The sequence below is a fragment of the Prionailurus viverrinus genome, chromosome C1 (assembly GCF_022837055.1).
Source record: "Prionailurus viverrinus isolate Anna chromosome C1, UM_Priviv_1.0, whole genome shotgun sequence".
Taxonomy (NCBI): domain Eukaryota; kingdom Metazoa; phylum Chordata; class Mammalia; order Carnivora; family Felidae; genus Prionailurus; species Prionailurus viverrinus.
The window spans coordinates 194,732,348-194,785,465 of NC_062568.1; the positions used below are offsets into that span (position 1 = coordinate 194,732,348).

General features: G+C 53.4%; 2 protein-coding genes across 4 annotated transcripts; both read left to right on the forward strand.

The window, feature by feature from the left end:
• The first annotated feature begins 8,415 nt into the window (after positions 1–8,415).
• ZNF683 (zinc finger protein 683) lies at positions 8,416–17,273 on the forward strand. Of its 3 annotated transcripts, XM_047873747.1 has the most exons (8): positions 8,416–9,228; positions 9,687–9,781; positions 9,968–10,092; positions 10,755–10,959; positions 12,858–13,558; positions 14,853–14,981; positions 16,023–16,326; positions 16,678–17,273. In XM_047873747.1, exons 3-8 carry the CDS (start codon positions 9,979–9,981, stop codon positions 16,821–16,823), a joined length of 1,599 nt encoding a protein of 532 aa, XP_047729703.1. In that variant the 5' UTR covers positions 8,416–9,228; positions 9,687–9,781; positions 9,968–9,978; the 3' UTR covers positions 16,824–17,273. The 3 variants fall into 3 exon arrangements, with proteins under 3 accessions (XP_047729703.1, XP_047729705.1, XP_047729704.1); XM_047873749.1 differs by having other exon boundaries at positions 16,023–16,773; XM_047873748.1 differs by lacking the exon at positions 8,416–9,228 and having other exon boundaries at positions 9,387–9,781.
• A 1,399-nt stretch (positions 17,274–18,672) lies between these two features.
• CRYBG2 (crystallin beta-gamma domain containing 2) lies at positions 18,673–48,599 on the forward strand. The gene is made up of 22 exons (XM_047873738.1): positions 18,673–18,939; positions 21,010–21,079; positions 22,639–23,363; positions 29,212–31,834; positions 32,269–32,316; positions 32,402–32,514; positions 32,680–32,809; positions 34,939–35,078; positions 36,143–36,269; positions 36,512–36,547; positions 36,898–37,034; positions 37,191–37,317; positions 37,602–37,741; positions 37,839–37,965; positions 38,201–38,233; positions 38,324–38,436; positions 41,992–42,121; positions 43,463–43,602; positions 43,952–44,075; positions 46,420–46,578; positions 48,151–48,310; positions 48,414–48,599. Exons 1-22 carry the CDS (start codon positions 18,824–18,826, stop codon positions 48,500–48,502), a joined length of 5,607 nt encoding a protein of 1,868 aa, XP_047729694.1. The 5' UTR covers positions 18,673–18,823; the 3' UTR covers positions 48,503–48,599.
• The last annotated feature ends 4,519 nt before the right edge of the window (positions 48,600–53,118 follow it).

Consider the following 53,118-nt stretch of genomic DNA (forward strand, 5'->3'; position numbering starts at 1 on the left):
GACCCAGGTATGTGGGGGATATCCTTCCCATTACTGAAGGCAGAACATGGCTTTGGTATGGTAGGTATGACTTGGTGGTTCAGTGCTTGGGGAGCCTCAGGAAACAGTGTCCTCGGCTTCCCATGGACATAGATGGTGGCATTCCTCAGGTGGCATGCCTGGGAGCCCACAAGACCATCCCCCAAACTTCCCAGAAATAATCCTCCTAACAGCTCCCATTCATCCAGCTTCTTCTCTGGGCAAGGTGCTGGGTTAGGACTTTCCATGCACGGCCTGCTACAACCCTCATAACAACACCAAGACTTGGATCTGTTACCAGTCCTATTTTGTACTTAAGGAAACTGAAGCTAAGGCATGTTACAGAACTTGCTCAAGGTGCAAGCTAGAGTGGCAAAGGTGGGATTTGAATGTAGTCTGGTTGACTCTGGGGCCTTGGGCTATTCACCAAAATATTGAACACCCTCAAGGAGAAATGACCGAGGGAGGCTTCAAGGTTGGGTTGGAATGAAATTTAAGTCATTTCTTTTAACATGGCCTCATTTACTCTCAAGCCTGGTAAAGCCTGGGTGTTTGGGTTACATTTGCATCCTGGCTGCTCTAGGCACCTACCTGGCATCTGTAACTGTTTGTTGTGACACAGCTATGGCAGCAGGAGTCGGGACCATGGGCTTTCCCCCAAGACTCTTGCCTCTGGTGCCCAGAGGAATCTGTCTGGCCTTGGAAGTGCCTCCTGCCCAGAGCTCAGAGGTTCTCCTAGTCCTAAGCATGAACACTGCATCTCAGTGGTCCTACCTCCCTTGATCTTTGTACATGAGCAAAGATGGTAAAAATCTTAACAGATTTGGTTTGTGATTCATTTCTGCTACTTATTGGCTGTGTGATCCTAGACAAGTTAATGAGCCTTTCTGAGCTCAGTTTCTTAACTGTAAAATTGGAGGAAGAATAGCCACCCCATAGGGTTGTGGTGAGGAATGAATGAGGGAATAGATGTCTAGCCCTTCACTCACTAAAAGAAATCTATCATAACAACAGAAAAGTTCCAATTCTTCTCCTCTTCATTATTATTATCACCATTATTTTGTATGGCTTCTCAACCTCATGGTTTCTACAGCCCAATGAGGAAGATTCTGGGTTCTCTCCCTGCAGCAGGGAGGCAAGTTAGAGCCAAACCTGAGAGCTGGGACACCTAAGTTCTCTCAGCAAGGCCACCAAGTTTGCCATGGAACCATGGGAAAATCACTTTCCCTCTCCAAAGACCAGTTTCCCCATTGGCAGGTATAATAGTGCCTTGTTCACCTCACTGGGCTGTTGGAAGATTAACAGGCTACAAGGGGCATAAAAGCATTTGTAAGGGGTCAAGCCCTAGAAGGGGTTATTGTGTCCCTTGAAAGAAGAGTAAGGGATACAGAACCCAGAGGAGCCAAACCGTCTCCTGCCTCCAAGCCTTTGCCTAGAACCCCTCCTCCTCCTTGTCTGCCTCATTTATTCATTCAACATAAACTGATTGGGATCCATACCAGGAAAAAAAAAAAAAAGATGCTTCAAACCTTGATCCTGGGCCGGAAAGGATCCTGTGAGGACACTCTTGCAAAAATGGCTGACTTAGTGCCTTTGACCTCTTCATTTTCACCCTCCGAGTTTTATTCAAATGTATCTAAATTAGCAGAACCGTATTTACACCCAGAGTCCAAGCTGCAAGGGAGTCTGGAAAATGTAGTTCTTTTTTTTTTTTTTTTTCCCACGTTCCACCTGTGTCCACCTGCACAGTACAGGAAGGCACGCCAGGAGGAAGCAAGGGCTACAGATGCCGCGCCACCATTTCCACCACCATTTCTGCCGGGGCAGAGTCTGTGCATTGAATTATTCTGCCCAGGGTCTGCTCTTGCCCACATACCCTTACGATGATGGTGTGGGGATGCTGACATATAGGTTTTAATAGAGATTTCACTGAGGACTCATTTCTTGGAGCTGCCATCCCTGCAGGAGGCGTTTATGGGAAACTCCAGGAAGGCATCCCGGTGTCAGGAAAACAAGAATACCCTCATTTTGCTCTCTTTTTCTTAACAGTTTTAAGATATAAAACATATATTATGCGATTCATCCATTTAAAGTGTACAATTCAGGGGTACCTGGGTGGCTCAGTCGGTTGAGCATCTGACTTAGTTTCAGCTCAGGTCATGGCCTCACAGTTTGTGGCATCGAGCCCTGCTTCAGGTTCTGTGATGACAGTGTGGGGCTTGCTTGAGATTCTCCCTCCCTCTCTCTCTGCCCCTCCCCCACTCATGTGAGTGTGCTCTCTCTCTAAATAGACTTTAAAAAGTGTATAATTCAGTGGTTTTTAGAGAGAGTTGTGCAACAACCATGATTTATTTTAGAACATCATCAGTAAAAGTAGACCTTCCTCATTTGCTCCCCAAACTGCCTGCTCTAAGCAATCACTAATCTACTTTCGGTCTTTCCATAGATTTGCCTGTTCTGGACATTTTACATAAGTGGAATCATATGTCACCTTTGTGACTGACCTCTTTCTTTCACTTAACATAATGTTTCAGTGTTCATATTATAGCATGTGTAAGTACTTTATTTCTTTTCATGGATGAAGAATATTCCATTGTATGAGTATACAACATTTTGTTTATCCGTTCATCAATTTTTTTTTTTGAAAGAGAGAGTGCATGAGCTCTCGAGAGCAGGGAGGGGCAGAGGGGGAGAGAGATAGAATCTTAAGTAGGCTCCATGCCCAGTGCAGAGCCCCACATGAGGCTCAGTCTCACCGATCGTGAGATCATGATCTGAGCTGAAATCAAGAGTGGGAGGTTTAACCAACTGAACCACCGAGGCACCATATCCGTTCATCAATTGATGGACATTTGGGTTGTTTTCACTTCTTAGCTTTACAACAAATGCTGTGGGGAGGGGTGGAGATTGAGCGTCACGTTGGGCACTCTCTCAAAAGAAAAAAGCCAAACAAAAAACAAAAAACTAAAAAACTAATGCTGCTATGAACTTTGTGTGCAAGTTTTTGTATGCACATATGTTTTCAATTCTCTTAGGTATACATGTCTAAGTAGAACTGCTGGGTCATATGGGAACTCTCTGTTTAACTTTTTGAATGACACCAAACTATTTTCCACAGTGGCTGCACCATTTTGCATTCCCACCACCAGCAATGTGTAAGGATTCTGATTTCTCCACTTTGAGCCAACATTTGTCTTTTATTATACATGCATATAATCTCTATACCCAGTGTGAGGCTCAAACTCATGATCCTGAGATCAAGAGTTGAATGCTCTACCGATGTAGCCAGCTGGGTGTCCCTTATTTTATGTATAATATATAAAAAATATTATATATATATATATATACATTTAAAATTACAATCATTCTAATGGGAGTGAAACAGTGATTCATTGTGGCTTTGATTTGCTTTGCCCTAACGACATACGATGTTGAACATTTCTCTACGTGCTTACTGGCCATTTATACATCTTCCTTGGAGAAATGTCTGAATGAACACTTTTGCCCATTTTTAGTTGGGCTATTTTTCCTTTCTTATTGAATTGTAAAGGTTGTTTCTATATTCTGGATACAAATTCCTTATTAGGTATATGGTTTGAAAATATGTTTTCCCGTTCTGTGGGTTGTCTTTTCACACTTTAAACACAATACTTTGTTTTTTTTTTAAGTTTATTTACTTATTTTGAGACAGCGTGCGAGTGGGGGACAGGCAGAGAGAGAGGGGGAGAGAGAATCTGAAGCAGGCTCTGCGCTAACAGTGCAGAGCCCAACACAGGGTTTGATCTCACAAGCTGTGAGATCATGACCTGAGCCGAAAGCAAGAGTTGGACGCTTAACTGACTGAGCTACCCAGGCGCCCCTAAAATTAAAAACTTTTGTGCTTCAGAGGATTCCATCAAGAAAGGGAAGTGTGGTTTTACTTTTTTTTTTTTTAAGTAAAATAAATGTTGGCAAAGTTGTAATGAAATTGGAACACTCATACATTGTTGGTGGGACCGCAGAATGGTGCGGCTGCTGTGGAAAACAGTTTGGTGGTTCCTCAAAGAGTTGAATAAAGAATTACCATATGACGCAGAAATTCTACTCCTAGGTATATACCCAGAAGAACTGAAAACAGGTATTCAAACAAGCACCTGGATACACATGTTCATAGCAGCACTAGGATGGTTGTAATTTTTTAAAAATGTTTATTTATTGATTTTAAGAGAGAGAGAGGGAGAACATGAGTGGGAAAGGGGCAGAGAGAGGGGGGGAGAGAGAGAGAGAGAGAGAGAGAGAGACCCAAGTAGGGTCTGCACCACCAGTGCAGAGCCTGACACGGGTTCGATCCTACAACCATGAGATCATGACCAGAGCCAAAATCAACAGCCTGATGCCCAACCGACTGAGCCATCCAGGCACCCTGGATGGTTGTAAGTTTTAAAAATAGATAATAAAGGGCACCTGGCTGGCTCAGTTGGCAGAGCATCTGATTTCTCTACATCGTTGCCAACACTTGTCTTTTATTATACATAGTTTTTTTGTAATCTCTATGCCCAATGTTGGGCTCAAACTCACAAAAACGAGATCGAGAGTTGGATAAAGACATTAGTCATTCTCGGGGTGCCAAGGACATCCACGTGCATGCTCTGTAGCATTGCATGGCAGTTAAGAGTGTATCGGTCCTACTGGATTTGAATCCAGTGTGTCACCTATCCACTTGGAAAGGGTGAGATGAGAGGATGGGTGGAATGACTCAGGTGTCGCTTGAAGACATCTCTTAATTTTGTCCTCAGGACCGGGAGGTCATGGGTCGATGCAGGAGAAGATGCAAGAATTTGAGGCCCCTTCTGCAGATGTGAAAGCTGGTGCACCCTATCTCAGGATCTCCCCGCCCTGGGGTGTGAAGCCAAAACGAACTCATTGCATCTGACAGACTGTCCAGGGAGATGAGATAAGTGGGTGTCAGGCAGAAGGAGGAAGGTGTCAACCACAGAGCAGAGGGAGGTGAGAGCATGGAGGTCCCCACCCTTTACTCTGTCCTCGGAGTGACATCGCACATAGCTGCTTAACTTCTGAACCAGTGATGGTCCCAGGTCTCCTCCTGACCTGGATTGCATACCTGGTGTCCTTCAAACTATCCATGCAACAGAGCTCCAGGACCCATGCACTGGGCCAGCCAGGAGTTCAGCCCGCTGCCAAACGTTTGGAGGTGGCCATGGTGATGGACTGGAGAAGTTTTTGAGGTTTTCAAAGAGGAAGTAGGGCTTTTGCCTGTGGGCCCATTGTTTCTCCCTCTTACTGAACAAGTCAGCTCGACACCCCTGGCTGTGCTTTGCTTCCCAAAGTAGAGGGTGCCTATTCTAATAATAGTAAGTCCTGAGAATTGTATCCCGCTTTCTATTTCAGCAGCAACCAGCAAGCCTTCTGATAACTGAACTGTGAATTTCCAAGGTCTAGGTCGTATTCCCACAGGCTGTATTCCCAGCAAGTAGTCCAGTGCCCGAGACAGAGTTCTCATAGTCTTGAAGGGAATCCAGACTCTACTGTTCCACGTTTGTGGCTCTTTTTACCTCTTCAAAGTGCCCCTCCAATAATCCTTTCTTGGGCTCCCCCTTCCTCCCTGGGACATTGCAGTCCCAACTTGGGTCTTGTGATCTGAAGCCAGTCACTCTCTTTCTCTGAGTTTCAGTTTTCCTGCCTGTAAAACAGGAATAATAGTACCCATCTCGGAGGGTCACTGTGCTGACTGAGTTAAGCAAAACATGTCAAAGTGCTCTGCAGGGTTCCTGGCACATGGTGAGCGCCCAAATGCCGAAAACTATAATTATTGTGGAGTGTGGACTGGCGTGGGGACAGGACAGTATTGGGTGAGCACGATGGTCTCCAACTAGGGGCGGATGAATAAAGCAATAAAACAGAATGTAGTTAATCTTTCCAAGTGTGCTGCTCAAATTCTGGTCTTTCCAAAGTGAGCCAGGAACATTCATCACAATTTTAACACTATTAGGAAGCTGCCTAACTTGCTTGCCTAACTAGGCAAAGATTGATGTACAATGTTAACATTAATCCACATTTGTCAAGTGCTTGCTTTGGGCCAGGCACTGGCCTAAGAGCTTTAGGTGAATCAACTGGAGGAATTTTCAAAAGAACATTGTGAAGCAAGTACTATTATTATCCTCATTTGACAGATAAGGAAAGAGGCACAGAGAGGTTAAGTGACTTACCGTACGGTCACAGAGCTGGGATTAAGTCCCAGCTAGTGTTCTTAATCACTCTGCATACTACTTCCATACGAGGTCTTTTCCAGCCTTGTGTGGAAGAGGGAAGAATTGAGGAGTCCACACTACAGGAATGCCAGTTTGTCCAACCCTGCTGTGGAACACTATGCAATCAGGAAAAAGCAGGAGGCAGATGTGTTTGTTCTGCATGAAATGATGGTCACAGCAGATTGTTGGGTGGAAAGAGCTACAGAAAAGTATATGTATCTTATAAACTAGGTTGTATAAAAACAAAGTTAAAAAGTTCACTTACTCGTTTGTAGGTTCATATGTAAATGTCAGGGGCGAAACACCAAAAAATTCACATTGGTCCCTAGGAAATTGTGAAGGAAGGGAGCTTCCATTTTTTTTTTTTTTTTTTGTCTTTTTGTTCTCTGCTGTTTGAAATGTTTACCGCTAGTATGTTTTATTTTGTAATTAACAGAACGAAGAAGAAAGTAAGCGTCCATGAGCCAGGAGCCTGAAGACCCTTGTCCAGCCCTCCAGCTCTTGTCAAAGGCCTCTCTGGTGCCCCCCGCTTATCCCTGAAGGCTCCGAATCCTCTCTCCCATCCACAAGCACTTCCCAAGCCCCCCTGTGGTCACTGAGGACTTGCCTTGGCCTGGGTCTCTCATCTGGGTCCAGGTATCTGCACAGGTTCCCTGGCTAAGAGGCTGTAGTTCTATGCCTGAGCTACCCCACAGGGATGTGAAACATGGTGACATCACAGTTAGGCTAATGACATCACGGTGGACTTGGAGGCTGACAGGACAGAAGACCTGGCAGGGCCCAGGAGATGAGAACAAGGAAGGGGTTGGCAGGTGGAGGCTGTTTTGGGTGGGAACTCGAGGCCCTATGTCCTCAGCCCACCTCCCAGGACATTCCTAGCCAGGCCTTTCAGGGACCGGAAAGTCAGAAATCTCCAAGTCTACTTCCCTTTTTATTTCGAATCAAGAGGTTGACAGACTTTTCTGAGAGTTGGGAGCAAGAGTGTGATGCCGGGGTGGGTGGAGTTAGCAGGTGGAAGATAGAAGCCTTCCTGCAGGGTGACTCCTCCTCGGAGATGAGACTGGGGTTTTCTGTGGGTGCCTAGCCAGGCCCAGGCTCCCCTGTGATTCCAACAAGGCTGCGTGGGAAGGCAGGCTTGTGGCCTTGGAGGCTGGGAGGGCTCCAGCTTTTGGGGCATGCAGTTTGGGTGGATCAAGGCTACAAGCAGCACCAGGGAGGAGCTCCTTCACCAATCTGAAGGATAGTGAGAGGGCAGCTGAGAAAGGCAGGAAGCTCTTTGTACAGGTAGCTGACTACTCAGATCCTGAAGGCTCAGTATTCCAGCCTGAACGCTGTTGCTTATCTTTTGTTCTGGGCATATGTTATGGAGATTCTCGGGTTAAGCTACAGAAACCATTCCAGGAGGGTTGAAGAATAGCAATTTCTTTAAAAGATATGGGGAAGCTCACAGAATGTCTGGAAATGCCGTAGAGCCAGACTTGGAGAATGGGCTGGATCAGGAGAAGCTGAGACACCCCCCCCCCCCCGCAGGACCCAGCTCAGAGAGGATTCTGCAACACCCTCTGAACCCCTTTCTTTCCTCTGTTGCCCTGGAAGCCGACGTGGCATGATGTGCAGGGTGGAGTCTATACTTACCTGCCTCTTTAGGGCCCCTGGTTTCTGATCCAGTCTGGATGGGGGCATCCAGTTGGCCCAGTCCATGTCATGTGCCTGTATCCCGTGCTGGGTTCGGGGAGGTCGGAATCAAGTGTGTGGCCATCTTGGCTTTTATAGTGGGAGGTGCATTCTGCCTCCCTCCAGATGCATGTGGGGGGAAAATTCCACATTCTGAGCATCCAAGAAACCCAACAAATGTCTGCACTGGAAATAAAAATGAGTAGACAGTGGTTCCTGTCCCTGAGACACTCACAGGCACATAGGGGTCATTATGTGGGCAAATAATTCTGATGGGAAGTGATGGAGGCCATGGTGGAAGTGGTCACCAGCCAGGGGCTGGGCTGGCAGAGAAACACCGGTCATATGCCCCTGCTCGTGGTGGAGTGTCCAAGATGTCCCTGTGTGCTCCAGGCCACCTCGACGGAATGGCTGGGTGGAGTCTGATGAGTGGTTGGGCCTGTGTCACACGGGGCCAGACATTGTGTGATACGGATCCACCAACCGGGCAGAATTTGAGTCTCTAGAAATGTGTGCCTTTTCTTGCTCTCAGAAATAATGAAACTGCTTGGCCTAAAAAACTGCTTCCTAACCAATGGAGCTTCTCTTTTGATATCTAGCCATTCCTTATATGCATTTTGCTATGCCACTGAATCACCTCTTACCCCTGTTGGGGCCTCGGCTCAGTATCGGGATGAGAGAAAGGATTTCTCAGGATAGGCAGATCAGAGATGGGACGAGAAAGAAGAAGGTGTATTTGCTGCCTCCGAGGCCTCTGCTCCGTGAGATCAGATTCCTTCTCTTCTCTGCTCCACTCCATATCCTTCCGTGTTGCCTGCTCTGGTCTGTCTATAACTGTTCCTGTCCCTGCACCACCATCACTGTCCTCCCTGTCATCATCACTGCCCGGTTCCATCTTGGCCAGGCCCCTGTCTCCAGAAGGACCCCAGCTTCAGCCGTTGAGCCTTGCCGTGTCCCTCTTGGCCTCACATAGCCCCACCCCACTCGCCCCAGCTCCACACACTGATATTCCAGAACCCCAGTTTGTAGTGGTCCCAAATCAGCACATTGTCCCGTAGAGTTGTCACAGGTAGGTAAAGGCTGGTGGGTGGGTCCCTCTCATCAGGTCTCACAGCCCCCCCGCCCCCGCCTGCCCCCTTCTTCCTACTTGTGGCAACTTCAAATGAAGCACCTTCCTGTCACACTCACTGGGGCCTCAACCACAGGCAGCAGCTGCCCGCCTGCCCACCTCCCTGCATCCCTCAGAGGGAACTTCTGCAGAACCAGGTGAAGAGGCTCACACAGGCAGGTGAAAAGCCTCTGCTGGGCAGGGTCGGGAGGAGTAAAAGGGAAGGGAAAAAGGAGACCGTGCTTTGGCAGGCTGAGACACTCGAGTGAACGTGCTAGGGTCCGCGTCCGAGGAGCACTAGAGGAGGAGGGAAGTGTGGCCACTGAGGAGAAGGGGAATGAGCCTTGGGACACTTGCTGAGCCGAGGTGGTCCCTGTGCTGTGTGGCCTTCAGTGAAAAGAAGCCAGAGAAGCGAACAGCTGAGCGAGCAGAGAATCTTCCTGTCAGGCCAGTCAGGGGACCCAGGGGACTCTTGGCCTGCTTTCTCAGACTGTCCCTGGTGAGGGAGCTGAGCCTGGGTAGTCTGGGCAGCAGGACCCTAGGGCTTCCTCTACTGCCCAGAAAAGCTGTGTCGATGATCTCTGAGTTCACTCAGAAGTACCTTCCATGAGGATCTTCCTCTCCGTCCTCTTCCCCAGGGATGAGCATAAGGCCAGCTCAGCTCCTCACCTCTGATTGTCTCCATTCGATCTTCTTCCTGCACCTACGAAGAAAGCATCATTGGCTTCTAAATGTCAGTACTGAGTCCTTGGACATCAGCCTGTCCAACCCTTGCGTTTTGCAGATAGGGAAACTGAGGCCAGGAGGGGCAGTGACTCCAAGTCACACGGTGGCGTAGTGGAACGGCCAGCTCTAGAAGCCAGGCTCCTGTGTGGAGGTCCTTCACTGCTCACCTGTGACTGACCTGTCTTCCCATCAGGTAGTAGGGGTATGAAGGGGGAGTCTGCTCCAGAAACGGGTTGTTGCCACAAGACTCAGCCTCTGGGGAGTACAGGGAGCTCCCCGTCCTCCAGCCCGGACTTCCAGCTCTGCCAAGGCAACCAGGTAAGGAGGGATCCCAGCCCAATCTTTGAGGGCAGCCTGCTTACAAAGGGAGAGGACATTAGGATGAAGTGGGGGGGAGGGGGAAATCTGAAGGGACCAGATTCCCACTGGCCCCTGGTCCTGAGCACTCCTACCCCGCCTGGTACATCATGGAGATGTGCCCTGGGGGTGCCAGAGACCCTCTCCCATGCCCCAGGGGCCAGACCTTTCCTGTGGGGTGTGAGAAGGGATAGCATAGCGCCTGCAGGAGGCTTGGCTGTATGACCACGACCTGGGCCTTAGCGGGAGGGAAGCTCAGGGCCATCTTGTGGGGTTTACAGTCTTTGATGAGGATTTTCTCCAAGTTCATCTAGGCTCCATTCAAAACACAGTAGATGGTCTGAGACACAGTGGGGCCAAAAGGGTCAGGAAGGAAGGAAGGGAGAGAGACCAGGGCCAGGGGAGGGGTTGTAGAGGATAGGAGGAGGGCAGTACTGGGGTGGGTACAAAAGTCTTTGGGGAAATCTTCAAATGAGGGATGGGGAAGCCGTTTGAGTGACAGACATGATACAGGGTGGGTCTTAGCTTCTCCTCTTTTGGAAACCAAACTGGAGCCGGGACCATCCTGGGAACACAGGTGTCCCTGTCTCCCACCCCCAAGTCCCTTGCCCCCTGTCTGCCAGGTCTCCTCAGCTCGCAGGCCACTTCCTGACACTGTGGATGCCCATGGCTCATCTTGTGCCAGCTGGCTGTGCCCCTTGCCGCTGGCGCCAGCCAAGTCTGCCTTGCTGACCTGTCCCCAGGGCCTGGACCTATACCTGTGTGCCCTGCAGCCGGCATCGCTGGGCATGGCCCCACGAGGTCTCAGAAGCGACACCTTGAGCACAAGTAAGCCAGGGCAGAGGGCTGCACCGTGAAGGAGGCAGCGGGTGGGAGAGGACGGACTCTTAGATTTCAGGACAGGAGAGGGAGGGGACCCAGTGTCACTGGTGAGGACGGAGCCTCAGGCACGCTTTACTTCCATATTCTGGCCTGGAGTCCTGGCCTGGGGCGGGGCGGGGCTTTCAGGGTGACACCTGAGCCAGAGGAGGTGGATGGGCAGTGGCTTTCTCAGGCATGAGCATGGGACCTGGAGTAGGGGTAGTCCGAGTCCTGGGACTGAGGATGGCGCCCTGTGCCTAGAATGTTTGAGCTAAAGGGGTCTTCATTATGAGATAGGAGCACTGACCGGGAGCCAGAGAGCTGAGGATAGAGTCCTGGTTCTGCCCTTCCCGGCTCTGTGACCTTGGGCACATCACCGAGGCCAGTTTCTTCTTCCATGGGAGTAGGATGTCACTATACCTATGTTCTAGATCTGCTGCACTGTAACGCACCATTTCATCACACAACTGTAACCTCCTGGAGGGCAGACTGTGCTGCCCGGTCCCTTATTTCCCCAGCACAGAGCACAGAGTGAAACGACAGGTCAGCGAAGTTGGCTGAGCGAATAAATGAGGATCCAAGCAGACATCTACTTTGTGACCTTTTTTCTTTTCAGTATTTCACCTTCTATGTCTCCCACCTTGTCTCCCACCTCCCTGGCTGTTGTGCCTCAGTCTCCCTTCCTCGCTCTTCTCTGCCTACCTCCTAAATATCCCCATGCTCCATAAGTCAGTCCAAAGCCTTCTTCTGTCCCCTCCCCCACCCTTTAGTCTCACCTCTTCTCTTCTTTCCCGCCTCTCCTGTTCACTTTACGGAGGGGAGTAGTGCTGTTTGACAGCTACTTCTTTCCTGCCAGAAAGGAAATGATCCGTACTTGTGCTGTTTACGACCGTACCTACTGAGCCTTTTAAACGTGGCTCGTGTGAATGAAGAACCGAATTCTTATTGTACTTATTTTAAGTAGTTGAAACGTCATCACATGAGTCAAGTGGCTACCGTTTTGGACACAGCAGGTCAAGGGTCGTCCTTATGCGGTCTCCTCGGGGTCCCTGGCACCCAGATTTATGTCTTCAGCTTGGACCTCTCTTTTATAAACTCCAAACCAAACAGATAAACAAACAACCAACCAAATTCCAAACCAATTCATCCAACTACCTACTTGGCTTCTCCACTTGGATGTCTAATAAGGTTCTTTTTTGTTTTTTCATTTTTTATTTATTTTTGGGACAGAGAGAGACAGAGCATGAACGGGGGAGGGGCAGAGAGAGAGGGAGACACAGAATCGGAAACAGGCTCCAGGCTCTGAGCCATCAGCCCAGAGCCCGACGCGGGGCTCGAACTCACGGACCGCGAGATCGTGACCTGGCTGAAGTCGGACGCTTAACCGACTGCGCCACCCAGGCGCCCCGGTTCTTTTTTGTTTTTAATGTTTATTCATTTTTGAGAGACAGAGACAGAAGGTGGGGGGGACAGAGAGAGAGGGAGACACAGAATCCCAAGCAGGCTCCAGGCTCTGAGCTGTCAGCGCAGAGCCCGACACGGAGCTCAAACGCATGAACTGAGATCATGACCCCAGCCAAAGTCAGACGCTTAACCGACTGAGCCACCCAAGCGCCCCTCTAGTAGGCTTCCTGATCATCTTCTCTCCCTCAAATGGTTGAGCACCACAGACATACTAGGTCCTTTTGTTGGCAAGTCCAAGTGCAGACCAGGAAGGCCCAGGGAGGGGAAATGCCTGCCCAAGTCACCCAACAGGCTTGCAAGGCTACGGCGATTTCCCAGCCTGAGCAGGGCAGGTTAGATGGGGAGCAGAGCTTTCCCCCAGGCAGTGGGGCCCTGACCACTGTCTTCCTTTTCCCGCTCAGCGCTCCAGCCACCAGGGCTGCATGCAGGCTCCACTGATGGCGAGAAACTCACGGCCAAGCACTCTGCGAGCAGGGACCAGAGGGGAAGCCAATGGGAAAGAGCTGGAGAGGGGGCCCGCTGCCCATCCTTCTGTCCCCACAGCAGCTCTTGCCCACCCCCCTGGCAGAACAGAAGGAGCCCCATCCCCTTAGCTTTCTGCTCCTGTCTGTCCTGCCTGCTGCCCACTCCCATCTCCAAAGAGCTCCCATTCTGCCTTCATCCCTTCTGTCCTGCATATCCACTTCTGCCTCCTCCTTACCTGCTTACCTATGGGGCCCTACCTTCTGTCCGATGCCCCCGCCTCTTCATGCGGCCCCCAGATCCCTCCCACCCCATCATGGCTATGCCCAGCTTGCTGATGAGTGTCAATGAGCCTGGGCCCCCCACGGCCCAGAGGGAGACCCTGTATCCTTACCCAGGGGCCTCCCAAGCCTCTGGCCAGATCCAGCCTTTCCAGGCCTGGAATCCGGGCCCTGGAACTGCCAGGACCTACTCCTCAGGGCAAAAGAGTGCTGGCAGGGCGGCTCCAGCGAGGCGGACCCCACTGGGCTCCCGGACAGGCACCGCAGCGCTGCCTTACCCACTGAAGAAAGAGAATGGCAAAATCCTATACGAGTGCAATGTGTGCGGCAAGAACTTCGGGCAGCTCTCCAACCTCAAGGTATCTGCGTCTTGGGCTCCGCTGCTCCCCTCCCCTCGGCATCCTTCAACACCCCGTGCTATCCTGCTTCCAGAATCAAGGGCCTTGAAGCCAGAGCAACTCCTGGGCAGCCTCTAGGCTGTGACCTGGGATGCTTCCTTTGGCCTCTCGGTGTCATGTTTGTGGAGAGGAGACGACAAAATGGCCGCCAAAAGTCCTCTCCACTCTAAGAGATAGTCTGTGAGAGCGTCCACTGCACTCAAACATGGGGAAACTGAGGGAAAGTCTTGCCCAAAGTTACTTCGATTTAATGGTGAAGTTAGGCCTTGATATTAGCCTCTCAACATCTAGTGCAAAGCCCTTTCTGGATCCCCAGTTAAGCCTCTTCTTGTTTATTTGTTTGAAGGTCTGGTGGGGGCATAACTTTTAGTGAGCCCAGGCCACCCACCTGACAACCAGCTTTTTTCACGTGGGACCCCATGAAGCAGCACAGTGCCGTTGGGGCCATCATCCACATCGCCCAGAGGGGACCCCATGGGCACACCTCTGTGTGTCAGCAGAGATGGGGATCTACGCACATGTCGGCGGCACTGAAGTTGAGGAAATATTATGGTTGTTGAGGAGGGACGCTTCCGGGTCCCCAGGGCATGGGTGCTTAAACTTTAATGAGCCTCAAACCACCCGGGGAGCTAGGAAACATGCAGATTCCTAGGTCCCAGCCCCAGGGATCTTCAGTCAGCTGGCCTGGGGCAGGGCCTGAAAATCTGCATTTTTTTAAAATTTTATTTTGTGAGAGAGAGAACACAAGGGAGAGAGAGCACGAGTGGGGAAGGGGCAGAGAGAGAGCCAGAGAGAGAATCCCAAGCAGGATCCACACGGTCAGCACAGAGCCTGACACGGGGCTCGATCTCACGAACCGGGAGATCATGACCTGAGCCAAGATCAAGAGTCAGAGGCTTAACCAAATGAGCCACCCGGGCACCTCATTATTTATTTGTTTGTTTGTTTGTTTGTTTGTTAGTTAGTTAATGAGAACGTGCATCTTTAACATGCTCCCAGATGGTGCTGATGCTGCTGGTCTGTGGACCACACTTTGAGTCGCACTGCCTTACCTAGCCTTCTGACCACTGTCATGTCCCCTCCTGCAGGGCAGCAGAAAGAGTGAGGATATCCTGGGGAAAGGCAAGAGGGGCCTTGAGAAGCCTCAGGGCTAAATAGGGGTCCCGTGGGGATGTGGGGAGAGATTGGGACAGGGTCCCAGACCCTGCCGGAGGGGTCTGGGCAGTTGGCAACATTTGTCCCACACCTGGCTCAGGTCCATCTGCGTGTGCACAGCGGGGAGCGCCCATTCCAGTGTGCCCTGTGCCAGAAGCGCTTCACTCAGCTCGCCCACCTGCAGAAGCACCAGTTGGTGCATACCGGGGAGCGGCCCCACGAGTGCCTGGTGAGACCCTACTTCCCCTCCCCTGTACTCCTGGGGGCTGGTGAGTAGTCCCAGGGCCCCGGAGGGATGGCACCTGTAGCCTCTATTCCCCAATCCTCCTGAGCAGGTGGAGACAGGACTGGAGGCAAGGGTGCAGGTGGGGGGGGAGGTGGAGGGAGGTGAAAATGACCCGAGTCAGCCTGGAAGGGCCAGAATGTGATACGGGAGCTCACTCCCTGGGCCTGGCGTGAGGAATAGAGATGAAGGCCTATGGGAGGAGAATAACAAAGTTGGGGGTGCTGGGGAGTGAATACCTATTACCTGCTTCCCAGGGCTGCTGCAGAAGTAAAAGGCCCAGTGTGTGAAAGTACGCACTACGGGCAACACAAGCTTGGTGTTAGCTCCCTCTCTCTGAAACTCACCACAGCCCTTGGGAAGTCAGAACAGCAGGAATGCTTCCCCTGTTTTACAGAGGCAGTCGTGAAAGAAATATAGAGGTTCTAAGTCTGGGCGACTTGGGGTTCCAATTCCAGCTCTGCCTCCAGCTTGTTGTGTGATCTTTGGCTAGTGGCTCGCCTCCTCTGAGCCTCGCTCTCTCGCTGAAATATGGGAGCTATATTGGTACTTAGTCATGCTTCTCCAGGGTCCTGGGGAAGACCGTGTGAGACCAACTCCTGGCATGCCGCAGCTCCCAGTAAATGTTAATTATGCCCGCTAAAGCTGTAGACCCACGCACGAGGGTCCTATGTGATTATCTCGTTCAGTCCATCATCCCTGTGAGGTTAGGTGTTTATAGTAACGTGTTACCAATAAGGAAACCAAGGCTCAGACAGAAATCACCTATGCGAGGTCACACAGGGAGTAAGAACCAGGATACCAACCCAGGTCTGCCTGGCTCCAATGGGCCAGACGCTGTGGGTCCCAGGGAGAAATCATCAGGGGAAAGCTTCCGGGCCTGCATTATAGAGGGGGGATGGTGGGGGGTGTCCAAGGTGGGGAGGGGAGCAGAGCTCCTGAGCCAGCCAGGTGGGCAGAGCTGACACCAGCGCCCCTTCCCACCAGATGTGCCACAAGCGCTTCAGCAGCTCCAGCAACCTCAAGACCCACCTGCGGATGCACTCAGGGGCCCGGCCCTTCGGGTGCAGTGCCTGCCCAAGTCGCTTCACCCGGCATGTTCACCTGAAGCTGCACCAGCGGCTGCACGCCCGCCGGCCCTGCGGCCTAGCTCACACCCACCTGCCCCTGGCGTCTCTTGCCTGCTTTGCCCGATGGCACCAGGAAGCCCTAGGTCTTGTGGGGGTGTCATCAGAGAGGCAGCTGGGCTGGGATTCAGAAAAGGTCAAGAGGTCCTCGGCATCTGGGGCAAGTAAGGGCAGCCAGCCTGAGCCCTGGTGCCAGGACTGTCCTGGGGAGGGGGCAGGGCAGAGCGACTAAAGGGTTTTTCTCTACGGCAAGTCGAGGCCTCCTGAGCTTCAACAGTGGCGGGGGAAGCCACTGTGTATTGGTCAGACTTCGCAATCCACCAGGTCAGGGGACACAGCCACGGAGATTCTGTGATGCTCTCCCCTGGGGTGGGGCAGGCAGCCATCTCCTGCTCCCGGTCTGGGACGAGGCCCTCCAATCTCAGCTCGCCAGTGGGTAGTTCGGCCTTCCAGGACTCTGCACGGTGCAGACTATGCTGCCACGCACCGGGCACATTGCTCTTTTTCCTGAACAGATGTTCCAGCACCTGCGCAGATGCATGTCTGCTGCTTCCCACCACCTTCTTGTCTCACAGTTCGTAAGAAGCCACTGTGCCTCCTTAGCTGGTATTCCCTGCCACGGTCAGGGGGCGGGGTGAGCTCCTCCCTCTGCACCTGCTAGGAGCTGAGCCCCCTGTGGGGTGGAGGGACAAGAACACAAGGATGTCGATGTCTACTCATGACCCGGAAGCAAGATATCCCCCTGTGTGCCAGGACCAGCCACCAAAGAGGGCAAAGGGCTAAGGAGGTGCGAGCTCAGGGAAGAGGTAGAGGCTCTACAAGGAGTATAAGGAGGGAAGAACTGGCAAAGAGAGCCTGAGGAGCTAGGACCCTCCTGATGACCTTTCTCTCTGCGGTCCCAGAGGATGCCCTCAGATGTGCAAGCTCTTCTGCTCCCCGACTTGGGAGTTCGCAACAGGTGGGGAAAGGGCACTGCCTGAGAAGCAAGATTATTAATCACAATAAACAGTAGCTATTATTGGGGTGCCTGGGTGACTCAGTGGCTAAGAATCCACCGACTCTTGATTTGGACTCAGGTCATGATCTCATGATTTGTGAGATCCAGTACAGAGCCTGCTTGGGATTCTCTCCCCCTCTCCCCCTGTGCCCTCCCCCCCCCCACTCATGTGAGGGTGCTCTCTCTCTCTCTCTCAAAATAAATAAACTATAAGAAAATACCAATAGCTGTTATTAAACAGTAATATGGGAATGCAAACGGGTGCAGCCACTCTGGAAAACAATATGGAGGTTCCTCAAAAAATTAAAAATAGAACTTCCTTAGGACCCAGCAATCGCACTACGAGGTATTTACCAAGGGATACAGGTGTGCTGTTTTGAAGGGGCACGTGCACCCCAATGTTTATAGCAGCACTATCGACAATAGCCAAAGTGTGGAAAGAGCCCAAATGTCCATTGGCTGATGAATGGATGAAGAAGATGTGGTTTCTATATACAATGTAGTATTACTCAGCGATGAGAAAGAATGAAATCTTGCCATTTGCAACTACGTGGATGGAACTGGAGGGTATCAGGCTAAGCGAAATTAGTCAGAGAAAGACAAATATCATATGACTTCACTCATATGAGGACTTTAAGATACAAAACAGATGAGCATAAGGGAAGGGAAGCAAAAATAATATAGAAACAGGGAGGGGGACAAAACTTAAGAGACTCTTAAATATGGAGAACAAACAGAGGGCTACTGGAGGGGTTGTGGGAGGGGGGATGGGCTAAATGGGTGAGGGGCATTAAGGAATCTACTCCTGAAATCATTGTTGATCTATATGCTAACTAACTTGGATATAAATCAAGAAAATAAATTAAATAAACTAAAAAAAAAACCCAGTAATAACCGGCCAACTTCCAGCAGGGGGCCTCCATTCGCACCCCTGTGGGTTTGAGAGCGGCTTCCCCACCAGGGACTGGGCAAGATTCACCCTGTGTTGTAGGCTCCCCAGGAGCGCAAGAGAAAACTCTTATGGGGAGCCCCTCTTGTCAGGGCAATGGCGGGGTGGGCTTTGGCCTTCCCCGCAGTAATCGAGGTCCGAGTTTAAGCCCACCTCGTCACCTCTTTGGCTCTGCGCCAGATGCCAACCCCTCGGGCTAGGCCCCACCCACTCCGCAAGACCAAGCCCACACCGGTCTTGATCCCGCCCCTGCGTTCTAGCCCCTCCTTCTGGGGGCGGGGAGAGACCTCTCGTTTCTCCCTGCCTCTCGACCCCCGCAGGACCTAGGTTCCTCTTTCCCCGCCCACCTCGTGCAAGGCCAGCATGGGGGCTGCCAGCACCCGGTGTACCCCTGGCGCCACCCCAGGCCTAAAGAAGTAGCGCGGACCTGACTGAGAGCATGGCCTGGGCGGGGGTGGGCGAGGCTCTGGCGGAGCGGCCCGGGTTGGGGGCGGCCCCTGCGGAGCGCACCCCGTGCCCTGCGCCGCGCACCCCGTGCCCTGCGCCAAGGGTAGCATCTGGGTCAGTCCCCCGCCCGTCCCGAGTGCGGGCGGGGCCGCTGTTTGCTCCGGGGGGCGGGCCGGGGAAGGCGTTTCCCTGCAAATAAGCGGATCCGGGTGGCCCCCGTGGCTCCGGAGCGGTCTGGTGTCCCGAAGCCCGGGGCTTTGCCTTTGCCATGGCCGAGCGGCACGGGGGCCTGGGGGCACGCCTGGCCCGCCGCTTGGCAGGGCTAGGGCTCGGGAGGAAGCGCAGGGGGAAGAGGACCCCGGAGGAGGCCAGAGCTCGGGATAGGTGAGGGGGATGGAGGAGGGCCGCAGGGGCTCCCCTTGGCCCTAGGGATGTGTGTGTGCGTGTGTGTGTGTGTGTGTGCGCGTGCGCGCGCGTGTGTGAGTGAGTGAGCGCGTAGTGGATGTTCAAATCAGCATGTATGAGTGTCTCGGAGCGTAAAAATATACGTGTCAGTGTACTAAGATTTTGGATACGTGAATGTGCAAACGATCTTTATAAAAGTATCTGTGCTCTTTTAAAACTTTAAAACAACTTTTGCAATTCCGTGAACGCGATAGGCGGCCTGCAGACAGTGATTTCCTCTCCTGACGCAGTTTAAAGGCAAATGCGGTAGCTCCCCGCCCCTGTGGACTTTGATTCTCACATCACAGGCCAGTGTACCTCTGGTCTTCGTTCCCTTTGTCATGAGCAGGACAGGTAACCTGAATTGCCTCCAACTGCACTGCATTTGCCCTTATGTGCCACAGAAAGGATTTCCCCTGTCGTCCCAGACTGTAATAACAATAAACTTTATTTGCCTTTCATGCCCTACCTGGATTATCTCGTTTAATCCTCACAGCAGCTCTTACGAGGCAGGTATTTCGTGTGATTCAGATATAGAAATGGAGGTTCAGAGAGGTGAAGTCACCTGCCCAGTCACACAGCTGGGAAGTGGCCGAGCCTGGTTACAGGCTTAAGCGGCCTGACTCCAGAGCCTACGTCCCGAAAGCCCTGGATGTGCTAGAGAGATTTCAGGACTGCAAAGCCAGGGGGCCAGAGCCTCATCCTAACTCTAGGTGCCACTGGGGTTGTCACCTTGAACAAATTGCTTCCTCTCTGAGCCCATTCACTGGTGGCTAATGTCTAAGTGAAAGGGAAAAGGCTCTGGACGGCCAAGCTGAATGGCTGGGAGGGAGGACAGTGACGAGGATCCCAGCAGCTCACAGTGGAATCTGAAAAGAGCTAGGAATGTGCTCTCAGGCACGGGGTATTGTGTATCTACGGAGTTATCCAGCAATTTGTTCTGATCTTATCATGACAGAGCTGTCTTTGGCCCCTCTGGGAGGGGTGGGAGCGTGATGGGGGCAGAGTGAGAGGAGGGGTTGTACTGTTCTTCCACACCAAAGAGAGAGGGGAGGGGAGGGCCTAGCCACCCTGAAAGCCTGGAAGCCTGGATGCCCTGGGGGGGAGGGGGGGAGTACCCACACCCTGACACTGCCCTGCCGCCCCCACTTGGAAGACACACCCTCTCCCATTACCCTGTATGGCAGGAACCTGCCCTATAGGCCCAGGTGGCACTGCCCCTCCCTTTCCCCACTTGAGAGGAGGCAGGGTTGGCATGCAGGTGAGTCAGGGGTTGGGAGGACAGGGGAGGGACTGCACATGCTCGTGGGCCAGTGCGATGATACATCCCATGCATGCACTTGGAGTTGGTTCTCACCAGACGTGGGAATAGGACTCCGGCACTAAGGCACAGGCCTCTGATCCCTGCTGATTGCCTGGAGTTGGGCGCAAGGTGCATGGAGGAGGCAGTCAAGGCACTTCCCCACCTTGCCCCCATTAGTGCTGTGATGTCTAACCAGCTTTTGGAGTGGGACGGTCCTAGTGTCTTAACTCCAAGGGTCACTAGCTGTGTGACTCCAGGCAAGTCACTTCACCTTTCTGGACTTCAGTTTCCTTACTGAAAAACTGTGGGCATAATATCCACCTTCTAGGATTATTGTGAGGCTCGAAGAAGATCATATGAGCACCATACCTAAGGCTAAGCCCGGCATGGCATGGGGAGGGCCTCCACAAATGGCAAGCTTTTGAATTATTGAGGTGCTGTCCTGCTTCTATATTCTGACCCTGCTACAGACCTAGTCCTCATTTTTGCCTCAAGCTTATCCTTGTCTCTTCCTCTCTCTTTGGGGGTACATAGCTGGGGGAGGGAGCAGAGAGGAGGCTGCTGCATAGACCTTGCCCCACTCGCAAGGTTTCAGGAGCTCAGCCTGCCTGTGTGCCCCGAGAGAAGTGGGGAAGGACCCCAAGTTCTAGTCTAGGGGTGGGAGAGGAGGAAGCCACTTCACTCCCTTCCCTTTGCTTCCTTCCTAGGCCCTGGGGTGGCCAGAGCTGCCCTGACCTGGCCCAGGGCCTGGGCAGCACCAGCAATGTCAGCCTCAAGGTAAGAAAGAATCCTAAGGGGTGGGAGAGGAGGAGGGCCAGAAGCTTGGGGAGGAGCTGGGCAGGCCCTGAGAACCCGGAGTTCTCTCATCCTCCCTCTGCCACTGATTCACTGTGTGACCCTGAGTAGATGTCCCCCCTCCCCCACCTCTGAACTTCAGTTTCCCTATCTGCAAAATGGGGACAGTAATGCAGCTCAGAGGTGTTGTGAGAAAGAAAGTAAACATGTAAAACATCCAGCATGAGGCACTAGCTGTTCTGGAAGCATAAGCTTCGTAATGCTCAGGCCCTCTGGGGAGGCGCTGAGGGCCAGTGCCTATTCCCAGGACCCCCTTCTCCACCCTCCCTCCTCTAGCTTGACCTTGTCTCATCTTTGGCCCCCGCCTTCCTGGCATGGCTCCCCAGGGGGTAAAGCTGGGCCAGTGGTTTAACCCTCTGGCCACAGTATCCCCATCTTCAGTGGGGACCCGAGCCATGGCTTGAACAGTGACGGGGTGTCCTCCCTTTAGAGAAGCAAATAGCCTTCTCTGGAAGTGGCTCAAGCAGCCATGTGGCTGTGGTCCTGAATGCCATTAGTAATAACTAGCATTTAATTGAGTACTCATTATGTGCCGGTTACCTTGCACGGCTTATCTCCTACAGTCTTCACAGCACTCCCAGGAAGCAGGTACTGTTATTATCACACCCATTTTACACACGGGGACACTGAGAGTGTGCCAGGAAGTACCAGAGCTGGGATCTGAGCCCGGGTTGCCTCGCCGCAGGCCCCTACATTAACCACTGTACCCTCTTGAGGTGTTTAGCCCCTGAGGAAAGAGACTGAATCTATTTCATAGATGAGTAAATTGAGGTATTTGGGATCAAGGGCCGCTGCTAGGAGGAATTTTGACCCCAGACGTGGCTCCTCTGTTGCCAAGGACACAAGCCTGTCCCTGAAAATTGGTGGTTTGGGGAGCAGTGTCCATATGGATCTGGGATCCCTGGCCCCGTCTTCTCATTCCCACGGCCCAGCTGGGCCCCAGAGGAAGACAGCAGATGGAGGTTAGGTTTGCCCCACTTTCGGGGGAACCCCCTTCCCTGGCTCCCCCACGGCTCAGGTGCACCTCTGCGCCCAGTGTGTTTGGAAATCTCAGGCTGTGAGGGTACTGGGGAGGGGGCTGCGAGCTGTCTGGAAGCCCGAAGCAGGCAGAGGCCACAGGCACTTGTAGCACGCATGCCCATGCAGCCCCTAATCCCCAGAGCAGCTGGTGCCACAGGGCCAGAGGCCTGTGGATGCCTGGGAAGGCAGCAGTCGGCCTGAGAGTTGGGCCCTCACTGAGTGACTTTAGTCAAGTCAGTGTCCTCTCTGGGCCTCACTTTCCTCATATGTAGAATGGGAGGGGGTGAGTTAAATGCCGTGGGCCTTCCCAGAGCTCTGCCCTTTTGTCTAGTTCTCACGGGCCTTACGGCAGCTCTGCTCAGCTTCTCCTGTGCCAAGGAGGGCAGTCAAGGGTGTTCAGAGGCGCTTGGGGGGACAGGGGAAAGTGCTGTCGCCGGACCCCTGTCTCTGCTTTCCCCCAGGCCCAATCCCAGAGCTGCTCAGAATGGGACCTTCGGGCAGGGAGCCGTGGTTCCTGGCTTTGGAAGAGACGACACAGCTCAGGGGGACCCACTCAACCCCTGGGGCGCCTACAGAGGCCAGCTGTGGGCAGTGCTTCTGACCTGGCCAACTGTGCCCCCGTGGGACCGGAGAGCCTGGCGCTGGCAGCAGAGACTGCTCGAGACTTGGCCCTCGTGCCCGCTGCTGCTCCTGGGTGTTTGGAACAAGGAACCTCAGGCTGCGCTTGCCTGCAACCCCCCTACACTGCTCCAGACGTTCCTCTGAGGCCTGAGCCACACGGCCGCCTGGAAGACCTGTTGCCCCGCCCAGCATCCTTCCCCACGGCCCAGGGGGCAAAGGGCGAGCCTGTGCCAGCAGGGCCGGCGCTGCCAGATCCAGCCCAGACCCTGCCCCGGAGTCCCTCTGCCAGGAGGACCCGCTACCGCATCACTATCACCCTACAGGGCCATGGGCAGGCACCTGGGGAGGAGCACGAGGAGCCTAAACCGGCCCAACCAGCTCTCCACCCCTGCGGCCCTGAGGAATCCAGGGGCTGGCGGGAGCCTCCCCAGGGGCCCCGCCCCATCACGGGGTGCCTGACAGACCTGCCCCAGGAACCCCGGCCGAGAGCCCCACCGCATCGGGAGATCACAGCCCAGCGGCAGGAGCTCCGGGCCCACTGGACACCTAGATCCCCACACAGACGGTGAGTACAGGTCAGTCCCCACACGGGGCGACAACAGGAGGGGAAACCGGCCTGGCTGTCCCGCTCTCGGGTCTCTGGTCTCTGGGCTTTTCCAATTCAAGGCTCATTCATTCAGCTCCCTGAGCATGAGCTGACTCTACCATCTCCACCCGACCCCAGCTCTGCCCTCCTCTCCCTCCCCTCACCCACAGGCTGCCTCCAGGAACGACTGCCGCTCTCCTCCTCTGTCCACCTGAGGAGGGGGATAGCCTGTCAGAGAAGGGATGGGGGAGGGTCACCTTCTCAGCAACACCCACCACTCACTCCCTGGTGCTGTTCAGGAGACCTCAGACCCAGCCTGCGAATGGGCACCCAGCCTAAGCGCTGGGTGTCCGGGGGCAAGCTGCTTAACCTCTCTGGGTCTTGAGTTGTTGAGTAGATTTGGTAGCTGGAGGTGAGGAAGGAGGAGGTGGACACAGGACATGCTTTGAACTCCAGGAGTTGGTCTGTCCAAATAGTAGGGATGCTTGTTACTAACCCCTCGGTCGCAGCATAATTACCCTACCTGGCTCTGGGGTGGCTACCATAGGAACAGCGCAAGGCTCCCAAGCCTTGGTTTTTATTTGTATTGAAATGACTCTCCTAAATCTGCCTGGTAGGCCCAGAGCTAGAAGGGTGGGTCCCCTCAAACTCACTGAGGAGGGGGTGACATCTCTAGGGCCGCCAGGCCTCAAACCGGGCTCTGAAAAGTTCCTAGTGATGATGGTGGTGGCTATTATTTGTGGCTTGTTTTCTAAGCATAATTCGTTTCAGTCCTCAAATAGCCCCATGAAGTTGGACTAAAGTTGCTCACCGCCCCCATTACGATAGGGACACTAAGGCTCAGAGAGGTTACATCACTTGCCCAAAGTCAACTAGAAAGCAAAGGGGTCAGATATTTGAACCTGGATGCCTGTGCTCTAACCACTGCTTTATCCTGCCTCTCCCGGAGGCTTCGCTGGTCCTGTGCAGACAGCAGAGGGTCGAATGCGGTTGCCGTAGAGGGTTTACAGGGACCTCGCGGAGGTGGATTTGGCAGCAGCAGGAATGCCCAGGCCCCTGGGCAGGAGTTGGGGTACCTCGTCCTGTGGCAAGGAAGAGGGAGAGGTGGACCCAGGCTTGCTCAGAGACCTGCTCCGGTGCCCCAGCTGGGAGAGAAGGGCTGCAGAGAGAGGGAAGGTAGGCAGCGGAGGCAGGCCTCGGAGAGGAGAAGGAAGAAGCAGTAGGTTCAGCTGAGGGGACCTGGGCTCTATCTGCCACTCCCTGGCTATTTGGGGACTAGGTAGCTAATGACAGACTCTGACCAGAGGCTAAGGCTCAGGTGCAGAAGCAGGAAGCAGACCTCCAGGGGTAGCCTCCTTCTAGGTCCCCTTTCTGGGGAAGCATATCTGGGCCAGGATTGGCAGATATTGGGGCAGGGGGGAGGCGCGACACAGTTGGGGCTGTAAGTGGGAATGTGTAAGATACGTGTGCGTCCATGTGTGTGTCCGTGTTCAAGTGCAGGCAGATTTCACGAGGAGGAGGAGGGGGACGGCTGTGAGTGGCCTGTGTGTCTTGTGAACAGGCGCGTGTGTCATTGTGTCTGTGTGTTTCCGTGCGTGTGTGACCTGCATGTCCGCTGTGTCTCTGAGTGTCTGTAACTCTGACTCTGTGTCTGACCGTGTGGGTCCGTGTAAGCGTCCTGGTCTGTCTTTGTGCCTGTGTGACTCGGTGGGTCCGTGCTAGTGACTGTGTGTCAGTGTGTGCCTGTGTGACGCAGCGTGTGTTTGTGGGCCTGTGGGCCCGTGGACTGGTTTGGCCTAGTTTGGGGGTGACTCACAGGTAAGCGGGGAGAATCCAGGACTTGTTGGGTTAGACGAGGCTCTTTCCCACACTCCCCCCACCCCCTCCTCAGCCTCTCCCTTTTCCTGCCCCACACACCTCGCTTGGAGGTCACAGTCACCCTGCCAACAGGCCCATGTTGGTCTGGGCCCCTGAAAAAGAGATGGGTGTGGGAATGAGGACTGCTGCTAGCCTAGAAAGGGCATCCTGGGTCATCGGGGGGTGTCTTCAGAGCAAGGATGAAAGGGGGCAGCTATGGGCAGGCAGATTTCCAGCAGAGTTTGAAGAACACTTTAGCAGTCATGACTGTCCAGGGATGGGACAGGTCAACTGTCAAATGGTGACCTCTGTATCCTAGAAATGTGCAGGCAGAAGGCGATGAGCACATGTTTATGGAATGAGTGACTGGCAGGGGTGTTGCTCACGGGCTGGGCTGGCTTGAGAAAGGCGTGGAATCCTACTTGCTGGTAGGTCATTTACAGTATTTGATCTGATGACCAGTGGCTTCCTTTGAAGCTCTTCTGTTGCTTTGCCAAAACCAATGGGGCCTTCCAAATGTGGTTCCTGTTTTTAAATCGAATTCTTTGATCCCTGGACTCCTAGGATACCACTTCTGGGTACAACAAAGCAGGGCCTAGCACATCACCTAAAACTGTTAGCATTGGATGAATGAATGAATGAATGAATCAATCAATCAATCAATCGATCAATGACTTAAAACCCAGGCTCTGCCACTTACTATCAATGCCCTCGGGGGTAGGGAATCTCACTGAAATCGTACTTACTATTTTTTCAGAAATTAAGAGGAGACTCAGTGGGGGGCTCAGCGAAAAGGTGAGCTCCTTGTCAGGAGTCCCAGCAAGCAGACAGGGTTCTGATGGAAGAAAAGGGACCCCTTAGTGAGGACAGGAGGAGGCCAGGGCCTCAGCCAAGGGCTGTGATCTAGGGCCTCAGGCATCTGGTTGTGTCCTGCTCTCAGGAATTCTGGTCTGAGGAAAGGATTGGGGATTCATGCCAGCCCCCTACCTTTCCCATTCACAAGGCTGTTCCAGGGACACTCATAGCTTCCATGGTTCTGGAGTCAAGCAGGCTTCCCTGGGCCTCAACCCCTTTCATCTCTGCTCCTCATAAAACCTGAGTCACTGTGAGGGCCACAGAGCAGGATCAAAGTTCTGGGTTCCACCAGGCTCTCAGGAGGAAAGAAGATAGAAATGGGGGAGGGAAGTTGGGGGCATAGGTGCATTTCTGGCCTTAGCTTCTCTTATAATGGCCCCCAGGGGCTGCCTCATGGATAGGAGGAGTGGCCTTAAAGACAGGCTGGCCCTGAGGCTAAGGATGAAAGGCCTGACCTCTTGGGTCCTTGAGATCTGACAATAAGACTGTCTTGGTCAGTGCAGCTTGGAAGTTGGGGTGGGGGCTGGGTGGTCCCTCCAGGACTACTGTGGTTCCCTTTAAAAGTAAACCTCCAGGGGCGCCTGGGTGGCTCAGTCAGTTGAGCATTGAGCCTCGAACTTCTTCGGCTCAGGTCATGATCTCGCGGTCCGTGAATTCGAGCCCACGGGCTCTGTGCTGACAGCTCAGGGCCTGGAGCCTGCTTCGGATTCTGTGTTTCCCTCTCTCTCTGCCCCTTTCCCATTCATGCTATCTCTCTGTCTCTCTCTCAAAAATGAATACATGTTTAAAAAATTTAATAAAACAACAAAAAAAGTAAACCCCCAAACCAGGGTCTCCGTTCACCAGATAATTACATTAAGGAGTTTGGTTTGGTGGTTAAGCATATAGAGTTGGGGTTCAGTCTTGCCTCTGCCGCTGTGTGATTCTGGGCAAGTTTCTTTTCTTTTTTCTTTTTGAGAAAGACAGAGAGAGTGCAAGCAGGGGAGGGGCAGAGAGAGAGGGAGAATCTCAAACAGGTTCTGCGCTGACAGCGCAGAGTCTGGGCGAGTTTCTTAACCTCCATGAGCCTTTTTTTGTCCTCTTCTGCAAAATGGGAATGTTTGTTTATAAGTTATTCTTTGAGGCATCAAATGCATGAGATTCTTTTGAAGATTCAGTAGGACAATGAACATAAAGCAGCTAGCAAGCCTGGCCCAGAGTAAGCCCTCAACACATGGCTGTTATTATTACTATTACCATTCTTTTTAATGTTTATTTATTTTTGAGAGAGAGAGAGAGACAGAGCAGGAGAAGAAATGGGAGGAGATAGCAGAGAGAGAGGGAGACAGAATCCAAAGCAAGCTCCAGGCTCTGAGCTGTCACCACAGAGCCCGACGCGGGGCTCGAACCCACGAACCGTGAGATCATGACCTGAGCCGAAGTCGGATGCTTAACCACCTGAGCCACCCAGGTGCCGCTATTATTACTATTCCTATTAAACCAGAGAGATTCACCTGAGAGTTTCTAGAAAACAGAGGTCTTCTTCTTGGGCAGTTGGTATTATGACCCCCTATCCAGTAAAGGAGGTAATGGAGACCCAGAGAGATCGAGGGAGTGTCAGAAAACAAAGTAAGACCCAGGCCCCGGCTCTCAAGATCGGAATTTGAGATGTGTCTACTGAAGAGGCTCACAGGAATAGCGGGATATGCTCAGAGCCTTGGCCTAGGGGACAGGAGGAGGCTGTCTGGACACGGACTCAGACGTGATTTCTTTAAAAAAAAAAATTTTTTTTTTAACGTTTATTTATTTTTGAGACAGAGAGAGATAGAGCATGAACGGGGGAGGGTCAGAGAGAGGGAGACACAGAATCTGAAACAGGCTCCAGGCTCTGAGCTGGCAGCACAGAGCCCGACACGGGGCTGGAACTCACGGACCGCGAAATCATGACCTGAGCCGAAGTCGGCCGCTCAACCGACTGAGCCACCCAGGCGCCCCTCAGACGTGATTTCTAACCGCAGCCTGGCGACTCGGCATCTCTGTCACCCTCGGCCTGCCGCTCCTCTTCTCTGACCCTCAGTTTCTTCATCTGCACAAATAATCCCAGAGGAGAAAATTGAGGGAAAATACATTCAAATCCAAAGTGCTGTGTCCTGCTGGGCTTCGTTCAGGCCCACAGATGCACTCAGATGTGCACTTAGGCTCGGACAGCTATCACCAACATGCTCTTGCCGGTACACGCGTGTGCACACCTGCTAACATTTGGTCACGGTTCTCCGAGGCGACTGTGGGAAATCTATGCGCCAGTGGTTTCCTTTTTATTTTTTAATGTTTACTTATTTTTGAGAGAGAAAGAGAGAGCTGGGGAGGGGCAGAGAGAGAGGAAGACAGAGGATCCAAAGCAGGCTCCGCGCTGTCAGTGCAGAGCCTGATGCAGGGCTCGAACGCACGAGCCACGAGATCGTGACCAGAGCTGAAGTCAGACGCTTAGCTGACCGAGCCACCCAGGTGCCCCAGTGGTTTCATTTTTAAGCGACTTTTCATTCTTTTTCTCTTACTGGAGCCGGACAATAACTATGAAACATATCCTTACCGTTCCAGTTTTGTGGCTGGGGACCCTGAAGCTCGAAGGGGAGAAGCGGCCGGCCCAAGATCATCCAGCTAGTAAGCGATAGGGTCAGGGGAAGCTCAGCTTTGCCTGAGGTCACAGCCCACCTTTCCTTCCCTCCCTTATAATGGTCAGGAACAGGGTCAGAACAGTTGCCTGGTTTTCTAGTTTTTGGCTCCTTGGAGGACTAGACCCAGGGCTCCTTGGGCAGAGTTGCAGCCCCTTCCATAGACCAGTGAGTCTGCCCCATATGCTTTTTTGCTGTCTCCCTTCTCTCTCCTTTAGGCTCAGGCCTCAAGTTCACCCCTTGAAGAACCCCTGGCATTGGGGACCATCTGAAAGTGGGGAGATAGTGGGAGAGCTGGGAGTATCACGCCCATTTTACAGATGAAGAAACAAAGACCCAAAAAGTCAAATGACTTGCCTGGGGTTACTGAGCTCGGGCTCGGCAGGGGTGGTGCCTCTGTGCTGCCGAGAATCACTCTCACCACCCCCTGACTCTGTCTCTCTTCTTCCTGGCACCATCTGCAGGCAGCTGGACTACAGTGAGCCAAGGACGCCTCAGGACAGGTTGCTGGGGCCCAACATGGAGGAGGCAGGTGGGCCCCCAGCTCAGGCTGAGGCTCCAGTGGTGAGTGCCACGCTGATGTGGCGGCGGCCCCCTGCCCAGGAAGAGATGAGACACCGTTTTCACAAGGTGTCCCTGGTGTCGGGGGCCCGGATAGAAGCCCCCCCGGAGGAGACGCTTGAGTACAGCCACGGCCGAGAGGAAGTCAATGGTTTTGCAGCACAGGAAGAAACAACGATAAATTGCCAGGGACCCCGGGATGAGGCTGACTCCAGGAGCTTCCAGAGCCATGGGCCCATCTTTTCCAAGAAGTACATACTAGCCCCCAAGGAGAAAAGGCCAGTGGGAAGGCTGAAGGAGGCCGTAGGCCAGGGCGATGGCAGTCCCCAGGAGCCCAGGACTGAGCCAGCAAGCCGGGGAGCCGTGGCCAGGACTGAGATTTTGGTGCCCCTGCCTGGGCCCCGCGAGCCAAGCCCCCACCCGGGTGTAAGTCTCATCAGCGGGAGCCCCCGGAGCCTCGAGGAACGGCGAGTGACACGCACTGTGCAGACCACCGTGGTGGTGGGAGGGCATGTGGAGCGACGGGTGAACAGCTCTGTGACTGTGGGGCCAGTGCTCTCGGGCGAGGCCCTGCCACGGGGCCGCAATGTTGCTCGCGTCGCACGGGCAGTGGTGGTGAGCCCCCAAGCTGAGGGCTCACCTAGCCGCAGTCAAGCCCGGGAGCTGATCAGTAGCCTTGTGCCTGGCGAGCGTAGCCTACCTGCCAGCCGGCTTCCCAGGCCCACGGCTGTTGTGCCAAGGAGCCCGGGTCTGGGCAGCACGGTGGGGGCAGCCTTGGGGCAGCTGCCTGACACGGGGATGGCAGAGCCAAAGGACAGATCTGCTCTGGCCCCTGCACGCGTCCCAGAGGATGTACACCCACCTCAGAACCTGGACGTCCCTGCCGCTCACCCAGACCAAGACCAGAGCAGAGCCCCAGAGGCCAGAGCCTCTGAGGTCCCCAGGGTGCAGGGAGCCCCCCGCTCCACCCAGCTCCCTCTCCAGACTTCTCAGGACCATGCACCATTACCTTCCTCTCCCAGACACCAGGCCCATCCCCCCTCCCCGGGCCCAGTCCATCCTCCAGAGCAGCCTGTGGTGCCTACTCACCCCAGGACCCAGCTCAGTGGCAAGCCCAGGGGACCCCAGGCGCTGCCCTCTGTAAAGAGGGAAGGACTCACAGATCCCTCTGCTGTCACCATCCCGCCCGCGGTGAAGACCGAGGTGGTTGTTACAGTCCCTGGACAGCCTCTTGCTCCATCTTCTACAAGGAGGAAGGCTGTCCCCAGCTCAGGAGGGCTTTCTGCTTCGTCCCCCCCAAGGAATAAGTTTGTTCAGGACTCTGAAGATGTCACTATTTTCTCCTTTACCCAGAAAGAGAGAGCACAGGGCCCTGGTGTTCTGGCTGACCCACCCTCCGCCCAGAAAGAGGTTGTGCAGGGTCGCAGTGCTCCCGTCACCTCATCCCCCAAGCCAGCCAAGGTTGTCCAGGCCCCAGAAGGCAGCCCTAGCTCCCAAAAAGAGGCTGTCCAGAGTATAGAAGGCGGCCTTGCTCCTCTCATCAAGGATGAGGCTGTTCGAGGCCTGACTGCTTCCACTCTCCGCCCCCCCCAGCAGGGTGAGGTTGTTGGCGGCTCTGCAGTGAGCCCCATCTCATTTCCAACCCAAAAGGAGGCTGTCCAGGGTCCTGGTGCTTCTGCTGCTCCGTTTTCCACCCAGAAAGTGATTGTCCAGGACACTGCTGTTCTCCCTGCCCTCTCCTCCGTGGGCAAGTTGTCCCCCAGCCCGGGAGGCCTTCCTGCCCCAGTACTGATGGGGGCAGAGGCCAGTCTAGAGTCGCAGCTTGTCCCTGACTCCATTGAGGGCAAGATGCTCCCAGAGACAGCCAAGGAGGAGGAGGTGGCCCTGGCTGCTGACCTGGAGATTTTTCTGGATACTCTGCGGAGCATGGAGCCCCCGGAGATCCTCCGTACTCACCGGCTGCCACGAGCCCCCCGCTCCTCCTACCTGGCCATGTACGCCACGTTGCCCGCCATCGAGGAGGACCAGCCTGGCCCATGCGTGCTGGGACCCGGCCCCCAAGAGGTGCCCACACGAGAAGAGAAAGAGGAGGAGGAGGAAGAAGAGGAGGAAGAACCAGAGAATCCTTACTTAAGCGATGATGAGAAGCTCCAGCGTAGGCAGGAGAGCTCCAGGCCCAGCTCCTCCTGGGCCTCTCGCCCTGCCAGGTCCCCCCAGGCCTCTAGTTCTCCTCTGGAGATGATGAAGAAGCACGTAGCAGATGCCAAGGGCCCCCACCCAGAGCTGGGGCCCGAGTGGCAGGCGGGGAGCAGGCCCATTTCCCGTCTTGGAGGCAGCCTTCTCTTTGGCGGTCGGGTGCCTGGCACCCAGGAGGCCCCCACCTTGGAACCACTGGGCACAAAACTGTCTGCTCTGCCACCCCACGTGGCACCAGGGCTCAGGAAGGTGCCAGGACAGCTGCCTCTGCTCTGCAGTGAAAGGCCACTGCCAGAGAAACCTGCATGTGCCCGGCCCCTGGAGGAGTGGGTGAGTGAGGCCTTGGGTGAGCAAGGGAGGGTGCCTGGCCTCGCCTGGGGCAGGGTCTGGATGGTATGAGGACCATGGTGCTGGGAACAGAGTCTCGAGAAGCCAGAGGATTGGGTCTGATGTCTAGTTCAGTGTGACCTTACACAAGCCAATTCTTTCTGGGCCTCAGTTGCCCTATTCACACAGCAGAAGGTTTGCACTGTGAAGTCCAAAGGGCTTAGTGGCCCTGATCTCTTGGAAGCTGGGGAAGGGGAGCAAGAGGCACCCACCCCTGGGATGGGGTGACAAGGTCCCTGGAGGTTGGTGACATCCTCTGCAGGCCAGCTCCTTGGGAGTGGAGGCCAACAGGGAATATGTGGGATCCTCGGAATGGCAGGTTGTGGGGAGGCGGTAAGGAGGCAACTCTGTAAGACTTTTTATCACCTCCATGCCAGAGCCCAGCATTGAAGACCCAGGGCAAGCGGAACACCAGGCCTGGAAAGGTAGGGTGGGCACGTGGGGTGGGGGGGCAGCCGGAAGCAAGGACCTAGGGACAGGGCCTGAGGATTTCCTCTGTGTCTTCTCCAGATGATCCTCTTCTCAGAGCCTGGCTGCCAAGGCAGCAGCAAGGAGGTCTGGCAAGACGTTGCCGACACCTCCGGCTGGGCCAGCATGGCCTCCGTGAGGGTGGTTCGAGGCTGGTGAGCGCAGACTGCCAGGGCGGGGCTGGGGGGCTGCTTGTGGACCTGGGGGATGCCGGGGCAGTGAGATGTGCCCAGGCCAACCTGGCAGAAACCCCTTTCAGCCACCCCGCCTTGTGGGTACGTCCTCTCCCCACCACTGACCCTGGGTCTCTGTGCCCACAGTTGGGTGCTATACGAAGAACCAGAGTTCCGGGGCCGGAAGCTGGTCCTGCCGGAAGGAGATTTGGAACTAGGAGCCCTGTCGCCAGCATGGAGCAAGCAAGGCATTGGCTCCCTGAGGCGGGTTGTCCGGGTGAGTGGCTGGGAGCGGGGGTCAGATGTTGCCCTGCCTTCCCCAGGCCCCAGCTCCTGAGGAAGGGGACAGCCGCAGGTGCCTGGAGTTGTCTATAGGTAGTCGCCTCTAGCTTCTTGACCTCCAAGCCACCTGGGGAAGAAAGAGGTTTTGGGGTGCACAGCCTGGCTTGGGGAGGGGCAGGCAGAGGCCAAGCCCCAGCTTCGGAAAGCAGCCTGGGGAAGTCTGAGCTGGCATTGGAGAAGGTTCGGTTAGAGCAACAGAAATGGGGGGAAGGGTCTGTGGGTGCTGGCCCACCACCCAGGGCCCAGGATTTCAGGCCCACATGCAGACTTAGGGTGCCACAGGCGTCTGTTCATTCATTTGCTCACTGATGCTGCTTAGTAGTTTGCTGTGTGCCAGGCACCGTGCCAGGCAGTGGGTTGGAGGAGGAGACCTGCCCTCTGCCCTCTGCCCTGCAGGACTCATGTACATGAGCGTATGAGGGTTGGGTTTGAAGCAGGAAAGCCATATAAGCAGATTAGGGATTTATAAACATCTCTCTGGCTGCCGGGAGGAGAAATCCCTGAGCCGGGAACATGAGGCAGGGCTGTGATTTCCAGGTGAGGGGCCCCTCTGAATTTTGAGGGAGAGGTGTGTGGTTTGAAAAGGCATAGTCAAGGGGTGCCTGGGTGGCTCAGTCGGTTAAGCGGCCGACTTCGGCTCAGGTCATGATCTCGCGGTCAGTGAGTTCAAGCCCCGCGCCGGGCTCTGTGCTGACAGCTCAGAGCCTGGAGCCTGTTTCAGATTCTGTGTCTCCCTCTCTCTGACCCTCCCCCGTTCATGCTCTGTCTCTCTCTGTCCCAAAAATAAATAAAAAACGTTGAAAAAAAAATTAAAAAAATAAATAAACGTTAAAAAAAATGAAAAAAAAAATGAAAAGGCATAGTCAATATTCTAGTTTCATATCCGTAAAGTGGGGGGAAAATACCGTTTTCATAACCCAAATTTACAAACTACCAAAATTAAGCTGGGTAACACCATCTTGACCACCAGGGAGACACAGAAGAGAAAGCAATAGCTCTGAAAGCAAGGCCGATCAGATTTTTTTTTTTTTTTTTTTTTTTTTTTTTTTTTTTTAATGAAAGTACAAATAACCCTAAGACAGAGCTGTTGCAATCCTCCTGGTAAGAGAGGGCGAGAGCTGACGAGTCTTAACTAGGGCAGTGGCCCAGCTATGCGAAGGGGGAATAGTTTTGAAAGCCTCTCCAGAAACACCCAAGTGTTTGTGGACAATTTATTGTGAGCTTCTCACAATAAATTCATCTTCATGTAGGAGGTAACGAGGTACGGGAGAAAAAAAACAAGGGCTTTGAAGTCAGGTGGACCTAGTTTCATGTCATTCGTTCAGCATTGATTGGGTGCCTAGTGTGTTCCAGGCACGTGGGAGGTGCTGGTTGCAACAGAGAACAAAAACTACATTGCTCTGTTCTTTGCCCTGCTACGCACAGGCTTTGTGCCCTCGGGCAGGCCGCTCAACTTCACTGAGCCTCACTTTCCTAGCCTGTGAATGGAGTCATAACTCCCGTTGGGAGGGCCAAGTGGGATGGGGTAGGGCACGCCCTTAGCATCGTCCCCTGCCCTCAGTAGATGCTTCCTAAGCGTTTGATGAGGAGTGAGGGAATGAAAACGATCCTAGTGGGGAAGAAACACCCAGAATGCAGATAGGATCCGCTGCTGCCTAGGATAAGATGTGGGTAGAAGCCAGTCCGGACAAGGGCGGGAATTGTACACAGAGGAAGAGTCAAAGTTAGGCCTCAGGAAGTGGCTGTCCATCCAGTTCGTCTCTCAACTGGGCTGGAAATCAGGCTATCCGGGGCATGGCAATTGGCAGGCTCTTGCTGGGAACTTTGGTAACCGGTACCAAAGGCCCAGCGCCAAAGAAAGGGCTTTGGTCTCAGGCTCGTGTGGCCGACCTTGCAGAGAACACCCCAGTCACCCTCCTGGCTTCTGCGGAGATGGCCACAGAGGTTTCCCAGAAGTTCCCTGGGGCCTGGGCTGGACAGACTTGAGGAAGCAGATACTGGTGGGGAGGTAGTCTCTGAGGGGTTCTGTTTCACTCTTCCTTTTCCACCTCTCTCCTTCTGCAGGACTACATTACCCCAGAGATCATCTTGTACTCTGAAGAGAGCCTCAAGGGGGAGCAAGTGAAGCTAACGGATGCCTTGGAGGACCCCCAGGGCCTGGAGAGGCCCCTGCAGGTGGCATCTGCCACTGTCTCTGCAGGACTGTGAGTCTGGGCTATTCTGGAATCCCTTCATTTGGCATTCATTGTGCTGGGGACATAGAGGTGATAGGACACAGCTCTTGCCCTCAAGAAGTGCTTAGTCTACTGGAGGCCACAGTCGAGTAAGAAGACGGTGGCAGAGTTCTGGGATGGGGGAGCATAGAAAAGCACCAAACCAGAGAAGAGCACCTGAAGTCAGAGAAGCCTTCTTGGAGGAGGAAGCACCTCAGCTGGGGTGAATTGGCCCCAGAAGAATCTCAGCACAGTGAGAGCAGGGCACGAAGGGCTTTTGTATATTTTGTTCACTGCTGTATCCCTGATGCCTGAAGCAGAGGCCAGCACAGGGTTGATGCCTCTAAAATATTTGTTAATTGAATGGGGAAGAGTATATCTAGCAGAGGGAACAACACCCGCCAAGGCCCAGAGGTGAGAGATCTAAGCCTCGAAAGTTCAGGCTGGCCCAAGAAGGCAGCAAGTGGGGAGATGTGAGGCCCAGGAAGAAGGCAGGGAGACAGATCAAAGGGCCTCTGTGCATCTGGGCTGTATTGTGGGCTAACGGGGAACTACTTGGGGTCCCTAAGTGGGTATGTGTGCAGGAGAGAACTCTCCAGCTGCTGCATGAAATTAGAGAGTGCCAGGCCAGAGGAAGGGGGACTGATGGAGTGGTTACTGCAAGAGATTATGGGGGCCTGGGGTGCCTGGGTGGCTCAGTCGGTTAAGCCTCTGACTTCGGCTCAGGCCATGATCTCTTGGTCCATGAGTTTGAGCCCTGCTTCGGGCTCTGTGCTGACAGCTTGGAGCCTAGAGCCTGCTTCAGATTCTGTGTTTCTGTCTGTCTCTGCCCCTCCCCTCCACCGTGCTCTGTCTCTGTCTCTCTCTTTCAAAAATAAATCAACATTTAAAAAAATTAAAAAAAAAGATTATGGGGGCCTGAAATATCCCCCAGCATCCCCTTGCTGGGGGGCCTCTTCTCCTAAAACTTCTTCCCTCTAAGCCTTCCCCCCATCCACCAGTCTGTGTCCCTGGGTATCTGGGATACAGCCGCCTCTCTGCCTCCCCCCCACCAGGTGGCTGCTGTACCCTAAACCCTTCTTTGAAGGCACTCCCTACATCCTGGAGCCTGGAGAATACCCCACCTCGGAGGCCTGGGGTACATCAGACCCCAGTGTGGGCTCCTTAAAGCCCATGAGATTGGTAAGGGGCAGGTGGTCCCAAGTTACCTTGTCCTGGAGCCTGGGGGAAGAAGCAGGGCCTGGGAGCTGCTTCTGGGAACGGGGGCTGAGGACAGGGGGAATTAACCCAAGGGATGGGGGAGAGGGAAGTCACGGGGTTGGGCATTTTTAGGGGGGTCTCAGGATCAAGTAATTCCTGAGTCACCAGCCCCATCTGTCTTCCTCTATCTCTGGGCTGGTGTCTCAGCTCTGTCTCCTCTGCAGGGCTGCCCAAATGTGGAGAGGCCAGGGGAGCCCAAGGTAAGAGTCTGGGCTGCAGGGTCAAGGAGGGCCTTTGGGTGGGTTGTGTGTATTTGTATGGCTCTCATAGGCTGAAGTGGAAGACAGGAGAAGAGAGTGCTGGGAAACAGAAGCTGAGAAGCTGGGTCTGGAAGGGTGGAATCCTATGAGCTCACTGGGAAATGGCTTCTGATGTGTAAGGACCAGGTCAGAGGTCAGAGAAGAGGCAGGAGTTACCTAAGGGAATGGAGCTCAGTGAGAGAGTAGGAGGACTTAGCTCTGGGCTGAGGCTGGGCAGAGCCATCTGGGCTGGCTGAGTGTATTTGGGTCCAGATGCCTCCCCACAACCCTCCCACCACCCTTTCTGCCAGGTTGTGGTTTATGAGGCCACAGGCTTTCAGGGCCAGAGCTGGGAAGTAAGCAGAGACATCTACAACCTTCAGAAACCAGAGGACAGCCAGAGCCCCCACCTGGCCTCCGTGGGGTCCCTGCGAGTTCTTGGGGGCTGGTGAGGACTCAGAACCTTTCCTTCTACTTCATCCTCCCTTCTGGCCTCTACCCTCAGAGATGGGGAATGCCCCGGGCTGCCTAGGGGTGGGGGTAGCTGTCTTACCCACCCGAGGTCCTTCCCTGACCCTGTCTGTCTGCCTCTGCCTTTTCCCAGCTGGGTGGGCTACCAGAAAGCAGGCTTCCGGGGCCACCAGTATCTGCTGGAGGAAGGGGAATATCCTGATTGGTCACACTGGGGAGGCTATGACGAGGTGCTGACCTCCCTGAGGGTCATCCGGACGGTAAGCAGGAGCAACTGGGCCATCCCTCTGCCTGTGGGTACAGGCGGACTCCCCCCAGTACAATCTGTTGAGCGAAGAGTTTGTGCTCTCTTTCCCTGTTCTCCAGAGCAGCTGGAAGTGTTCCCTGAGGTCTAGCTTCTCTCCGGCCTGCTGCCTTTCCCCGGGCCACACTCACTGATCCGCCTCATTCCAAAGTCCCCTGGTGGGCTGCGTCCGCGGGGCCTGGGCACTCCTTGGGGTTTCCGTGGGTGGGCAGGAGAAACCTGACTATCCCTGGGGCCCAGGACTTCGGGAACCCGGCCGTGGTGCTGTTTGAGGCCATGGACTTCGAAGGGCACGGCGTGGAGGTGAGCGAGGCATTGCCGGACGTGGAGCTGGCGCGACACGGCCCCCACACGCAGGCCATCCACGTGCTCAGCGGCGTGTGAGTGACCCTGGCTCCGGGAGCTAGGCGGGTCTGGAGCGGCTCCAGCGGAGGAGCCGGTTTCGCCCTGCTGACCCGCGCCCCGTCCTTCCTGCAGGTGGGTGGCCTATGAGAAGGTGGGCTTCTCCGGGGAGCAGTACGTCCTGGAGAAGGGCGTGTACCGCAACTGCGATGACTGGGGAGCGGGCAACAGCGCCCTCGCCTCGCTGCAGCCAGTCCTGCAGGTGCGTGCCGGCGGTGGGGGCGGGGCCATGGGGGAGGGGCTTAGTGCCTGGGAGGTGCCCCCGCGGTGGGGGCGGAACTGGAAGAAGCCGGCTAGGCGCGCGTGGGGCGGGGCCTCTGGGAAGGGGCGGAGCTAATGCCTGCCTGAGGAGCGGGAGTGCCTTGGAAAGGGTAGGGAAACTGAGGCTAGAGTCTGGCACTCTCCTTGAGTCTCGAAACTTTGGGCCCTCCCTGCAGGTCGGGGAGCACAATCTGCACTTTGTCTCAAAGGTAAGGAGCCTGTGGGGGTCTGTCTCCTTTTCCCCATTCTCTCCCACTGCATCGCCCTCCATTCTCATCTCTTTCTGTCTCTACCTCCAGATTCAGTTTTTCTCCGGCCCCAACTTCCTGGGCGACCACATCTCCTTCGAAGATGACCAGACCTCTCTGCCTGCCTCCTTCCAGCCCCAGTCCTGCCGTGTCCACGGCGGCAGGTGAGGACGTGGGGGAGGTGGGAAGTGGGGCGCACCTGCCCAGAAGTGCTTAACTCAGCTTGGAGATCTGGGCTGCAGGAAGGTCTTTCAAATGATTTCTTTCCTTGGGCTTCCTTGAGATTAGCTATTTTGTCCCGAAGCATTCAATCTTAACACAAACAAAGTAAAATAAAGTTTTAATGGAAAACCTAAAACCTGATGGTATAATATAAAGAACCCCAATCTTGTTTCATGTATCTCTCTGCCTTTTCTTTTCTTTTCTTTTCTTTTCTTTTCTTTTCTTTTCTTTTCTTTCCTTTTTAGTGGAGGATTTAAAATCCCCAACCCTTGGGGCGCCTGGGTGGCTCAGTTGGTTAACCATCCAACTCTTGGTTTCAGCTCAGGTCATGATCTCACAGTTTGTGTGTTCGAGCCCCTCATCGGGCTCTGGGCACTGGGCTGTCAGCTCCGAGCCTGCTTGGGATCCTCTCCCTCTCTCTGCCCTTTCCTTGCTTGTGCTCTCTCTCTCTCTCTCTCTCTCTCTCTCTCAAAACAAATAAATAGACCAAAAAAAAAAAAAAAAAATCCCCAACTAAACATAAAGTTTCACAGGTAAATACTTCAACATATATCTCTAATAAGAAAGAAACCCTCCCAACCCGCATAGCCACAGTTTATTATCACATCTTCTAAAATAAATAACTTGTTAATATTACCTAGTACCCAGTCTATGTTCAAATTTCTCCCATTGTCTCAAAAAATGCCTTTGTGAAATTGGTTTGTTTTTCTCAGAATCCAAACAAGGTCCACACATTGCTTTTGGTCAATTGGTCTTTAATTTATAGTAGTTCCCCTTCCTTCCCTTTGTTTTATACCATTTGTTTGTTTAAAGAAACCCAGTAATTTGCCCTGTAAGTTTCCCATCTTCTGTATTTGGCTCATTGCTTCCTTGTGGTGTCTTTTTTCCCCTTTGTGCCCCATATTTCCTGTAAACTGGTAGATCTGAAGGCTTGATGAGATTCAGGGTGTTTTCTGGGCAAGAAATCTATGTAGGTGGTACCCTGTACTTCTTACTACATTACCTCATGCACAGGTCTGGCTGTCCCACCTTTAATGATATCAAGATGCCTACATTATAAGATCTGCAATTTATCTCTCACCTAATGGTTTTAGCATCCACTGATGATATTTGCCTAGACTCACTAATTCTTTAGAGGTTGCAAAATGATGGTTTTAAGATTTTGGGTATTCCTTCTATAGATGTTATTTGGAATACTTCCATAAAAAAGAACTTTCCTTTTCAACTATTTGCTTACCTGAAATACTTTATACAAAAAAGGCAGTTTGCTCCTTTTCCAAGGATCAATTCTCTTGATCAATTTTCAGGATAATTTCTGAACTGGTTGGTGCCCTAGCAACCTCGAGAGCTGAGTAATGAAGTATTGTTTTTTAAGTGTTGTTACGAATGCATGGATTTATATGCAATTGAAATGTCTTAGTGCATTTCTGTGCTCTAATCATTCTATCTTTGGCAAATGGGAGCCCCTTCAGGTTGCCTGCTTCTGAGATGACTCCAATAGTTTTTTTGTGATTTCCTTGTTTTTCTGGTACAATAAGATGCTCTAGGATCACTTTGTACATTTTTCCCCTAAACTTGGAATCAGTTATGTACCAAGGGACTCTGATTCCAATGGTATTTAGATGGAAGCTGGGTGTTTCAAAACTATAATACTAAATTACTACTAACAGCATAAAGCAGTGAATGCTGTTTGAGGCTTCTCCGTGGTTCTTTTTGTCCTCGGGACATTCACTAAAATCCCTTTTGGTATGAACAGTTCAAAATATCATTTTTAAGACATTTGAAATAATACTTGTGTGTGTGTGTGGTTATGCCACCAACCTGATATACAGTTAGGTTCATTTGTTTTATTTAATTTATTTAAATTTTTAAGAATACTTTTCATTTTTATTTATTTTTTTAGAGAGAGAGCATGCACAAGTGGGGGAGAGGGGCACAGGAAGAGAGAGAGAGAGAGAGAGAGAGAGAGAGAGAGAGAGAGAGAGTATTTTAAGCAGGCTCCATGCTCAGTGTGGAGCCGACATGGGGCTCGATCCCATGACCCTGGGATCATCACCTGAGCTGAAACCAAGAGTCAGAAGCTCAACCGACTGAGCCACCCAGGCACCCCTAATTGTTTTTGCATTACATAAAGCATTTACAATATCCCTGTCTTAGCTTGGGCTGCTAACAAAATATCATAGACTGGGGGTGGGGGGTGTGTTTGAACAACAGGTATTTGTTTTATCACAGTTCTGGAGGCTGGGAAGTTCAAAGTCAAGGTGCAGGTTCATTTGGCTCTCCTGTGAGGGCTTGCTTCCTGGCTGGTAGATAGCAGCCTTCTTCCTGTGTCCTCACCTAGTGGAGACAGCACTTCCTCCTCTTATAGGGACACTGTTCCCATCATGGGGCGCCACCCTCCTGACCTCATGTGAACCTTCCAAAGGCCATCGTTTTTGAGGTTAGGGCTTCAACATGTGAATTTTGGAGAGACATTCAGTCCAGAACAGTTCCAAAGCCAAGTCAGTCAATAAGATCTATCTCTATCCCTGCGATCTTTCCCCCCGCTCCTTCCCCATAGGTAATCTTTTTCTTTCTCTTTTTAGTGTTTAGTTAATTCATCTATTGGGTTTTTTTTATGAAAATATAAGCAAATATACTCTCTTACATAAATTTGCATCTAACTATAGAAGCCAAGTATATTTGTTGCCCTTCTCCCTCATTTTCTTTTTTTTTTTTAATTTTTTTTTTTCAACGTTTATTTATTTTTGGGACAGAGACAGACAGAGCATGAACGGGGGAGGGGCAGAGAGAGAGGGAGACACAGAATCGGAAGCAGGCTCCAGGCTCCGAGCCATCAGCCCAGAGCCCGACGCGGGGCTCGAACTCCCGGACCGCGAGATCGTGACCTGGCTGAAGTCGGACGCTCAACCGACTGCGCCACCCAGGCGCCCCTCAATTTTTTTTTTTTTAAGAGAAGCAGACTATAAACGCTGTTCTGCACCTTTTTTCCCTAACAGTTTGGAGATCACTTTACATCCCCTTAAGAGCTCTTTCTCATTCCTTTTTACTGCTGTATTATTATCCTCGACACTCTTAGTTGATTCAACAATCCGCCACTGATGGACACTCAGGCTGCTTCCACTCTTTGTCCTTGCAGACAGTGCTGTATGAAAAGGCTTGTGCGTGTGCCATTTCATGTTTTTGAAGGAGGTTTTGAGATTCCACGAAATGGGACTGCGAGTAATTGTGAACAGAGTTCTGCTCGATGTTGCCAAATTTCCCTCCATAGGGGCAGCAGGATTTCATCCAGTCAGTTCTTAAGTCTTGACCTCAGTCTCTGCTGCTCAGGGCCTGTTCATCCTTGACCTCCCATAGACGAGGGGTGGCGGGGGGGGGGTGGTCACAATCAAGTCTGCATCCACTCTGCTGCATCTCAGAGGGTCTGGGAAGGCCAAGCACAGGACAGGGCAGGCTCAAATACCTACTTATGCCCTCCTACTCTTCCCCTTCCCTAGCTGGATCCTGTTTGATGAGAAGAACTTTGAAGGTGACCAGCACATTCTCTCCGAGGGCGAGTTTCCCACTCTCACGGCCATGGGCTGCCTAGCCTCCGGAGTCCTGGGCTCTCTCCAGAAGGTACCCCTGGTGAGTACCCTTGTCCAGTTCCGGGCAACCACTGAGGCAGGGGATGCTGCTGGGGGAGTGTGGGCGCCGAGTCTGTCCTCACTGTCGGCTCGGCTGCTGGGGCTTGAATCCAGTCTTCCTCAGAACGACCCCAGCTTCCCCTGACCCCATGGCTTCAAAGTCAGTTCCACTTACTAGAGATTTATTGAGCACCCACTGTGACAGGTCTTGGGGACACTGACACAAACCAGACACAGCCCTGATGTCAAGGAACCCATGACCACACTGACATAAAGATTACAATGCAGAGTGGTGTGTCCAGATGCAGAGGTGGTATGGGGACAGTAGGGACTAGCGCCTCTGGGGTGGGCAGGGGACGGCAGCCAGACTGCTGAGGTGGGGCTTCTGTGCAGGAAGGAGTGGAACAGAGAGCCATCTCTGCTGCGCGGTGGAGGACAGAAGGGTGGGACAAGGCAGTGGGGTTGCTGCTACAGTAAGCCAGAATAAACGATGATGTCCTGCACCAGGGAGGAGACGGAGGGACGTGACACAGGCCATGTTAAGGAGTCAGAGTCTATAGGACCGGGTGGGCCCGCTGTTAGAGCACAGCAGACAGCTGACCACTGAGCCCCTACCAGGCTCTGGGCAGTGTTTCAAAGGCTTCCATGCACTAAGATGTTTAGTCCTCACCAAAGCCCGAAGAGGTTTGTTACTACCATCCGCTCCCTTTTCCACATGTGAAACTGAGGCACAGAGAGGTCATGCGACTTGCCCCAGGTCACACAGCTGGTAACAAGCAGAGCCAGGTTCTCCCAGAGGCAGCCCAGCTGCTGAGTCCAAGCTTTACAACTATGTGCTGGGCTCTGAACGCAGACAGACCGGATTCTGAAGCCCAGCTCGAGGGATTTGAGCAAGTGGTTTAATCTCCTCCAGACTCAGTTTCCCCTCTGTTAAGCAGGGATAATCAGAGCACCTACCTTATAAGGTTGTTGAGAAGTTATAACGAGGTCAGGTAAAACACTTAGCACAGAATCTGGTGTGTGGTAAGCCCCGAATACGTGAGAACTGCTATAATTACCCATATTATTATTATTATTATTACTGTTCTTAGAAGTACCATGGACTGGCACTAGGGGGAGGTTTGAGGGGACAGTAGGGGGCCCAGTCTGGTACATGCTGCATCTGAGAATCTGGGGGACACCCAGCTGGGGGTGTCCAGGAGCCCAGGACCCTGTGAGGCAGACCTCAGGAGGGAAGAGGGCCTGAAATACTGATCTGGGAATCGGAGTATCTGGAATTGGGGGCTGAGTCTGGCGCCGGGGCTCTCTCAGCCTCACCCCTTCTCCATACCCCTGGCCCCAGCACTTTTCAGAGCCCTCCATTTTTCTGTATGGACTGGAGTGTTTTGAAGGGAAGGAGATCGAGCTGGACAGGGAGGTCCGCAGCCTGCAAGCCGAGGGCTTCAACAACCACGTGCTGTCCGTGCGGATCAGGGGGGGCGTGTGAGTGTGTTGGGGGGGCATAAGGGCGGGGGCTGCTAGGGAGCGAGGGCTGGGTCTCTGGCCTCTTGCCCCTTCCCACCTCCCCTCCACTCCCCGCCCCCATCCAGGAGGGAGGGAAAGGTTCAGGCTAAGGAGGGTCTTGGACCCCAGCCCAGGTTCTCCAGGACCCTCTGCTCTGCAAACTGCCACTTCCCAGCCTCCCTCTCCTTCCTCGGGACCCTAACACCAGGCAGAGAAGTCTCAGCATGAGAGAAAAGGAGACGGAGAATGTTCTCTCATCTGTGCCTCCTCCTCTGTCTGTGTGTCTGTCTGTCTTCCTCTCTGCATCTCTGGCACCTGCTGAACCCAGCTGGGTGCTGTGTGAGCACAGTGACTTCCGGGGACGCCAGTGGCTGGTGGGCAGCTGTGAGATCACCAACTGGCTGACTTACAGCGGGACGCAGAGGGTGGGTTCCCTCTACCCCATCAAGCAGGTGGGTAGCGTGTCGGGTTGTGTGTTTCCCATATTTCCCAAACTCAGCCTTTGTGTATTTTTGTCACAGTTTTGCCACGTTGTCATTCCTCTTGAACCATTATCTACTTAACACTTTTCTCTAAACCAACTCACTTGTTTTTTACACTTTGTCCTTATCCTAAGGGCTGATAACCATAAAATCATGGGTTTGATGTGTATGTATGATTTTTCTTTACTTGACATGATAATAAACACAGTACCGTTGAATTTTTAGCAATAAGTTCATCCACTTAGGGTTAAAAATCATCTCACGTACCAATCAGCAATAATAAGCAGGCCTCACTCTGGGAGACACTATCCACTCCTGAGTTTCTCCGTCTGTGAGCACGTGTCTGGACCTGTTTCCCATTTATGTGCATGTGCGTTGAGGTGGAGGCATGGCCGTGGTGTGTGTGTGTGTGTGTGTGTGTGTGTGTGTGTGTGTGGGCACGCACACATGCCTGTCTGAGGATATTTCTGTGGCCGTGATATCATTTGTATCCACGTGTCTGTGCTTCGCAGGTGACACGGTTGGGTGTGAGGTGTGTATATGACTACACGTGCCTGTTTTTGTGACACTGTTGAGACAGTATGAGGGTATTTGTGTGGCCCTTGTATTCACACTCTTAGGGCATCATTTCTAGAAGAAACCTTGGAGGTTATCTCCGGCCCTCACATTTACAGTTGGGGAAATAAAGGTCCACAGAAGGGAACAAGGATTCGCTCTGTAATCTTGGGCAAGTACTGTACCTCCATGGACCTCACTGTCCTCATCTTTAAATGTTAAAAAAGAATTTCTTAATGTTTATTTATTTTTGAGAAAGAGAGAGACAGAGTGCAAGCAGGGGAGGGGCAGGGAGAGAGGGAGACACAGAATCTGAAGCAGGCTCCAGGCTCTGAGCTGTCAGCACAGAGCCCGACGCGAGGATTAAACTCACGAACTGTGAGATCATGACCTGAGCCGAAGTCGGATGCTTAACCAACTGAGCCGCCCAGGCGCCCCTCAATTTCTTCATCTTTAAAAGAGGGATGACATAAGGGTGCCTGGCTGGCTCAGTTGGTAGAGCACATGACTCTTTTTTTTTTTTTTCAACGTTTATTTATTTTTGGGACAGAGAGAGACAGAGCATGAACGGGGGAGGGGCAGAGAGAGAGGGAGACACAGAATCGGAAACAGGCTCCAGGCTCCGAGCCATGAGCCCAGAGCCCGACGCGGGGCTCGAACTCCCGGACCGCGAGATCGTGACCTGGCTGAAGTCGGACGCTTAACCGACTGCGCCACCCAGGCGCCCCGGTAGAGCACATGACTCTTGATCTCAGGGTCGTGAGTTTGAGCCCCATGTTGGGTGTAGAGATTACTTACCAAAAAAACTAAAAAAATAAAATCTGTTGAATAAAATAAAATGAGGGGGTGCCTGGGTGGCTTAGTCGGTTATGCGTCTGATTTCGGCTCAGGTCATGATCTCACCACTTGTGAGTTCAAGCCCCGTGTCGGGCTCTGTGCTGACAGCTCAGAGCCTGGAGCCTGCTTCGGATTCTGTGTCTCCCTCTCTCTCTGCCCCTCCCTCGCTCATGCTCTGTCTCTCTCTCTCTCTCTCTCAAGAATAAATAAAACATTAAATTTTTTAAAATAAAATAAAATGAGGATGACATATATGATGGAATTTTCTGGAGGACTAAAGACAGACAGTGTTTATAAAGCCCGCAGGATGGTACTTGAGTGGGTAGGCATTCCACACACGTTAGGTATGATTCTTCTGTTATTACCATCACCACTATTCAAGGCCGCCGGCCGATTTGTGGCAGAGCCTGGTCTGATGTGTGACAGCTGGATGCCCTCCCCACCACGGTACTTCTTCAGCATGGACGTGTGTGTGTGTGTGTGTGAGTGTGTGTGTCTGTATTCCTGCATACATCCATCCTTTTAGCAAACATGGGGTGTGGGGTAGGCCGGGGGAGGGGCCTGCACATCACTTAGGAAGCGTGTTTGCACGGCTGTGTGTATCCGTGTGTTTGTATCTGCCACAAACTTCTGTGCCACCGTGTGGACCTTGGGTGTTGCTGCCAGTGCGTCCCTCTGCACACGGCTGTGGGTGTTTGTGGACGCGGAGCCGTGTGGCCGTGGGTGTGCACCACGGATGTGCCCCCCGGTGCATGGGTGTGAAAGAAAGGGTGGCTTAGAAGCAGGGCCCAGGAAGGGTTCAGGGCATGGAGGAGGGCTTGGGAGCTTGGGATCCTGGCGGGTCCAGAGTTGAGGGTGTCGGGGGCCCAGGTGGGAGCATCCCTGCCCAGGGGTCCCTCACTCAGCCTCCCCTGCTCACCAGCGCCGGGCTTATTTCCGCCTCTGGAATACCGCACTGAGGGGATTCCTGGCCATGCCGGACCATGTGGAGGACATGAAGGCGGGCCGTGTGGTGGTCTCCCAGCCCCAAGAGGGAGGCAGCTTCATCTGGTACTATGAGGACGGGCTGCTCAAGAACCAGGTACGAGTTGAGGGGCGGGGACAGGGACCCCAGAGCCTCAGGCACTCAAAGGCCCGTTTCCAGGGGAAATGCCAGCCTGCCCGTCAGAAGCAGGACCTGCCCTTGGGCCAGAGAGATAGAGAGATACACACAGATGCCAGGACCCTGGGCAGGTAGAGGATGCAGGCGCCGCTTCCCTGGGCAGTTCGGGCTCTTCTCTGGGCCTCGGTTCCCCATCTGTTGAACCAGACCCTTCTAAGGGACCTGCCAGCTCTGATATCCTGGGGAGAACTTGGGTCCTATTAGTAATGACAGATTCATGGGGCGCCTGGGTGGCTCAGTCGGTTAAGCCTCCGACTTCGGCTCAGGTCACGATCTCACGGCTCGTGAGTTCGAGCCCCGCATCGGGCTCTGTGCTGACAGCTCAGAGCCTGGAGCCTGCTTCGGATTCTGTGTCTCCCTCTCTCTCTGCCCCTCCCCCACTTGTGCGCACGCGCTCTCTCTCTCTCTCTCTCTCTCTCTCTCAAGAATAAATAAACATTGGGGCGCCTGGGTGGCGCAGTCGGTTAAGCGTCTGACTTCAGCCAGGTCACGATCTCGCGGTCCGGGAGTTCGAGCCCCGCGTCGGGCTCTGGGCTGATGGCTCAGAGCCTGGAGCCTGTTTCCGATTCTGTGTCTCCCTCTCTCTCTGCCCCTCGCCCGTTCATGCTCTGTCTCTCTCTGTCCCAAAAATAAATAAACGTTGAAAAAAAAAAAAAATTTAAAAAAAAAAAAAAAAAAAAAAAGAATAAATAAACATTAAACAATAATAATAATGATGATAGATTCACTCGACAAACATCTCCCGAGCACCTACTATGTGCTAGGCCCTGTTCTAGGGGCCGGGAATACAGCAGTGAGAAGACAGAAATGACTCCTGCCCTCCCGAAGCCTACATCGTAGGAGGGGAGAGACAGAGACAATTTAAATGAGTCAAATATCTCTGTGCCTTAGGTGATGCGAAGCGCAGGAGAAAAAAGTAACTAGAGGAGACTAGGGAGTACCCGTAGCTGTGACAAGGCCGACTCTCCCCCAGAGGGTGGCATTTGAGGGAGCCATCTGTGTAGATGTGCGAAGGAAGAGTGTTCCAGGCAGAGGCAGCAACAAGTGGAAAGGCTCTCGGGAGGGAAGGTTACGGCGGTGCGCACCTTTGTAGGCCATCGAAGGGGTTTCGTCTTTTACTTACTCTCCATTTCATAGGTGAGGAAACTAGAGCACAGAGAAGTTAAGTAACAAGCTGAAAGTCACACAGTCAATTAGTGTGTGAGAGCTTGTCCGATGTTAAATCCTGTGCGTTGGGAGTCAGCCATGAAAGTCTTCCTGGACGAGCTACTATTTTTCCAGACCTTTGATGGTCTTTCACACCGAACCCTCACAACAGCCAGCACTCAGGGATTCCCATCCCCAAGGAAAACAAAACTCAGAAGAATTAAGAGATTGGCCCAGGGTCACAGTCCACGAGAGCCAGGATTCAAAGCTGGGCGTGTCAAGGGTGTCGGGCTGGAGGAGACCCTGTGGGGAGGAACAGTGCCTGATCACCTGCTGGGGCCTCAGGTGGCCCCTACCATGAGCCTGCAGGTGATTGGGCCCCCCAGCACGGGCTCCAAGGTGGTACTGTGGGCTGAGAGCCGCCTGCCCCGCCAGACGTGGAGCATCAGCGAATCGGGCCACATCTGCAGCGAGATGTTCGAAGGCCGGATCCTGGATGTGAAGGGTAAGGGGGCTCGTGTGCGGGAGAAGGCACCTGAGGCGGCTGCGGGCAGTGGAGTCCTCAGCAATCTCTGACCATCTTCCCCATCTCTTACCCCTTCCCACAGGCGGCCGGGGCTATGACCGGGACCACGCAGTGCTGTGGGAGGTGGCCAAGGACCGGGCGTCCCAGATCTGGACAGTCCATGTGCTCTGACCACCCCCACCTCCCAGCCCTGGAGGCTTTCCCTGGGATGAAATGTTTTTATAGGTTTTTTTGTCGTTGTTGTAACATAAGCTATTTTCTAATATGCTCCCAAGTATCCTCATCTTTGTGCACCTCGATATTTGGGGCTGGGGTGCGGAATTGTTCACCTGCCTTCTTTGCCCGGTACTCGCCCTACTTTCCTCCCAGCTCAGGTTCTAGGGCTCAGGTGTAAGGTCTCCCTCTGCCACCAGAGGGAGCCCTGGGCCCAGACTAACTGTGAGTGTGGTCTTTAAAGCTGTCTATCCCCCCTCAGTTGATGGGTTCCAAGAGCCTGCCCTGAGTCCAGTCTGGCGCTGAGCTGTGGGGCACAAACACGAGCCAAGCCCCTTGGTACCTGCCCTCAGAGAACTCACAGTCCAGTGGCAGATTTTGACAGGTAGGGTGATACACTGAGGGATAAGAACGGAAGTAGAAGGATGCACCGGGGAGGAACCTGAACCACTTAGGGGCACAGGGCAGGCCGCTCGGAGGAAGGGATGCTCCTTCCTGAGGTGTGGAGAATGGGAAGGAGTCAGCCAGGCTAGGGGGTGGTACAGGGAGAGTGTTCTAGGGAGGCAGACAGTGTGATGGGGTCACAGTGGGCCAGGCAGGGGAAGTGAGTGGGAGACACAACATTCGCCTTGCCCACCAGCACTCCTCTTAATTTCCCCAGGCCTAGAGGTCTGGCCTCTCAGTCAAAGAAGCTAGGACAGGGGGTCTGAGTTCTTAACCCAGCCCAGAGATGGCAGGACCTAGAAGAACAGCCCCCTCCATCACCCAACTGAGCCAGCACTTCCCGGTCCCTTGGCCAAGGTCTTCTAGGAAGAGGCAGGGACGGTCAAGGCCCTTGGGGGCTTCTCTGGGTCTCCCTTCCCTCCTCATAGCTCCCAGTACCACCACCGCAGACCCAGGAGGGTAGAAGTGGTTAGAGCAGTTGTGCGTCCTTCCTGCCTTCCCGGCCTGGGGTCGGCGGGGAGGAAGTGGGCGGCCTCCTCTTCATCCTTCTCAGCACCCCTGCTGGACCAACGTCCAGTATCCGGTGAGGACAGGAGGGTGACTGTGGGGCTGAGCCCTTGCCGCTGGGGACGTCCAGGGATGGGGTTGGGGCTTCCTCTGGGACCATCGTGCCCAAACACCTAGGGATGGGTGAAGCAGGTGCAATTAAAGAGGTTGGTGAGGGTGGCAGGTTCTGGGCCATGTCCCTGCGCAGGGTTCCTAAGGGGAGAGGCCAAGGCACTGGGACTTTGAGGCAGGAACGCTGGGGTCAGCGCCCTCTGGTGCTACCTCTCCTCCTTCCCCTGCATGGGAAGGTCCTTGGTGCTACCGCCAACCTGGCTCTTGGGGCCCAGTGACGTCCAGTGACCACACACGGGACCCCACTCCAAGTACAGGACAACTTTATTGACCTCCAGCTGGGTGGTACTTGCCCCCTGCACATCAGTACCTCCTGGTGTTGGTCATGCCTCCGAGGCACTACCTGTCAATTCCCACAACCTGGTCATCTCTGGCACCAACCCCTCCCGGGGGCTGGGTGGGAGGAGCTTCTCTTGCTAGAGATGGTGGCAGCCGAGCGATGGTCTCAGGGGGCACGGGGCTAGGGCTGAGGCATGTCACCTCAGCTGAGGTAGAAGAACTGGACGAGGATGTGGGCCAGGAAGAGAAGGACACTGCCGCCGCTCAGGCTGCTGAGGGGCGGGGTCGCACTCTTGGGTTTCTTGGTGGTGGTGGCGGCGGTGGTGGTGTTTCCCAGGACTCCGGTCTGTATCTGCAAAAGAAGAAGTAGGACGAGCTCGGGGCACTTGCAAAGCTCATGTTATCTACAGACCTAGTTCCCCCACCCTGATACCATAGTTCTCAATTCTGTCCCTCATGACCACGACTTCTGCCGCAAGGCCCTGCAAGGACAGTTGGTTGCTTCCTGCCATGACACAGCCAAGGTGAAAGGGGGTTCCTCCTCCCCTTACCACGGGACCTTCCTTTCACCTCCGCTAAGCCACCAGCTCCTCCAGGGCATGGGGGATGGGAACCTGTGGTCTCGGCCCCTGATCTGACTAGCTGGGCTAGGGTCTGAGACTCTGAGCCTGTTTCCTCGTCTTCTGAATGAGCCCATCATATAGTCTTGAGGTCCTGTGTCACACGGCCGGGCGGGGAGAAGGTACCTGGCAACGGTTGGGTGGGTGCGGAGGTGGGGAATGTGTGACCTCTTGCTGGAGGAAAGCACCAGATGGTTGATCAAACTGTTCTCAGTGCTTGATCAGGCTGCAACTAAAGCTGCTCTTGATGGAGATGAAGCTGTTTTTGATGGTGATCAAGCTGTTCTTGATGCTTGATCAAGCTGTTCTTGATCAAGAACTTGATGGCTCTGGTCTCCTACCGGGACTAGTGCCCTCAGGGCACATGGGATACTGTGAAAGCTGCCTCCTGGAATAGCAGCTGAGTCTGAGTCTGCAGCTGTTTCTGGAGCAGATTTCCTTCTTCTTTGCATTCCCAAACACACTGGCTTCTCTCCCTGGGGGGATCCCTGCTATCTCCACGACCAGATCAGGTCCAGATCTGGCTCCACCTGATCGTGTCTTGGCCCCTTCCCAACAGGGCCACTTCCCCAGCTCCCCGCGGATTGATGCCTTCCTCACTCAGAGATGCTTCAGTCCTTATCCCACAACACCCCCTTGCGTGCCTCAGTGTGCCTGGTGCCCTGTGAATGCTCCCCAGCCTCAGGTCCAGGATTCTGCCCAGAGACAGACCTCAAGCAGTCTGACCCCAGCCAGAAGGGCTGGAATGCTGGGACCAGGCCCCTGAGTCCTCGGTTCCCCTGCTGGAGCCTGTGTTCCCATGCAAGAAGGCTCAGTGCCGGGAAGCCTGTATTTCCTCCCTCCCATGCCAGGCAGGTCTGGAGAATCCTGGGCGGTGGTGCCAGGGGCTCCCAGGGTCTGTTCTTACCTGAATCATAACCAGGAGACTGATGGTGAGTAGGAGGAAGAGGAAGCCCTTCATCTTGGGGGAATCTTGGTGGCTCTCTTGGTAGCAGCTTTTAGAGATGAAGGCAGGGTTGTCTGCAGGCTGCTTGGCTTGGCTGCTTTTGAACCAGGAGGCAGGGGAGGCGGGGTAGAAGCGGGAAGAAGGAGGGCCCAGGGGTGGGGGTGCTGCTTCCTTTTTACAGAATTCAGGATTGAGTACACCAGGCCCTAGATTCTTAAGGCCCCCTGTAGATGGTGGGTTCTGGATGGGGACCGAGGCCAGTCTGGGGACGGAGGTGGGCAAAACAATGCAGCAGCTGCGGAGACAGTAAGCAGGGCTCTGGGCCTGGAGTCATGCAGAGTGGGCACGGAATCTTGGTTTAATCGCCTATCAACCCTGAGACCCTGGGCCAGAAACTGTCCCTCTCTGACTTTTAACACAAGAGCTGCCAGGGATTAAATGCAATGTAATTAAGACCGGAGCAGGGGAGGGGAGCGGATTTAAGACCTAGAATTTTGTAATTTGGGTACAGAAAATAGCAGATCGGTTGTTTGTACTGTCGACCTTAAAACATTTCTTTGATCAGCAAAAATGGGTTTATTCAGGACGAGCAGAGAATTGCAATTTGGGATAAGCAAGCGACACCAAAAAACCAAGCAAAAGAGAGAAACTTTATTTAAAACAGAAGGAGGAGGAAGTTGGGAGGGGTTGTTTTGAACAAAAGTGCCTGCAAGTCCAGAGTCGTGATGATTTCTCATTGGCTGAGTTGCTGGGTAGTCAGTTTCTTTTAGGAGTTTGCCGTGTACAGTTTTTCCTGTTGGGGTCTGTAAACTGACAGTTCTTTCTGTCATTGAGGTTGAGTGGTATGGCAGGAGAGCTCCCCCTTCTAGCCTCTTTGACTCCATTTTACTGAGGTTTCCTTTTATTTCCACATTTCCTTCTTCTGATCAAGAACTTTCTTGAAAAGCATCTCTGATCAAGAGTCAGGTTTTCCTAGTTCAGTGGCCTTTTGTCCCTCAGTGCCAGGAAGTGCCTTTCCTGGGTGTCATGTCCCAATCCGAGGGCAATTGTACAGGCTGGAAACTCACATCTGAGTGAGAAGGAGGGGAATCAGGAGAATTCTCAGGCACTTCCCAGCTAGAGTCCATAGTTATCAAGGATGTAGTATTGGAGATCATCTCTTTATTGGGTACATTATTTTACAAAGGTTTGACAGGCAACAAGTATAGAATCAAAAGTAACACGACAGGGGTGCCTGGGTGGCTTAGTCAGTTAAGCATCCAACTCTTGATTTCAGCTCAGGTCATGATCTCACGGTTCATGAGTTCAAGCCCCACGTTGAGCTCTGTGCTGACAGAGCCTGTTTGGGATCCTCTCTCTCTCTCTCTCTCTCCCCCTCTGCCCCTCCTCCACTCATGCACACACACACACACACGCACACACACTCTCTCTCTCTCTCTCAAAAGAAATAAACTTAAAAAAAAAAAAAAAGGTAACACTACAATTCCAAATCGTATGGTCGTTCCAAACCAGGAGGACCCTTGCTCTGAAAGTAGCCAACTGAAAATATTGGCACGTATTCCAACTTAGGGGAGAAAAGTTCTCCCTGTGGAGGCAAAACCCCGAGT

Bases quoted from the DNA above. Each gene is read 5' to 3' on its own strand.
- CRYBG2 (XM_047873738.1), top strand. From the start codon at position 18,824: ATGGCCGAGCGGCACGGGGGCCTGGGGGCACGCCTGGCCCGCCGCTTG. The intron at 32,810-34,938 runs GTGAGTGGCTGG...CTCCTTCTGCAG, and splicing joins CCCTGAGGCGGGTTGTCCGG to GACTACATTACCCCAGAGAT. The intron at 48,311-48,413 runs GTAAGGGGGCTC...CCCTTCCCACAG, and splicing joins CCGGATCCTGGATGTGAAGG to GCGGCCGGGGCTATGACCGG.
- ZNF683 (XM_047873747.1), top strand. From the start codon at position 9,979: ATGAAGGGGGAGTCTGCTCCAGAAACGGGTTGTTGCCACAAGACTCAG. The intron at 13,559-14,852 runs GTATCTGCGTCT...CACCTGGCTCAG, and splicing joins GGCAGCTCTCCAACCTCAAG to GTCCATCTGCGTGTGCACAG. The intron at 14,982-16,022 runs GTGAGACCCTAC...CCTTCCCACCAG, and splicing joins AGCGGCCCCACGAGTGCCTG to ATGTGCCACAAGCGCTTCAG.